General features: G+C 31.2%; 1 protein-coding gene across 2 annotated transcripts; it reads left to right on the forward strand.

Moving 5' to 3' along the window:
• Window positions 1–13,668: 13,668 nt before the first annotated feature.
• Window positions 13,669–55,992, forward strand: LOC118204703 (PC-esterase domain-containing protein 1A-like). Of its 2 annotated transcripts, XM_035377000.2 has the most exons (8): window positions 13,669–13,722; window positions 17,667–17,790; window positions 23,656–23,735; window positions 31,082–31,305; window positions 34,856–35,066; window positions 36,753–36,922; window positions 43,384–43,543; window positions 53,525–55,992. In XM_035377000.2, the coding sequence occupies exons 2-8, from the start codon at window positions 17,715–17,717 to the stop codon at window positions 53,978–53,980; spliced, it is 1,377 nt and encodes a 458-aa protein (XP_035232891.2). In that variant the 5' UTR covers window positions 13,669–13,722; window positions 17,667–17,714; the 3' UTR covers window positions 53,981–55,992. The 2 variants fall into 2 exon arrangements, with proteins under 2 accessions (XP_035232891.2, XP_085677018.1); XM_085820892.1 differs by lacking the exon at window positions 23,656–23,735 and having other exon boundaries at window positions 13,708–13,722; window positions 53,525–55,991.
• The last annotated feature ends 4,956 nt before the right edge of the window (window positions 55,993–60,948 follow it).

Consider the following 60,948-nt stretch of genomic DNA (forward strand, 5'->3'; position numbering starts at 1 on the left):
TCATGTATAAAATCGTCATCAGTCAAAACTATGTCACCATCAAATTCATCTAAATATTTATTATCACTTAATACACATCGTCATTTTAACCATCATGTATATCGCGTCACCATGATCATCGTCAGAATAAGATAAACCATCATCACCCAAATCACAAAATTTTAAACCATCCTATGTATCATCTTCATCATCATCATTGAAGTCGTCGTCAAAATAAAAGATCTTCACCTAGATACAAAGCCCAATGACGTCAAGTTTTATTATCATCCTACTCAAATATTCATACTCTTCATCATTAAACCATATACTCACGATCACCTAAATAAAAAATCATCAGCAGTTAATCTAAATCCTCGTCCTTAAAATACCAGTTAAATTATTTAAATCATGATTTTTTAGTGTTTCGCTAGTGTGCCGTCAAAAAGAGCCAGTTTCGTTCAGGTACAGACAGAAGGATATCACCGGAAGTTCACTATCTTTGGTACAGGTGTAGTAACCAAACGCCCTCAGGAGATGCCAGAGGCTTGGGTACGTAGCCGAAACCTATGCCATCTTAGATAACGTGACACTCGGAAGTGACATAAGAGTTTGAATAACGTAATGTTTCAAAAAGTTTTGTTTTTGTGACAACGAAAATATTTTTTTAAGTTTCATGTCAAAACGACGAATTGTTTTCTTTTTTTTTAGGCAACGGCCTCTTGAATCTCTTGAAATCTTGTTTGTAATGACATTAAAAATTTCCCTTTTATCATTAAATCTGTATTTGATTTTAATTGAGCATCTCATTACTTACTGTTTGTTCATTTTGCATAATTTTAATATAATAATAATAAGCAAAATGCAAAATGTTAATCGTTAATGAAAAATGCGACCAGAGATATAAAATAAAAAATTAAAAGACAAAGAATTAAATTTATATATAAAGTTTTACCAGAATGGAAAAAAAAGAGAAAGGACTTTAAAGAATAGAATAGTTGAAGGGGTGTTGTTTATGTGAGTATCGTTTGCTTCATTTTATTGTTGCAAACAGCGTAAATTCCTTTTGCTTTTCTTCCTTTAGTTTTGAACTTTATGTGTGGCAACAAGATAATTGATTGATAGAATTGTGTTTGTGACAGCCATGTAGAATGGCTCGCTTATTTTGTATCAATTATTTTGCATCGCTGACAAGTGTAATTTAATAAAAGTGTAGGAATACAGTTCATTTGTTGATTGATTATAGTTTGTGAAACATATTAATTTAATAGAATACAGGTGTTGAAAGCCAAAGCATTTCATAAAATGAGGATTTCTGATATTTGCATTTTCAAATTCTCTATAATTTTAACTTTCTTAAAACACCATTCTTTAATCTCTATGAAAACTAGGACTGTACAAAATCTAGCTTTAATTTGTCATTGAATGCTTTGATAATTGAGAATTTTTACATAAAATCGCCTTTTTCGAACGTGATTTTTTTATACTCGATGTAGTACCTGTTCTCAAGAACTACTGCTCACAGGTATCCGAAATGTTTATACCTTATTTACTACGTTTCCAAATATTTGCCGAATTGAGCTTTTGATTATAATCAGTGCTAAATTTTACTATGCGTAACAAAATATTCTGTAAAATACTCTAAAATTTAAAATAATAAAAAAGCTCGTTTCAGGATATTCAGCTAGGTATTGTGATGTTCCTTCCCTTAGCGAAAGACGTTTCCAGAACATTTTATCCGCGAGGGGCGAAAGACGTTTCCAGAACATTTTATCCGCGAGGGGCGAAAGACGGTTAAAGGAAGGGACGTAGTTACGCCGGAAAACAGAGTGGAGGCAAGCTGGTGGGAAGAATACGAGACTTGTGACTTTTGCGGTTGGACCGGCAGTCATGCCGTGTGCAAAGAGGTAACTTAAGCTAAATGTATAGTAGTGGTATTTGTTTTATTGTGTATTGTGTAATAAATTCGTGGATAAAATTTCAAAGCTGATGGAGATTATTTTGCTATTATGGCGAGTGCATGAGAAATAGACGAACCCGCCTCGGAGTTGAAACGGCGCGAGGTGCAAATCGGCGCAGTCCATAGGATAAGATTGTGAAAAAGGAAATCACTGAATAGTGAAAATAATAAATAAATATTATCGTAAAAAGTTACTGAAAATTATAAAATGAAATTCGGTGATAGTTCACGAATGGATCTACGGTATGAGAAGATTTTTATGACGAAAGAAAATGGCGCGTTTAAGGCAATGTGTGCGAATAAATCATCAGATTTTGAAAGCGTGATGTGCTAAAACGTTCACACTTAGTAAGTGGTAAAATGTGATCATCAGTGTTCATCATCCTAGTGAAATCGTGAAAAGTTAAATCAGGGTAACGTGAATTACCGTGTTGTAATCATGTCAAGTTACGTGCCAGTGCAGTGTGCTCATGATTAAAGTTTACAACGTTGTGCTCTTCGTTCGACATTTTCACTATCGGGATCAAAGGTAAGTCCTTCTTAATTTATATATTAACCATATTAACTTGGAAAATTAAAATTGTTTTTATGTCTGGTAATAACATGATTCGAATGTCAGGCGTTAAAACCAGTAGACGCCGAGAAAGTATTTTTTATATGCAAATGAGAAATTAAGGTTCTTATTTTTATCAAGATATAGGAGATATTGATTGTTAAATGAAAGTTAAAATAGTTCGGAAATATGATATCAGAAGTGATTCTGAAGCATTTGATTGTTTACTCAGATTACTAAGCAAGGTCGAACGGACTTGTTTGTTGTCTTGTTTTACCAAAATGTTTTAGTCACTGAAGTTAATAAGTTGATTAAAAATTAATTCGTTTAACCATTTGAAACAATACGTTTAATATGTGTGTCAAAAAGAGCCAGTTTCATTCAGGTACAGACAGAAAGATATCACCGGAAGTTCACTATCGTTGGTACAGGTGTGTTATGTAGCGAATTTAAATTATTAATATGTGTTTTAAATTATTATTATTCTAATATTTTTATTTGTATTCATGTGTATTTGAATCTGGGAAAAAAAGTATTCTTAAGCTCTTAAGGTTTTATTTAACTCATTATTCTTGAGTAGGAATTGTAACAAGGGCGAGAGACGGTTGCGAGGACACACATCTGGTTTATGGCCTTTCCAACAATGAAGGTAGTAGGGTCTTTTCAGCTAATGCGTGGGAAACGGAAATCGCTTTATTTAAAGTTTGCAGTTTTCTTACTTCAAGACAGTGGGGGTGGCTAATAATTGGATACTCGTAAAAGCTAGTTTCGCTTGTTAGTTGGGGGGTCTATTTTTTTCTCACGTTATGAGTGCAGATGTTTTTCGGATTTCATTGTCAGATTTTCTGGTGTTTGATTCGTCATGGGTGTGTCATTTTCTCAATTTAGATAACTTAAAATTCCGGGATTGGTAAGATATAATTTTATGATTTTTTTTGAAAGCCTATGAACTCACAGAGGCGGAGAAACCGAGTTTTCCTGGGTGCTTGCAAATAATGAACTCTAGCCTGGTGCTTGCACCAGGCTAGAGTTCATTATTTTTTTCTGATTCTGATTTTCAAGAAGAGTAAAAGGAGAAAAAGCGGGGGCTTGACCCTTCGGGTCTTGCTTCTCGCGAGCCGCGTGAACAGCCGGCAGAGGGTATGATTTTTCCCTCGGCTTTTAGCTGGCGAGAATTTGCGTTGGCATAAGGCTTAGAGCTCAGCAGAAGAATTTCGATTTCTCTTATCCCAAGAATTGTTCGGCAGATTCTCTTGGAGATCCTGACATCCTGATGCGGTATTCCTGTTTTTACCGGCTTTGACTTCCTAATTAGATTTTGTTCCAAAGGTGCTCTACGCTTATGGTGAGTTTCGGGGCTTCCAGAATGAAAGAGACTCGTGTAGGACCCTTCTAAGGTGTGCATTGCTGTTTATTCTGCCTGTGCCAGCTTCGTCGTATTTTTTTTTCATCATTCCATGCTCTGGAATTTATTTATTGTAAGGACAGCTTCAATGGTGTTGCAACCAAGTCATCTTTAAAATTCGCAAGAACTGTCTGCCTCCATTAACGATGATTTTGTGAATAAAGGACAGCAGGAATAATATGGTGCTCGAGTAAACTTTGGACGCGGGACGATCTGTTGAACTCTCTAAAACTCCGTATTAATCCGTCGATGATGGAATTCTCGATCTCTTCGAATGGTCAACGCAATGAGTAAGACGTTCTGTTGAACTATCAGCACTCCATATTAATCAGTCGATGATGGCATAGGAGTTGAATGTATGAACTTCACCCTGTGAGTGAATTTTTTTTTGGAAGATAATTTTCAGCATTGTTATATTGAAAAAATAAATTATGTTTGTAATTTTAAATACTTTATTCCATTATAACTTAAACTTAACTGACTCACTGTGGTGCCAGATAAATTAACAAAAAAAAATCAAAATCAGATAATTCACATTCAAAAACTATTTCATAATATTCATATATCATTTCGACATTCTTATAAATATTCGTATATCATATCTATCAATCAATCGTATAGTGGTATAGTACAATTTAACTTTTTACGTTTGCGTTGTGAGTAACCTATGTAAAGAGAAAATCAATAACTCCAAATTCAAGTAAACTCCATGTTTCTTAAAAGCCCCCCGGCTCAAACAAATGGAGGGACATGACAGACCACAGAAACTACACTAAATTAAACAAATGAAACATAAAATACATATCAAACACATTTATTAATTTCTAGAATATTCAAACATATAATAACTAGGTAAACTGATCAGTCCCCTACAAATTAACCTTAAGATGTAAATTAACATATATATCATTTTAAATCTTATATTCATGTTAGGTGTACTAAATTTTTTTAACATTACATAACTCACAATTTAGGCGTTTGTACCGTATATTAATATAGTATCATTACTCGGTTACAATTTAAATACAAAAGACAGAAAAAAAAATTCACTCACAGGGTGAAGTTCATACATTCAACTCCTATGCCATCATCGACTGATTAATATGGAGTGCTGATAGTTCAACAGAACGTCCTACTCATTGCGTTGACCATTCGAAGAGATCGAGAATGCCATCATCGACGGATTAATACGGAGTTTTAGAGAGCTCAACAGATCGTCCCGCGTCCAAAGTTTACTCGAGCACCATATTATTCCTGCTGTCCTTTATTCACAAAATCATCGTTAATGGAGGCAGACAGTTCTTGCGAATTTTAAAGATGACTTGGTTGCAACACCATTGAAGCTGTCCTTACAATAAATAAATTCCAGAGCATGGAATGATGAAAAAAAATACGACGCAGCTGGCACAGGCAAAATAAACAGCAATGCACACCTTAGAAGGGTCCTACACGAGTCTCTTTCATTCTGGAAGCCCCGAAACTCACCATAAGCGTAGAGCACCTTTGGAACAAAATCTAATTAGGAAGTCAAAGCCGGTAAAAACAGGAATACCGCATCAGGATGTCAAGATCTCCAAGAGAATCTGCCGAACAATTCTTGGGATAAGAGAAATCGAAATTCTTCTGCTGAGCTCTAAGCCTTATGCCAACGCAAATTCTCGCCAGCTAAAAGCCGAGAGAAAAATCATACCCTCTGCCGGCTGTTCACGCGGCTCGCGAGAAGCAAGACCCGAAGGGTCAAGCCCCCGCTTTTTTCTCCTTTTACTCTTCTTGAAAATCAGAATCAGAAAAAAATAATGAACTCTAGCCTGGTGCAAGCACCCAGGAAAACTCGGTTTCTCCGCCTCTGTGAGTTCATAGGCTTTCAAAAAAAATCATAAAATTATATCTTACCAATCCCGGAATTTTAAGTTATCTAAATTGAGAAAATGACACACCCATGACGAATCAAACACCAGAAAATCTGACAATGAAATCCGAAAAACATCTGCACTCATAACGTGAGAAAAAAATAGACCCCCCAACTAACAAGCGAAACTAGCTTTTACGAGTATCCAATTATTAGCCACCCCCACTGTCTTGAAGTAAGAAAACTGCAAACTTTAAACAAAGCGATTTCCGTTTCCCACGCATTAGCTGAAAAGACCCTACTACCTTCATTGTTGGAAAGGCCATAAACCAGATGTGTGTCCTCGCAACCGTCTCTCGCCCTTGTTACAATTCCTACTCAAGAATAATGAGTTAAATAAAACCTTAAGAGCTTAAGAATACTTTTTTTCCCAGATTCAAATACACATGAATACAAATAAAAATATTAGAATAATAATAATTTAAAACACATATTAATAATTTAAATTCGCTACATAACAATTTGGTCGTTGAATTCTAACAAATCATGGTGGTTAGGGGAAGTGTTGTAAGACTAAAACACGAATTTTCCCGTTTGACACCACACATGGTGGAGAGCCAGGGTAAAGTTAAATTAATGTTTGAATAATTGAATGAATGTGAATTAAGCAGTAACTAAGGAAAACGAATCGTTTAAAAACGAAAATTTATCCAGTGTCAAGAAAGTGTAAATTATAATGTATTTAGAAAGATACTGATACTTATTCCTTCCAGATGCTGGAAGGAAAAGAACAAGATTGATTGATGAAGTCCAGGAAAAGTTGCTGTAAGAAGAGAGATTTATATAAGTATCGACAGAAATTTAGTATACATTTTGTTACATAAGATTTTTTTTTGTGTGTGTGTGTGTGTAAACGAGGCTCTTGAGAGTTAGTTTAGAATTATAGAAACTTTACAACAGGTCGTTTGTAGGACCTGCTTCCAAGTTTTCCAAATTCTGGCAGAGGCAAATGTAGGGTTTATATTTATTTTAACTAACATTTATTTTAAGTTTAAACTATCTTTCCTGTCAAGCCTTACTTTCCCCTGGAACTGCCAATGCCAGAGTATGTAAATTTTAGTAGAACGCGCAGGGATTCAAATTATCAGCGGAAGTATTCTGAGTTAAATAGAAAGGAAACGAGTTCGAGGTGTGCTGTTCTTACTTCACGAGCGCGGAGGTAGTTAGCCAGAAATTGAAGAACCCCGCGTTTCGGCCTGTGTGCTTGCCTCGGAGAATGGTTAATCGTTCAACGTGATATTCAAAGTTTGCTAGAGTCTTGTTATTATTTCTTTTCAGGTTCTTATTTTTATTTTACCGCCGGGTCGGCGTAGTTTGTGAGCGTCAAGAGCACGCAATTGTAATGTCTTAAGTTGAATAAAAAGGGACTTAAACCCTTAGCAAGACTCTGTCTATTTTCCAGTTTCAACAGTCACCTCTTGGTTGCGTGCAGGTTGGAGGCGCGGAACTCTACAACATTGCACATTGCTCCAGTATCTAACTGCAAATTTAGTTTACTTTTATTTACATTAACGTCAACAGTCCATTTCTCTTCCTTGTTATCTGAATTAAGGTTTAATGTGCCAACGTAAAATTCTAACTCTTCCTCAGAGTCATGATTTATTAATTTAATTTGTCTATCTTTTTTGTTTACCTTGACTGCTTCATTTTTTATTATATAGCTTTTACACTGATTCGCAAAATGATTTGCCTTTTTACATTTATGACAGATTTTTGCATATGCTGGACACATTCGATTCTCATGAGATGTTCCACATTTAGAACAAACTTTTGTCTTTTGTTTATTGGTATTTACCTCTTTGTAGGTATTCTTATTATGTTTACTTAGTTTCTTTTTCACTAAGTTTACAGTAGTTTCCTCATCTTTTATGATTTTCATTTGATGTGCACTTATTTCAGCAGATCTGCATATATCAAGAGATTTTCTAATGTTAATTCTGTTTCGTGTAACAATCTTGCTCTCACTACATTATCTTTAATACCACAAACAATTTTATCCTTTATTAAATTATCCGTTAATTGTGCAAACTCGCATGTTCTAGCTTTATTTCGAAGGTCAGTTACATATTCATCTATGGTTTCTGACGCGGTTTGATTTCTAGTAAAGAATAAATGTCTTTCATATGTAATATTTTTCTTAGGAATACAATATTCCGTAAATTTTGTTTTAATTTCACTTGATTTAATTTCTTTACCCTCTTCTATAGGAAATGTATTATATATTTCAAGACCACGAATTCCTATTACATGAAGAAAAGTATTAACTCTTACCTTCTCGTCTTTATTATGTAACCCACTAGCTACTTCATATATTTCAAATGATTGCAGCCATCTCTGCCAATTCGAAGCTAGATTTCCATCAAATTTCATCGGCTCTGGTGGTTTTAAACTTTCCATTTTGAAAGCAAAACACTCCTGACACCATATATTATTATGAAGGTGCACTTTTAGCTTTTAGAAACTATTTATTTACAATCTTAGAATGTATAATCACAGAGAACTGCAATACCAGCATAGTTCTATTTTCATATCTGTATCCAAAGTGTTGCCAATTACAAGTTAATAAATATTAAATGTTACCATTTACAAATTATTAAATATTACACCAAGGAGGTTAGAATAGAAGAAGGGAAGGTTCGCAGTTTTCTTCACTATTGGGGAATGAAACTCTACCACACAAGCGGCGTCCATGTTTGTAATATCAAAGCATTGCATTACGTCAGTTAAACGTACGTGTTTAAGCTGTTCCGTGCATGTATTTTCCTGTAAAAATATACTAAATTTATAATGAAATGCCTCGCTACTGTTAAATTTTTGTTTTAAAGTATTAAAGACGATATCCATAATTATTATGTACCTGAAATTAATAGCAGATAATTATCTAAAAAAGTAGTCACAGGTTGCATATTTTTAAATCCGAGTTTTAAATAAATTCTTTTCAGAACCGACAACCTTATAACAAGAAAATAAATATTAATAAAGTAAAACAGATTTATTTGAATATAATGATTTCAGTTTATGTATGTTTCATATTTATGAATCTCAAAGAAATTGCCTTGAAGTAAGCTGAATTACAGAAATATGCCTATATAAAATTTTGGATACGTCTTTCCACATGTTCAACTATGTAAATATTTTACTTACTTCTATCGCTACACTGGCTAGAAATTTGTAAGTTTATGCAAACAATTTTTAACAACAGAGTTGCTCATTTTGATCAAATGCACAAATTATATTCATAAGACTTCACAAAACTTGAAAATGAATAATAATTAATACATAAAAGAAAGCATTACATTATCTAACACCTTTATATTTCATAAAAATAGTAACAATTGATTTCTTACTTTTCATGAAAATTATAAAACGAATTACTTAAAACGTACAAATTATAAAGTTTAAATCCTATCATATATCATTGTATGCTAAGGAACGAAAATACTAGCTATAAACAGAAGCATTAAAATATATTTAACATATCTTGATTATTATTAAGTCCACATCTGGAAAGAAAATCGTCAGGCTCAAATGCGTTATTTCTAGGGCGAAACACTCGAGTTTTTCGGAAATCTTAAGAAATTAAAATATCCATTACGTACACTTCCAAAAACTATCCGTGACCTACGCCGTCTTGAGTATAGCTCTAAAACGGCAGTCAGAAACTTAAACGGTAGCTATCCAGCTGACGGGAAAATTTCCGACGCGTCGATCTCTGTAATGATCGAGGTAAGGTTCCTATATTAGAGCCTTAGATCGAGGTGATGACACCAGACTCGTTCTCTGTCGAGTAGATCGCAAAAAACGACCGGTTCTTCCATGTCGACGGTGTCCACACAAGGCCCTTAGTATTGCTCCGATCCAGGGATTAATTTCTAAAAGTAGAAGTACCAGAAGCACATTTCATAAGTGCACATCTGTGTAGCCACCGAGGGAGTGGCTTCTAGGATGGACCAATGGGCATCTAGTAATACTTCTGTCATGTCATCTGACCTTTCGCGTGCTTTAAGATTTAAGCAAGATGGTTGAAAATATTCTGCTACACAATTTTCTGTACAAAATAATTAAAGCATAGTCGAGTTCTGAAAATTTGCATTGCAAAGTTAGATCAAATATAAGCAATTGAGAAGATTTTAATACTTGGTTGAAAGAATTTGAAATAAATACAAGCACATGTTGGATACTCCGCAAAAATATCCATGTGAAATATTAATTAAGTGGTAAATAAGATGAAGAAAGAAATATGTGAGAAAAATATTTACACCAATTATATATGTAAATAGAAGTCAGCACCTTTTTTTGAAGTCTATATGAAAAAGATGTCCTATATAATAATAGCCAACGCAGAATTTTATTCAGAGTGAACTTAACTAATTTGCATTCGTATACATTTAGTGTGTTAAATTTCACATTTAATAACTGTTCACTCTTAAATGTATTGTCTACACAAGAAATACTCATCAAACAGAATAAATTTATCTTATTCACAATGAATATATTCAATTTATTCACATATAACTTTTAATGTTAACAATGGATATAATCAGATCATGCACAATATGTATTCTGAATCTTATACTTTAAACATCAAAAGAATGCAAGCACTGAAATAAGAAAACACTAGATTCATTATAATACTTCCAATCCTTCTCAGCTTAATTCAAAAAACTATACACTTGAATTCTCTTAATCCACAGGTGTTAGTATATGCATAATATTCGAGGCTAACTGTAGCTTCAGTCATTTTCTCGATCTAAAAAGCCGTTAACATCAATCCAAACATTAATGCGTGATAAAAATCGCGAAAGTGAAATGTCAGGCATTCACTAAACGAAAACACTACGAGATTTTCTACTATTACGCCATACATTTATAACTGCGAAACAAATGCAAATTAAAACATAAACAACGTACGTTCACGTGCACGAAGATTTAGCGTCACAAGAGCAATAGAAGCTCATTGGTCCATTTTCGAAGGCCCTCCCTCAGTCGCTGCCCTGATGTGCACTTGTGAAATATGCGTACCGGAACCCTATGGAAGACCATCAGGAAAGAGTAACAAGAGTAAACAAATAAATAAAATCACTATTAAAATTTTTAATAATTTTAAAATTAAATAGTTAATGAGTATCAAATTATTATTTGATTTATATTAATAATTAATACCTGTTCCTTAATTTATAATTATTACTTAAATAATTCATAATTAATTTGTTATTTTTTATTATTATAATTAAAGATTAAAGCAATTAAATAATTAAAATTAAATAAAATGTAAAGAGATAAAATTTAATAAGCGATGTTTTACATAATTTTTCTACTAAAAATAAAATTTCCTAGATCAAATTTCTACTGAAATAATTGTTCAGTTACATTAAAGAAGTATCGGAGCCTTCTTATTTAGGGCTGCCTCCGGTGTGCTCCGACTAGAATTAGAATATACCCCAAAAACTCTGGTCCGATCCTATTTCTAATTTAATCCTATTCTAATATATGTGCTTTTTCTAATTTAATAGTCTTTGCTTGATAAGCAAACAGCAAACATAATAATATTTTCCGAATACTGTCTGTCTACGGTAAGAACAGCTCCCGCCACGGTGTCTGGCGAGTGGCGGTCGCTATAGCAACAGGGCTAGTATATTTCAAATAGGGACGAACCAAGGGTTGCTTTATTGTTATTTTGTTTTTGGCGACTGTTGGCTTAAGGGAAGTTTATCATTCGTCTTCTCGGCTTCATTCCAGCTGCACGCATCTTTTCTTATGCCTTATATTATTACTATTAGCTCTTTTTATTCTCGTTGTTATATCTTTTGTGCTAGCATTTGCTCAAATTCGCTTCTATTTAGCTTCATTTTCGTAGTGCTTTGTTAATCGCCAATTTTTTAAAATGCCCTTCCAGTTTAAGAAAGGTCAACCTTTAAAGTCTCAGTCACGTCAAATCGTGTATAGTGTCGCAGAATTTTGCGCTTCTGAAGCTTCGGCGAACTCTTTAGTAGTTCCTCTTCCTTAAGTTTCGAAGAGCAAAGTATCAACAATGGGTGAAAATAAACTTCTGAATACACTTGGAAAGAAATGTAAAAGCCCTGCTAATCATAAGTGTGAAATTGACGATTTTGACAAATGCGTTCTACGGCAGACAATACAAGACTTTTACATCAAAGAAAGTGCCATCTGTGCGGAAATTACTGCCTGCCTTGAGGCAAAAAATAGACTTCCCGTGGCAAAAAGACTCTTTGTGCAAAGTTTTGTGTTCAATGAATTTTCGTTGGAATGCGTAGAAAAAAAAAATTCTTATCGAAAGACCTCACATTGTATTTTGGAGGAACAATTATTTACGCGAAATGAGAAAACTCAGAGCAAGTGAACGCCACATCGTTTACATCGATGAAACATGGATTGACAGCAATTGAACTTTTAAGAAATGTTGGCAACATGATACGGTTTTGGGCGCACAGCCAGTTTCCCTTAGCAAGCCCTCCATGAAGGCATCCCTCCTCTTAAGCATTTAACCTTGGAGGCTTTCCGTAATCATATAAACCAACCCAAACCACTGATAATTAAGGAAAAAGCAGTTTTGATTTTAATTCACCTTCGCTTCCTTCCGCCATTAAATTAACCAGCTTTTGGTTTAGTTTAAAGGTATGAGAAAAGAAGAAATGTTCGCAAAAAGTATTTATTGAGAGCATGGGTATGTAAAAAAACGCTTTTACTCTCAAGATGATTCTATATACATTTAATGATGAAATTTTTAGTCATTATTAAAGCACAAGCAATAAATTATCAGAAAATTTTGAAATAAAAACATAGCAGAACGTCATTTAAAGACTGAAGAAATTGCTTTGAATGTTCACGGTAGATCAGCTAGAGGGGAGAACTATAAAAATTAAATTTATTTTATATTTATGAAGTGCGTCTATACTATATAAAGAGAATGGGGCAATCAAGTAGATTTCTAAGATGTCATCTATGATTTTGCAAGCAAACAAATAAACAAAAAAGAAGCAAAATAATAGCATGATTATTTTAAATGTCGAAATTAAAATTTTTCTTCAAAAATAAACACGGATTTTTAAATTTATTTCCCTACAAGTTTATTTTTACTCATTGTACATCTAGAGGGATGGCAAATTCAGCGACTTGTACCTCACACGGCAAAATCAAAGACCGTTTCTTGACTGCAAAAGCTTTATCTACGCCATCGAATTTCATTTTCGGAAATTGGATGTCGGGGTCGACGCAAAAGGTCAACAAGCATTTTACTTGAAACTAAAACAAAATGTGAATATCGCCAAATCATCTTTAAATGCGCCAAGGTGGCAAACTCAGAAGTAAGTCTTCAAGGCACCCCTACGAAAAATGGGTTAGGGCTCGTTTCTACGGCAACAGACAGCTGCAGACAAACTGGCGAGAGCTGTTCTTACCATAGACAGACAGTACGTATCCCGATCTTCTGCTACAGATAATCCCTTAGCAGGGAAAAAGTATCACGCTGTCCTCCTAGAAGAAGTATGACATCGGATGACAACCATAAAGTGGTCTACCATAATAAGCTGTTTCTCCCCGTTTTGGCGTTAAGGCTGTTCTCCGAACCTTATCCCAAAGGTCTAACGATCCTGCAATTTGACCATTACCATTTGGATAACTCCATTTTGGTGCGAGGCTCTGGATATTTTTCGGAAAACTGCCTTGAGGCAAAAAAAAAAACGGGAGAACCTGTTATTTGTATGCTTACGGAAGGCATTTTCTTATTAGAGTCGTACATTTTATATTTATTTCGATCATATTTGCTGTTTATTACATTACTGTTTAATATTTGATTTATTATTTTCTGCTGCCATTTTTTTTCTCCTCTTTCTCAGCTGACACATTGTGTAACTGTGATCGTGGGGAAAATGGCGCCAATATTTTGAGTTAATATTGAGGTACTTTTCAGTATAAATTCAAGTAGCGTTATTTTTAGTCAGTAATTTTATGGTTATGGTTTCAACTTAGTTAAAAATTAATGGAAGTTTATTTTCGTATCGTGAAAACAGTTGATGCGATTGTTTTTAAAATACATTTAAATTAAATTTTTCGAAATAATAATTTTCTGCTTAGAATAATTGAGGGTTTATCATTAATTAATTTTTCACATGTAAAGGGAAATGCTAGGAAACATATCGCATAGCACTTAATATGTAAAACATGTAATATTGTAATGATATGTTCTGAAATATATGTTTTATCGCATAAGTTTAATAATTAAAATTTTTTTTTGTTTTGTTTTTGTAGAAATACTACTTTTTATGCGCAAAAAATTTTTATTTACCTCTTCGATTTGCTTTTCTGGTTCTTTTACGTGAATAAAATCCTAATTTCTGTTAAGAAATTAATATCTTTCATATTAATGTAAATGCATATGACAAAAATTAAATTTTTCATAAGAGTTGAATTATGTTGAGATATTTTATTATACATAAGAAATATAAAAAGTGCATGATGTTATTTGTGTGGATTAAACTAATCTATTTGGGTAAAGGGCAGGATCGTCCACTCATTTGTTTGGTGCTTTTTACAAGAGTAAGAAGAATTTTTCTTTGACTTTTGAAGTGAAAATAGGTTGATGTGTACATGGATAAAGTTAACGAAGTGCACAATGTCATTTTTGTGCAATTCTGGGATTTTTTTTTTTTAAGTGAAAGGTCGATGTATACATGGATACCGAGTTTCTGCAATTCTTAAAAACGCACCAAGCAATGGGTGATTCTGCACTTTTCCCATCTATTTATTAAAAATATATATATGCTTCCTCATTCTAGTTGCCATTGCATAAGCTTTTAATGATCTTTAAAATTTGTCCAGTTGTGTATTAGCATATACATGTAATGTCTCATTATTCATCTATTTTCATACCTCAGGAATATTTTCCAGAAATTTACCAATGATGTTCTTTACATATTTTAGAAGTATTTCAGAAATTTAAACAATAAACATGAAACAAATCTTTTTGTATGTCTATATTTAAAAATCATTCCAGCTTATGTAGAAGAAGCAATCATAACCTACTTTTTAAGAATACACAAAAGATTTTTTTACAGGGTAGAAGAGCATTCTTATGAAACATACTATGCTTGAGAGAGATTTCTTCCACCAGCTTAGATGTGTATTCTGTTAAAATAAGCTCGGAACATTCTAGAAATAAATATTCCTGAAATATCATAAAAGGATGATTCTCAATCTATTGTCTGTAGGCCACAAATAGTTTTCAAATCTTGCCGCTTTGGTCCTCTTAGATTAAAAAAAAAAAAAAAAAAAAAAAACAAGAATGTGCTTTTATTTGTAAACAAAATTATACATCATTTTTACTGGTGGCATGTAGCTAAGTACATTGGCATATGCTTCAGATGTGTTTACAAAACTAAATGAACTAAATCTCTGCCTACAAGGTAATGCTTTGTCTATTTTCAGTGCACATGGAGAGTTAAGGAGTTTGAGCAAAAATTTGATTCATGGATTAATTGTGCCAATCAGAAATTTTTCACCATTTCTAACCTTACAAACTTTTCCAGTAGAAAATATCTTTATTGGAAAACAATTCTGCAATGATATATATTCATTTCTTGAAACTCTGAGGTCACAATTTGAAACTTATTTTCCAAGTGGTATAGGTAGCAGATTTTCGTGGATTATTAATTGCAATATTGAAAAAAAGAAATTTTTTTTCCATTAAATAAGATAGCCATGAATTATTAAAACTTAATGTAAATTTCGGGTAGAGTAAGACTTGAAGGTACCCCTTGTATTATGGCAAAGTTGTTGTTTGATTTATCGCCAAGTTGTTGTTTCATTTATGGGAGCCTGAGTAGTTGAATGTTATGGAAACCCTATTGTGACGTAATCGAGTGCATGATTCTGGGAAATTTTGAATCATAGGATGTTTCGTAAGCATTTTTGTGGTGTGTGTTGGTTTGATTCTTTAGACGGTAGAATGGCCGAATGTAGTAAGATTAATTTGAAGTTTCTGTAGGATTTGGAGCGAAAGGGAAAAAGAGCTTTAATGGACTGGTGTGTAAATGAGGGTTTACTTAGTAGCCATTATAAGTGTCCTGTATGTAGGAAGGATATGCGTCTAGTCGAATGTAAAAACCGTTTAGATGGATTCGAATGGGTTTGTAGGAAAAAAGGTTCAGATGGTCACTATGTGAAGCGTTTGATCAGAAAGAGTACCTGGTTTGAAAAAAGTCATTTGAGTATGATTGACATTTTGATTTTTACGTGGCTCTAGGTGTACGAAGCGAACTCAAAAATCATGGTAGGGAAATATTCGCTTTTGGTAGTGCTTAAATATATAACATGTTTTTCCTTTTTTATGTTATTTTATTGTTTGGTTTAAAATGTATTTTATTGAGATTATGTATTTTTTGTTTGCCTATATTGTAGAATTTGGTGCTCCTTTGACTTTTTAAGTGAAAATATATCAATGTGTACATGGACAAAGTAAAGGGAGTGCGCAATGCAAGTTTGTGCAATTCTGGAATTTTTTTTTTTAAGTAAAAATAGGTCGATGTGTACATGGATAAAGTTAAAAGAGTGCGCAATGCCATTTTTGTGCAATTTGGGGATTTTTTTTTAAGTGAAAATAAGTCGATGTGTATATGGATACCGAGTTTGTGCAATTGTTTGTCTTGTTATTTTGGCTTTGTGTAACAGCGATCTTCGCAAGTCAAAATAACGAGTCAAGGAATTGCACAAAATCGGTATCCATGTTTCGCCAAGGGGACCCTAAACTATACTTTTACTGTAAATTTCATTTTACTAACTTAATACCAGTATAAAATTATGTGAATTTTAATTAATTTTATTTTAAAAGTATAAATGTACTTGTAGTAATGAATGTAAAAATAATTGCTTTTGAAGGAACAAGAGTAAGGTGGTCCACAAAACATTCTAATTTTTAAAAATGGTTCTCATTTCAAAAAGGTTTGAGAGACACTCATAAAATATTCTGCAGGATATGTTTGGGTATTCCAAATCACTTGCAAATGTTTCAGGAATGGTATGGGAATGAAAATATCGTATAAGACACAATTTATTCTGGACTATGTGTGGCAAAAGTATAGAACTTGCTATTTGGTTTAATTATTTCATTATCTTTAACACTACAAATAATAAAAATTTTAGTTACAACATGAGTTTGCTAAAAAAAAATTTTATAATTAATTTGTGGTTAAGGCAGAGTTTATTTTTTCTCTGATATACTGCCTAATAATAGTAAGATAAGCATCCCAGTTTTGCAGTGAGACTTGAATAGTCACCATAGTCAGCCAGACCTGATTAGTAGTCACCATAGAGGAAAACCATATTTTTAATACATTATGTATTATGCGTTTACTAGATTTTTCAAGAAATGCAGCACAAGCAATCCACTACTTCAGGCATATGGTATTTCATGAAAAAATATCACAAGTGTTTGAAATCTCATATAATGAAACTATACATGATGGAAGAGATACGAAAAAGATAGAATATTAGCAACAGTTGATAAAGTGTTAGAATAAGAACTGAGAATCAGTCTGAGGGAAGTGGTTTCTCTTCTTATTTATTAGAGGTCATTCGGAGACTGAAACAAGCTGTGGAAGATAGCACTTTGATGTGATTGCCTTCTAGAATTAAAAAAAATAATAATAATCCATTTACTGAAACAAAAAGTGCTAATAGATTGAGGTGGTGTGTTGGCAAGTATCAGCTAATACATGAATACCATAATATATATATGTATGTGTGTGTGTATATATATATATTATACAAAACAGTTGTTTTCTGATTCATTGTCTTTTTTTAATTGCTTTTGTATTTCATTTTAAAAACATGTCTGTCTTTTATTTAGGTATTCATTTACGAAGTTTCTTTAAGTCAGATATTTCTAGTCTCCAAAATGGCAGATATATATTTACAGAATGATGTGAACAAACTGTTTAAAGATAAACATGTAGTTTTTTTAGGAGATTCAAGTAAGAACATTTTAAGTTACTTCGTTAGTTATTTTTTTAATATTTATTTTGGGTATATTTTAAATCAGATCATATCAGCTAATGTAGCTTTTAACCCTCTTAGTGTTATGGACAGAAAATTCTGTATAGAAAGATGGCTTTCACTTACATCACACATGAAAATTTCTGCTAGATTTTAATGTGTCAGATTTCGGGTTGGACGTATATCGAAAGAAAAAGAATCAAGATACAAAGTGAAAGAGTCATTTTTTACTTATAATCAAGAATGACATTTATTTATTCACGGCATTTTGAGGTACTTGGAAATTTCAGAGTTAACCCTGTAACACTTGGAGGGTTAAAATGCATAAAAATGGTATAACATTTATTTATTAGATGCAATCTGGTGATTTTGGTGGCTTTTTTTTTTTTTAAATATTGTTGGAGTAGCAATATTAATCACAAGTTTGCAAACCCGATAAACACATCAAAAGAAAACAAACTTCAAGAATTTAAAATACAAATTTTAATTATTAGATAAGGATTCTATTATGCATAACTATTTATCTCAACAAGTATGTAATAATTTGTATTCTGCTTTGGAAAAATCAGAGACCTGTTTAAATTTGACTTTGCACATTGACTATGATCGAATATAAATTCTTAAATAAGAATTAATATGTATATATATATAAACATAAAGTAAGAAATTTAGAACTAATTTTTTGCAGAGATCAAAAATTGAAATTCGTAATTAATAAATTTAAAATAATCTTATAAATGCAACAAAGAATTTAAAAAATGCTAAAACCAAAATTTTTCAAACAAGCAAAACCTCTTTAAAAAAATTAATGAAATTTAAAGAAAAATGAACAGAAACAGAAGAAGAATTCAATCAACTTCAATGCTACTTGTCAGGGAGTGTTGAAATCTCTCTTCTACAAAAATCCTTGCTTTTCTGTATCCAGAATTAGCCGATGGTATTTAATTATAATTTTTATTGGTACAACTCTGATATATGCCCTAATTTCACCAAATGTGGCGATATGTGTTCTGTGCTGTTTTTTGGCGCGAGTGCTTGTTGTATGGCAACCCTGTTCACGTTGAAAAATCTTTCGCTGGAGTTCGTTGGTCAGCGTCATGCTCTGTGTATGAGAAGCTAGGGGGGAAGGTAAAATGGTGGAAGTTGTTGAATTGAAGTTCGGCAAAAGGAAATATCGTCGTGTCCATCCTGTTGAGAGGCAGTGGGTATTTGGAGGTTTGGATAGAGGGTCTGGGAGATTATTTTTAATGGCTGTGCATGATAGAAGTAGGGATTTGTGATTATTTGTTATTCTTTTTATTTGTGAACCATAGTAGGAATTTTCTGGATAGTGATTACGTGGCGGCATATTAAGGGTGGTATGAAATTGGTATTTCTGCTGTTCGAAAAAGCCTTTATTTCTGGTAAGTGCATTTTATTTTATTCTTGTTCTTATTTTGTAGAATGTTATGTTCATTGTTTTTTTAGTATGAATTTCTGTCGTTATTGTTCTTTTTTTGAATTGTTTGAAATTTATTTTAGTTATTTTGTTGATTAGTGTGTATCGTCTAAATTGTGCGATTTGTAGATGTTAAGTTGGAACAGAACGCTGTATACATGGTATTCTTTGAAATTTATTGTTGTTATGTTAATTTATTAAAGTGAGGTGTACGTAGTTCGTAAATTCGTTTGTTGCCTAAATTGTGCAACTCGTAGATGTTTTTTTAAGTTTAAACAGGATGCTGTGTACATGGTATTCTTTGAAATTTATTGTTATGTTAATTTACTAAAGCGAGGTGTGCGTAGTTCGTAGATTCGTTCGTTGCCTAGATTGTGTCATTCGTAGATGTTTTTTTAAGTTAAAACATACCGCTGTGTACATGGACTCTTGTCAAATAATTTTGGTTAGACACTTTACGGTTTTGCTATCTAAATGTTTTGTTTTTGTTTCGGATTTTTAGCTTAAATTGTGTGTTCAAAACGTGGTTTTTGCATTTGCGAAAACCATGTTTTTGGAGACATTTTAGGCTTAAAGTTCGAAATGTAGACAAAAAATTTAGATAGCAATATGGCAGCGTGGAGTTTCTCGCCAAATACTTTTGGCGAGAAATTTGGCGACTTGAGGGCGCATATCAGAGTAGTTCCTTTTTATTTTATTCTAGAAATGCCAAACATTAGCACTTAAGCCATTAGTTCACAAGCTCTCCAGTACTTTTTAACAATGTCCTGATACTGAGAAAGTGCAATACATTTATTTAAATGTTAAAAAATCATAGGCTGATTGGAGTCACACAAAATACAGGTGGAATAATCCACCACTCCAATTCTGTAGTGGTGGTCTCACAAACAGTCATGTCCGGTCAGACATCTAAATAGAGCTACTGCTGTCTTTCTTGGATAACTGGGAATGAAAGCTGTCTCTTCCCCTAGAATCCTCCAACTCTTATCCATAGCATGTTGAATCATATCCTCCTTACGAATTTTCTTAAGCGTCAGATTAACAAACAGTTTAGTCGTATGAAATAAAAGCTGTCAATTAATGCACTATGAAAGTTCCTCTCTTATCCAAAGTATCAGCGTTATCATTTTCTATAATTCCATAGTGGGCTGGAAACCATTGGAAAGAAATTCTGTGGGCCATTGCCTTAAGCAAAGGCCTAAGATTCTTTGGGAACTATTTTAATTATTCAGAAGAGCTTAAAGCGCATTTTTGGAATCTGGCTATATGACTGCATTTACAAAAGCGTGGCTACGAATCAACAGTTGTTGAATAGCCACAGTAATAGCTTCGATTTCACCATCAAAGGCAGAAGTAAGAAGGCCCATTGGTAAGTAGAAACTGAAAAGCTCACTATGGATACCTGGTTCAGCACTGTGCATTCTCTCTAACAAAGAGCTGTCAATGTAGACATGCAATCACTCATTTTGAGGATAGTGAACCTCAATAGTTTCCAATGTGATAGATCTTAATTGTGAATTGCTCATTTCGTTCTTAACAACTCTTTGAATAAGGTCAATATTTGTATTCAAAAAGTCCAAGGAACAATGGGGGAGGAGGTAAAATTAGATAATCTCGGCTCAACTCCAAAGCATCAGATTCTCTCTGAGAGCTGTATAAAGCCAATTTGAGTTTTAAGATTCCTAGAAATTTCCTTATTATAGTTCCTCCAAAAAGTGTTGCCGGGTAAACGCACCAGCTTCTGGTATAATAGGATCACTTTTCTCTTAATACAATCATAAACAGGTTCCAAACGAGTTAAAAGCTTCATTGGAAGAATAGGAGTAGATCTCACTGCCCTAATAATTATGTGTAACATTTGGTTCTGGAAGACTTTGAGTATCTTGACTACATTCTCCAGAGCTGTGATGAGGATTTTGCTACAATGACTAATAATTGATTGAATGTATAATTTGTAAGTAGTCGTCAATGTTGCTCTGTCACAGCTCCACCTTGACCCAGCCAAACATTTTAAGACAGAGAGTCTTCTTACTGCTTTATTTTTCAAATGTTCTACATGTTTTCTCCAGTTTAAGCATGGGTCGAGGATGCAAGCCAAATATCTTTTTTAAACGTTATGTTGAACATCTACACCCTTATACGTCAACTGTGGGGTAAAAGTCTGTCTGTTCAGAGTGAAGAACTGGCACTTGCTTTTATCCTGATTTACTCTCATGCCATTTTTTTGACACCAATATTCCAGCTCTTTCAGAGCACTTTTAAGAGTCTCATTTAAACCATCCTGCTTCTTTTTAGAAGCACTACTCTAGATAACCAAATCATTGGCAAAAAGGGCAGAATCCACGCATGGTGCCAGAGTCTTGAGTAAATCATTAATAAAGACATTAAAAAGAATTGGGCTGATGACTGTTCCCTGTGGAAAGCCAGTTTCAATCTGTTTAAATCTAGAAGCCATATCTAACAGCAGAAAAGCTCTGTGATAAGAAATTCTCAATCCATAAAAACATCCTGCCATTTATTCCCAAATTCTATAATTTCTGAATAGTACGTAGTCTCCATACTTTGTCATAAGCTGATTCAATGTCTTTGAATGTTGCCAAGACAGATAAGTGATTGTCTAAAGAATCCTTAATGGCTTGACTAACATAAAGAAACCTTTTGGACAGAGGAATGATTTTGTCTGAATCCAGCTTGTGTAGGAGTCAAGAGACTGTTATTCTCCAGAAAGCAAGTTAGTCTAAAGACTATCATCTTTTTTATAATCTTCGACTAAACACTAATCAATGCAATAGATTGATGGCTTTTTATATTATTTCATATTTTTAATTTTATAATTAATTATAATAGTTCACCTAAAAATTCTGGCCATTTTCCAAAGCAAGGAAAAAGCAAAGTAAATTCTAATTAGAATCCTGAACCTTAAATAAAGAGAATTCTATTTTATTTAAAGAATTGAAAATGAAAGTGAGAAAACAAAATATTTCAGTGAAAAATGTTTACCTTTAAACAGATAATCCAAAGAATTAAGATGGGAGTGAAATTATAAAACATAATTGAAAAAAAAAATAATTAAAATACACAAGAAGTAATTAAATTCAAGCACTCTCATTAGACACTAGTTTAAACTTTGAGATGTGTTACAGTGGTGATGTACAAGTTTGCCATTTTGACTTCATTGGCGAAACTAAAAAAAATATTGGCAAGAAAGTAATCGCTCAAAAGATGTAATTTTGAAAAAAAAAAAAAGAAAAGAAAAAGAAAAATTTTTAAATATTTCAATGAATTTTTTTCTTATTTTAGACAAAAAAAAAAAAAAAAAAAGATTGTTATAGTAATTGAAGGAAATTCAAGTAAATTCTGACTCTTTTAAAACAAAAATGAAAAAAAAGAATATTATTCAGGATAAAACTTAAAAGTGACTGAAAGTAGAGTGAAGAAAGTGACAGAGAAGTTACTGAAAACGAGAAAATTTTGATTGACAACTTAATCGGAATTCTCAAAAAAGCAGTTACAAGACTTTAAGTATGTAACTGAACAAGAGATTATGTCTGTCTACAGAATTAAAGAGAAAGTATTAGCACAAAAAAACGAAGCAACTTAAACAACTTACATTGAAAGAAATGTTTAATAAGGTAATCAAATAAATATCAAGCTTTTTTGTTTGTTTGTAAATTTTGATACCCTTTAGATCATAAATACTTCATTATTTTGTAAATCACAATTTCATATTTTTAATTTTACAATTTCTACATGCCATCTTACTTGATTTAAACTGATGATCTAATATCCGGAATCGATGAAGTCCCGATAAGTCCAGATTTCGGACTTTGTACTGTATTAAATTTCTATAAAAAAAGGGCTATTTTAATTGCATCAAATAAAATAAGCTTATGATTTTTTCCTCCCTCCTTACTACATGCCTTTGTGATGGACTTGGAAGTTACATCCTGCTAGTAAATCTAAAGTTCTAGAGAAGAGTCCTTGTGTGGACATTGCTCATCTTTGATATTTCTTGCTTTAAAAAAAAAAAAAAAAAAAAGACTCTATAAGCTGTGTAAAAAAAAAAAAAAAAAAATTTTTTTTTTTTTTATATAAACTGTGTTAAGTTAAAATATTGTGAAATAAAACTGCGAGTCTTGTTTACATAAAGTATATAGTTAGGATTTCTAATTGTCCATATTTCGAAAATTTGCTTTGTCTATATTTGGGACCTTGAATAAATTTTCATTATTCTCTTGAGTTAGACATACAGTTTATGTCGAAGAAACATAAGCTAAATATTTACATTTCATTAGTTTATGTATATATAATATTAAAAGAAAATTAGCATTCTTATTATCAACTATTTTTCTAGTTGATTATGGCAGTTTTCTTCGAAACTTTTATCATGTCTTTTCTCTTGCAGATACAAGAGCTCTGTATAAAGATATTTTATGTTTATCCAGAAAGACAGAATTTATTCCTGAAAGTATTCTCAGAACTAAAGTATGTTATTTGATAAATTTGAGCAGAAAAATAGGATTTTTATGATGAAAATATTAATAAAGTTGACTTGGGGTATATAAGCAGTGATCAGCTGTAGAAAGCTTGTGCGAACCTTTCATTGAATATTTTTCTAATAGCTTTTGTTCTTTTGATTTATTTGCTTATTTATCCCCCCCCAAAAGAAAAGAAATATCTTGAGTGGTATAATCTGCTTTGACTTACTTTACATTAGACTTTCTCTGAATGCTAAACTTCTTTTATTAGTCAGAATAAGCTTTCAACAAAATCTTCTGTGGCTGCACAACATATTTCAGATTTAATAACAACACTCTAAAATGGAAAATCCTATATAAAAATATTTTTTGAAAAATCATCGTTCAACCTTAGAACTTTCTATAAGATCAACTGATGTGTAATATATGTGGCAGCTTATGACATAAACTGCCTTGCATTATTCAATTTACTCATTATTTTATGTAATTTTTTTAATATTTTGATTTTTAAAGCTTTTTGATTTTAAAATATTTTTTTTATTTATCCACAATTATTGCATTTTAGCTTTTGCAAAAGTTAAAGCATTTAATTTAACCAGTATTTGGTTTTTATATCAGATAGAATGGAACCCTGTATTAAAATTTTCAGTACTTCTCCATTTTTACAGCTTTCATTTTTTAAATACGCATCAAGAATAGCAATAAATCACCAGCAGCAATTTAATGTTAACTGTTTGAATTTAGCAAAGTAAAGGTGTGTGGGCTATTTGTTTAGCTACTGCACAAGTCTTCTTTTAACTATATGCATAAAAGATAAGGAAAGATTGTTTTTTAATTAATTTTAAGATGTATTTTGCAATTCTGTAAGATTCTATGCAATTTATTTTGCAATGTAATTTCAATATATCTTTTAATTATTGCATCTTGCTGCAATTAATTTACTGTCGGGGCAGAGGTTGTCAATTAAATGATGTGAGAAACAACTCAACTTTTGTGAAAATACTGTTTGCATGACTAGAAGAGCTTTATAAGAGAAATACATTCTCTACATTTAATCTAACTTCCAAATAAGCAAATAGGTGGCCCTGGAAAATTGTAGAAACAGATGAATGCCTGCGAAAAAGCAGTGTCCACAGGATTCTTCCATAACAGTAGATATTTGGTGGGTTATGCTGAGAAACTGACAAGTTTAGGTTTTAATTTGACAGGCAACCATACTGATGGCAAAAATCATGGATCATATACAAGAGGAATCAGAGGTTTATTCAGACTATTAACAAGCTTGCAAAACAGAGAAATTGTAAAAAGCAAGGTATGCTCACTTCACTGTGAGTCATTAATTCAATTGTGTAGATCTGGAAATGACTGCTCATACACAAAAGGCTTATTGACTGTGTGGCTCCTCTAAGTGAAGAAATAAAAAGCATTGATCCATGGTTTGCCACCATCTTGAGCCCTAGCTTGCCGATTTCATGTGGCAAAATTCCTTTAGATGAGAATATGTTTTTGATGTGATATTAAAAAAAGTCTTAGAAATATTGCAGTGACCTGTTGTTGACCAGTAGCCTTATTAACAGGATAAACAAAAAAATTAATACGCATTTTGTATGCCACATGGATTGTATGTTGTATTTTTACAAGAAAATAACAGAAAAAAAAAAAAAAAGAAAGAAAGAAAGAAAGAAAGAAATTAAATACAGGAAATCAGGAAATATGTCTCTAAAACTGCAATGTACTTGTTAGTGATACAATTTAAATTATCTGATAATAGTTCATCACTTTAGATTAGTATTCTGTCATGCATTATAGACATTCTACATATTATTGACACTAGTAATTAAAAACCAGGTATGATTTATTTTTATGTTTATTTATATTTTTCTCAGTTATTCTGGATTACCATACTTGTCAACCTACAAAACTCAAAAATGAGATTTTTTCAAGAAATCTCAAGAATATTCTCAACAAAAAGATTTTTTAATTAATAAAAATATATAGAAAGAAATATATTTTAATAATAAATGAAATTTAAATAATAACTGAAAATTCAGTTACTAATTCTTAAATCCAAATAGTGCAAAAATACTTGTATGTAAAAAGAAATGAAACCCCCTTTTTTTTGTCTGTACCTTTTAATAGAAAAATAATATTTTAATCAGTTTTTGCAGAACAATGTCAAATTGTAAGGAAAAAGTTGTAACTTTTTTCATGACAGTTGCCATGCAGGCCTGTTTTTACTAATAAAATTTTTTTCAAGTGTGTCATTACTATAAAATACTATCAGCATCTTTCAGTTTTCCATTTAAATTCCACAAAGGTGTCAATCATAGCTAGTTTTATAACTTATCCACGTTTTCTAACTGTAGACTGCAACTACAGTTTATTAGTTGCAACACCAATTTCATTGTCTTTCAAAACTAAATAAAGTAAAACTGGGAATATATTCAAAAAATATCTTGTATCAGAAAAAGACACACATTTTTTGAATGCACATGTTGCAGAACATCAGCCCTTCCACCATGGGAAACCGAACATAACGCATTGCAACTGTATTGCATTTCCTTAATGAAATAATGGAAGCAGGGGTGTTTGTGCTCCGGGGATTTCCGGGTATCGTCGTTTAAAAGGAAGTAGGAATAATAATGAATTATTTATTTTGATCTGGGTAATTTTGTTTGCTTTGAAAGCAGAAAACGCAAGGTCAGTGTGTGTGGTGAAAACTTTTCCTTTCTTTCTCCAAAGGCAGTGAAGGCAGTGATAATGCGTGAAAAGAGGGAAAAAACTTCTTTTTTGTTCTTTCCGTATCGCGAGTTATAACTCATTCCCCCGGTTCTCGGACATTCTCTTCTGGATTCTTTTCGGCAAGTAGGCGCGGCAGAAAAAAAAGGGAGAGACTTCGTTCGACCAGATGTGCGATCACGTGACTCTGGGTTCAAAGGTCTTATCTCTCCTGGCATGGCGCCAATAAGTAGAGAAGGGGGATTTTTCGCCCTATTAGCTATTTGTCATTGATCGCTTCTCAACTTTTTTTTTCTCCGCTGTGTAAAATTTTCGTTTCATTTATTGATGCACATGTAAATTTTTCGTTTCGTTTATTGAAATATTTTTTATTTATGTACGCAAGAGAATTTCACTATGAAATTTCTCGATATAAATAGTGATATTATACAATTAGAAGAAGGTGTCCGGAATGCATTTAGGGGGAATTCGATTGAATGGAGAGATGGTAATGGGGATACCATCGGCACATGGTGCAAGAAAATAAATGTTGCTGGACAAGCATATTGTGTTTTTTGTAACTCACTGCTGAAGTATGGTGGGGAAGGATTCAAGGCTTTCACAAATCATTCTAAAACTGTGACGCACATAAAATATTCAAAGTGCATTAGACATTCAATGACTTTAAGTAATTATGCTAATTAAAAAAATACTGATGACTTACTGGAGACTGATGCTCGGCCATTGGATATAGTGACAAGAAAAGCACGCCAAGAGGTATTAATAACTTCGTTTATCACCGAGAATCCTCTCTTTCAATGTAGCTCCCAATTTAATTGAACTCTCTGCAAACAGTTGAGCCGCGATCAGACGGCACTAAACTCGTTGGAAATGTCCAGGACTACTGCATGTTATAAGATGAAATATGGGCTCGCAAAAACTATCAAGGAAAATATCATTAAAAAAGGAAACTCCATTTTCTCTAAATTTGGATCAAAGTACTAGCAATGCTCAAGAAAGTATACTGGCAATATTGGTGCAGTTTTATGACAACAATCAAAATGAAGTTGTAGTTCATCATTTTGCATCTCTAAAGATGGAATCTTGCAATTCAGAAGCTGTTTTTAAAGCAGTTGTTAATACTATTGAAGATAATAATATTCCATGGGCAAACTTAATTAGTGTATTAATGGACTCACGTAACACCATGCGTGGAAAAAAAAAGGGTGTTGAAACCAGACTGCAATCAAACAAAGCATCCCACTTATTAGATATTGATGATTACACGTGTCACACAGCTAATAACTGTGCAAAAAATTTGCTTCATGTTTTGATAGATACTTAGAAGATTTGTTTGATGACATCTATTTTGATATGAAAAGCTGCAATAAAAGAGAAATTTTTTTCAAAATTTGTGAATCCCTTGCCATTAAAAAACTTAAGCCCTTGAAGAGACCAGACCATAGGTGGGTGTACATTTTATGTGTTTTAGAAAGAATCAAAGATCTGTGGGATGCTCTTATTGCATTTTATTTTTACTACTTGGATAAAACTGATAAAGGGGATTATTTTTCTTATGTTGAAACTGTATACAATAAAAGAAATATTTCTGCAGCTCAGAAAAAATTGTTGAAGGGGTGTATTCATGCTTGCATTCCCAACAGCTCACAAAGGATGCTTTAGCTCGGAAAAAAAGAATACTAAATAGGTTATTTGTTATGCAAAACAAAACTTTATTGCATATGGCATTATATTCAGCAGTATTACCAGAGTTCAACACATATATTAAATTATTTGAAACAAAAAAACCAATGCTTCATTTAATACATTCCAGTATTTATAAATTGATGGCAAAATTTTTCTCTTTTTTTATAAAGCCAGAAAATATAGAATGCACATCTTATAATGATTTATTAAAGGTTGATGTCACAAATCCAGAATTCCATCTACCTAGCAAAGTAATATTTACTGGTGCAGAAGCTTCCACTCTCCTGAAGAAATTATCAAAAAATCATCCAATAGCAAAAGAATTCCAAATTTCTCTGATGAAAGCTTATACTAATACAGCACAGCATATGAAACAGAAATTACCCCTTAAAAATTCATATCTAATTAGTTTTACAACATTAGATCCAGAGCTAAGAGGTAAAACCAGTACAATATTAGCTTTTGAAAAATTATCATCTTTTATGTCCCATATTTTTAGTGATAATGAAAAGTCAAAAGTAGAAGCTGAAATAAGGTTATACCAGAGTGATATTGATATCACCAAAGAAATGCTCTACACATCTGATGAAAGTGGAAATCAAGTCAAGTGTACAATTGATAAATATTGGTCTAAAGTTTTTAATTTAAAAGATGATTTCACAAATGATTATAAGTATCCTACATTGGCTAAATTGGTCAAAGCCTGCCTTAGCTGCTTCCATGGCCCATTAGTGGAAAGTGCATTCAACTTAATGGATACACTTGTCACTGACTATAGAACCTCTCTTAAGATTGATTCCCTAGATGCAGTGCAGACTATTAAATATGATTTAATGGCTTCTAAAGAAACCTCATGTGAAAAATATGGCTAAAAAAATCCAATGTCTGATCCAATTCACAAAGATCTCTTACTGAATATGAACAGAAGTGGGAAAACATATCAAGAGGACTTAAAAACATGTATTTCAGATGAGTCACCTATAAAAGTCTCTGAAAAACCTTCTACATTAGCAGAAAAGCAAACTGCTTCTACCTCTGCATGTGCAGTTCTCGAGGAAATTTCTTCAACTGTAAATGAGGAAAATAAAAGTCAACCTTCCTGCAATTATGAAGTTCACCACAAAAGAAAGACAAGCCCACAAATATCAGAAATAAAAAAAAAGCAGCAGAAATTAGATAATTTTTTTTAAAGAATTAATTCAGGTGATTTAAAATATTTACATAAAATGTAGTAGTTTATATGTTTGAAAATTTATTGTTATTAATTTTGCAAAAAAAGTAATTCATTGAACTTTTATAATTAGGTCATTCAATACTTCATAATTGTAATTTTTCATTTCTCCCCCCCCCCTTCTTGAAACTCCAAAATGTCGGTAGTAAGTCCGTAAAAGTTTCAGGGGATTTTTTGGAGTCCCACAAACACCCCTGTGGAAAGAAAGTCATTTGGTGCAATTTTTGAAAAGTAAAGGAGTATTTTACTTTTTTTACAGACATAATTAAAATAAAAGATCGCAGTTTCTTAAACTATTTCTCGAAAGCACATCAAACTCACAGTGCTCAGCGTGAGAGAAACAAAGTAACAACATCAATCTTGCTTTGTGCTTATTGACTGGTATATGCCAGTACTTGATGCTCGTTGGAGAACTGGAATATGACATTTTCGAACCCATGTGCTCTCACATACAAAGCAGAAGCGTGCCACAATGTCTCATTGATGAAATGACTTTAGATTTCTTTTTTATGTAATCTAGACCGACATCAAAAATCTCTTTTTTTGATGCAAATAAGAAAATATGAAGCCAAGCTACATAAAAATCCTGAGAAATTTTAAGAATAAAAGAAGGTCGGAAGAGATATGTTGTAAATTGTATTAGCTGAAGTATGATCAGAAATCATGAGTTCCCACCTAAGTCAGGAGAGTTGGCAACTCTGTGTAATTAAACTGCATATTATTATAGATAAAAGCAGCATGTGAACATTGACATCTACTATCATCAGTGTTATTCTGCACTAGTGGTTCTCAACCTTTTTTGCTTCATACACACCTTTCATCATTACTAGACAATTATCACCCATCTCTAAAATTTGAAAAATGTGTGTGTATATATATATATATATATACACACACACATTTTTCAAATTAATATATATAAATATAAATTGTGTAAATATATATAAATGTAAATATATATATATATATATATATATAGTTAATTTTTTATTGTGTTTTATAAATTTAAAAAAAAAAGTGTAGAAAATGTTGATAAATGCCAAAGTAGTTTTTATGTTCATAAACTAAAATTAAATACTTTACTGGTAAATAAAGAACTGACCCCCATTTCCAGTTGAGAATTCGTGTTCTACACCATTTTCTTTCCTCTTTTGTGTTTTCTGTAGATAATTTTGCTTGATACTGATGATTGCTAATAGAATTTTTTTATTGTTCTTCAATAAACAAATTTATATAAAGGATAAAAGATGATCTCCAGTTGAGATAGAGAGTTGACCATAGTTTCTAGAAAAATGTTACTAAAAGACCATCAGACTTTTTCTCTTTACTTAATGCCAAATTAAGTAAAGAGCGCTTTCAGAACAGTAAATTTACAAAAATATTTAAATCTCACAAAATGCTTTTAGCAGTTCCTGTAGCTATTAAAATTATAAAATAGAAGGGATAAATTTCATATACATTTAAGTGAGGGTGGTATACCCTTTAACGATTTATTTTCTGAAAAAAATGGCACTACTCAAAAAGTATAAGAAATCGAAAATGTTTTAAGTTCTGCATAAAATGAGTTTTTGAAACTCAGACGTTTTATAAACTTATTTCTATCAATGTTTTAAAACCAAACCTTAATTATTTGAGCTAATTTTATGTGTTATTTATATTTTAATGTTTATTATTATTATTATTATTTTATTTTTTAGATGGAAAATTCTGTTTTTGGTGACTGCCTAGTCTTCCATGGGAAGAAGTACAATGGGCGAGATTATAGAGAAGAAAGGGAAGCTGTTTGTTCCAATGCTAAATATTCTTTCTTCTTTCTTACTCGTGTATACGATGAGTATGTAGAGAAAGTGTTAGGAAAAGTTACAGAAAATTCTAGTCCAGATGTGATTGTGGTGAACTCCTGTCTTTGGGATCTTACAAGGTATTTGTCTCCTTAATTTGATATCTTAATTAAATTTAATAATGTAGAAACTTTGTTAGGTAAAGTATGTTAAAAAGAAATTAAGTTATAAAACTTATTGGTTTCCTCTGGTAATTTTAAAATACTGTCTAATATTGATGCAATATTTACTTTAATTAGAAAAAAAAAAAAAATCTGATGTGTACACGACATGACTTCCTTGTACGGAATATTAAATTATACGCATTTTTTCTTGCATTTTATTTAAACTTAATAGATTGAATTAAACCTACTTCGCCGACAGCGCATAAACCACAATAGAATAAATGCATTCTTTAAAATTCACTTTGTTTACCATAGCGACACTCTGGCGCTAGGTTTACTTAACAGTATTATATTTCATTCATATTATAACTCAGAATGCACAAAATGTATATCATTTAAAGAATAGAATTATCTAATTGTTGCCACATGTTCTATTCAAATACTATAATAAAGCTAGAACTATGTATAAAAGAAATTAAGCAAACAAAACAAAAAAGAAACAGTTTTTCACAGACGATTGAGTATTTCTCATTCAATTAATTCAGTTCTCACTTCGCGAGAAGGCAGAAATACATAAAAACTCAAAATATCTATATTAAAAATTACGAAGTAAATCTCAAACGCTTATTTCCTCGAAAAAATTCCAGAAAGAATTAAGCATGATTTAATTGGCAATAATAAATGAATGTGTTATCTTTCTTGTTGCGAAGCTAAGTTTCTCTAGATTGGCAACAAATCCACTAGTCTCCTGTTTCAAATGTAAACATCAATGGCCGCCATTAAAACAGGCTTAGTGGCAATTAAACAACTTTAAAATTGCTGATAATTCTGAAAATATTGCACACAGATTTACTAAAGGCATAAAATCCTTAACCGGAAGATAAAAACAACATAATTCAATCATTTTTAAAGCAAAAAATGTACAATTTACAAACATATAATAGTAAAGAAACTGAGATCACTGAGCAGGGTAATAGAGTGGATATATATATAAATATATTTATATACGTTTGGTGCGGCCGATTCCAACCAAAATACGAGGTGCACATCTACATGTTATAGCAGTCCTATACAGTTAAAAGTCGTTAATCCGGACTCGTCGGGACTTCGACGATTCCGGATTATCGATTTTTCCGGATTATAGATCATCAGTTTAAATCTCGTAAGATGGCATGTAGAAATTCTAAAATTAAAAATATGAAACCGTAATTTATGAAATAAAGAACAATTATGATCTAAAGGGTATCAAAATTTACAAAAAAAAAGTTTTATATTTATTTATTTACTTTATTAAACATTTCTTTCAATGTAAGTTGTTTAAGTTGCTTCGTTTTATGTGATAATACTTTCTCTTTAATTCTATAAACAAACATAATTTCTTGTTCAGTTACAAAGTTCCGCTGTTCAAGTCCCGTTAATTGCTGTGCCGAGAATACCGACTAACTTGTCAATCGAAATTTTTTCGTTTTCACTAACCTCTCTGTCACATTCTTCATGTCTTTATCCATTTTTTGCAGCAATTCTACTTTTTGTTTGTTGGACATCGAAACATACTTTCGTTTTGTACAATCCTTTGGGAGCTCCAGAATCAGAAATTCTGTTTGACATAATCGAAAGTTCAAGTTTACTTTTATAGTATTGCTCTTACAGTCTGCAAAAAATAATAAGCCGGATCCAGTTCGTAAATTAAGGAACAACTCAATCATCAACATTAATGAAATAGATAATTAGATAATTTTAGCTTATACCATCCGTTATACATTAAACGCACACGCGAAAACGTATTCTGCACTTGCGCACGCCTAAACGCCTATGCGCATGTGTCAACACGGCGCATGCGCAGAAAGTTTTTAGCTTTGAGGTCCGTTTTATAGATCATTCCGGATTATAGGTGTCCGAATTAACGACTTTTGACTGTATACAAAATTTCAGCGTTCTGAGGCTACTCATTTTTGAGTTATGCGAGATACATACGTACAGATGCCACGAAAAATGCTCTTCAGAATTAATTTTAAAGCAGTTTTATAATTTTTCTGAAGGAAAAGAGTAATTTATTCTGTCCTTACATACAGATATCACGCAAAAACATCGTTAAATTGCATTCAATAGCGGTCAAAATGGATATTTTCGTTGAAATATGCTGCCTGAAACTTTTCACGATTACAATTCTTCCTTTTTACTTCGTACAAGGAAGTAAAGAGAAAGTGTTTTTGAAATTTCTTCCACAGATAATTATCAGTTATTAGGCTGATCAATAACAAACTAGAAAAGACAAAGTTTTGAATGTGTACATGAATGATATGTATTTGCTTTAAAGCAGTCCTATTCTGCACTTATGTACCTATACTATTGCTTACCATCATGATAGGAATACTCCTTCGAAATCTTTTAACTGAAGTTTGTCAAGTGCTCTTGGTGGTCTAGCTGGTCTTTATGTTCATCACAGAATATAAGAACTTAATTCATTGCTATTACCAGGAGTCAAAGGAATAGTTTGTACCATGGACTCCCATATTCTCCAAAATCAGAGAGATCAAACAAAGCTAAGAATTCTAAAAATAGAATAATAATGTTGATATTTTTTTCCAACATAAAGTAGATTGTGGTGTGGAAATGTATCTTCTCAGGCCAGACAGTTAATGCAAATTTTAACTGCTGTGTGCTGAGGCAAAGGAGAGTATGTATTTATTACAAAAGGCTGGAATGAAACTGGTTGCTTGATTATGATTATGCATCAAACCATAATATCTTGTAAATATAATAATGCTTGATTGAAATGAAAATCATTGTACTTGCAGTTTGATAGATTTGGCATGTGAAGATTTTTATTTTTTTAATTTAAGTTTAAATTGAAGGATCAGTATTTTGTTCCTGAAAAGGACTTTCAGATTAAATTGCATATGGTGAACACATGTATCCTAAGTGTTTTTTAAACTGATGTCTGTAGATTGCAGGGGATCTATCTAGTGCTCAACAGTGTTTACTAATCCTAAAATCTGATTATTTATCTACATTAACTGTGCAAAATATAAAAATAACATGATAGTTAAGATTTCGCAAAATACATATAGTATGAAAAGTGTCTGAACTCTTTCAAACCATATTAAAAGCATTCCAGTCTTGATGCAAGAGTTAAAATCAATGTGTAAATGCTGTAGAGTATTACTTGGAAAGCAACTTTAATTCAGGTAAGTTTTCAAAATTTGACTAGCCATGTCTTTTCTCTTTTATTTTTTATTTATTATTTTTTTATTTATAAAAGAGATATCTTTTATTATTATTATTATTTATATAATGTAAAAATGCTCTATTTTGTATCTGTTTCTCTTTAAAATAAAGCAGTAAATAGTTACTCCCATATTTTCAGACCTGAAATGTAAAGGCACAGGAACCAGAATAAAAATCATTGAAACTGGAAAATGGAAGATTTTTTAAAAAATATGATGATCATTTGGCTCTTTTGCTAATATTCCATCATTTTGTATTTAGATTAAAAAGAATTCAATTTTAAATTTTCCTATTTAAGGTGGGGGCCAAAAGGAGTTGAACAATTCAAAGTAAATTTGAAAACCTTGATGAAAAAGTTCCAAAGTCTTGTACCTGATAGTTTAGTCATATGGCTAACTACTCCTCCAATCTCTAGTGAAATGAAAGGAGGCTTCCTTGTTCCACAGCTACAATTTCTGCAATATCAGCTGCGGTTTTATGTTATGGAAGCTAACTACTATGCACAAAAGGTGAGAATTGTTTATAATCTATCCAAAAATGCATTCATTGCAACAAAGCTGTTTTCTTATTTTAACTGTAAAATTGAAAATGCTAGTTATTGCTACCTGGACTTTTTCTTCCAATAAATGTCTGTAATAGTTTGGACACATTCGAAGTTGCACATGCACATAATTAATAGTTAGTAAAAATATTTTTGAACATATGTATTTACCCTGCCTAGTTGTTGTTAATGTATTAGATGACTTACTCAGAACTTTGTATATTGAATTCTAAAAAAATTACCATCTGAAAATTATGCAAAGAAATGCTTACTTAACCAGAAGTAGTAATTATAAAATTTTAAAAGAAAACAATTTATTTCCATTCAGAAATTTTTATGCTTAGGGGGGAAAAAAATAGCATATAACAGTTGCATTATGTAAGCATATAATGAAGTCAGTAACTATGATTGTTTATCTGTAACTTGTTCTTAAACAGAAAATGGCTGTTTAGTGACTTTTGTATAATAAAATTATGAAAAAAAAAAAAACTGAAAGGTTTCTGATTTTAAATTATATCCAAAGGGGCGTTTTTTTTAAACATTTTGTCTGTTCTTCGCACTTAAACCATAAAATTCAGTTCAAGAGCAGTATTGCAAAATAGTTTTAAAATAAGCATATTTTTAGAATTTCTGATACACAGTTCTGCACGCTGGTGATAAAAAGGTTCCCCTTCCCCGTAGATTATTTTCATTGCTCGCTTTTAAATCATTGAGTTTGTTAACCAAAAATTCGTTAAAGTTTTACAAAATATGAAATCGATAATAAAGCAAATTCATGCCCATATTCATATGAGGATTACGTCATTCAAAATTCGATGGCTCTATTTACCATTGTTTTATCACAATGCGAGAAACATGCATACATTTATGCAGATTTTTCATTATTTAATTTCTTCAAATATAATGCAGGACTCTAACATTTGGTGGCAACAGTTTGAAAAGTGAAATAGACATTTATAGTGAACCAATGCAAAATTGCAAAACAAAACAATGGTCCTTCAGGGATAAAGCCCCTTTGGACTAATAATTAACTAATAGATATTCAAGATTTATGATTCGCACCTTTCTTTCTTCCAATTATATATTTTTCTGTTTTTTTAAAATCTGATGTTGAGTTGTGCAGTGCTGTGAAAAGAAATTAAAATGTGATTAAAATTTATAGTATTGTGATTGTCTATTTTGTTGTTTAATTTAACAAATCCAGTGTACATTACTGAGTTTTGCACATTCATGAACTCTAGAATTTCTACTACACCATAAATTAACAATCCACAAACTGTGTTGACTGTTGAAACAATGTTTAAAAAACATTCAAAAATGCTACCTATATACAAAATATTACATATAGCTTACGGTGGAAATTGAAAAGAAAATCATTATTAATTCATTAATTATAAAAACTGTTCTACTTCATGTTATTTACAACACAATAATACTGGAAATAAAAGAATATTTAATTAAATATTACCAGTGTTTAATTTTACAACATACATAGTATTAAAAAAATGCTTTCAAATTTTAATTTTATTTTCCACTAGGGGAGTTGCATGGAACCCTAAGGTTCTTCAAAACACAATCTGAAAGGTACTGCTGTAGATCTTTATTATGTTCTTCCGTTACCGTTTATTTTAATTCATTCTTTACTGTCTTTTAGGTTGTTATTGCTCATGGCTTTGATGTTCTCGACATTCATTATCATTTGAAAATGCAGATTCATCGAAGAACTGGAGATGGAATTCATTGGCTTTCTCCAGCTGTACGTTTTGTAACAAACTTGTTACTTACTCATATCAGTTTGGCCTGGGGTATGCCACTTCCTCATAGGTAATAAGAATATAGCAAAAGATGTTTTATAAAAATTAATTTATTGAATAGTGGATTAATAGGATTTTAATAGGATTTTTAGACTTATAATATGGTATTATGTTTCAAAGGCACAAAGTTGTTAATGCTAAGCATTTTCTTGCCTTTTCAAGTGTTCTGTTTTCTGTAATGGTTATCCAGATGAAATATATAACTTATTTTCAATAGATCTGATTATGATAAAAAGCTCCTCTTTTTGTATGCTGGAGGCTCCAGAAATAACACATAGATTCCAATTTATACGGACTATTGTTTTGCTGTCATTGATACCTTAGCAAAAGCTGTTAAAATTCCAGATTAAGTAGCTCGGAAATAATTATCAGTTCATAAAATTTTTATCACGTTTCTGTTTCTTTTTACTGATCATTTACTTATTACATTGAAGGAAATGTTTAAAGTTTTATTGCCTAATTTATTTATAACCATAATTTTTATTCTGAGTTCAGATCATTAGATCAATTTTTGTGTTTTCTCTACAGTTTGCTAACTTGACTGTAGTTTTGTATTTATCTTAATGTGCTGTTGTGGTCTTGCTGTTCACCTTTTCTTACCTACCTAATCATATTTACCCTGACAGTAAAAAAAAATATAGAAGTAAAATAGGCATAATGGGCATTTTTATAAGCTTTTAATTTGTTCACTCATGTAATGTAATTTCTGAGGCTTTTGGATTCATTCTCTTTGTCAAAATTTTGCCAAATTTGTGAAAAGATGTAACCTATAAAGGGCCAAAAGCTTGCCAATAGTAGGAACAACCCATTTCCTCTTAGCACTATGAATTTGGGACTGATCTATATTGTGTTCAAATCAGGAGGATTAATAACAATACCATAACCTTTTTCATTCTAATTAGAGATTCACAATGGCTAGATCCACAAGTCACTGGTAATTTTATGTGATTTTTCGGTATCCGAGGACTGACTCGGGTTCGAATAGACAGATTGCATGAAAATTTTTTTTTATTTTTACCATATATATCATAAATATGTGATACAAAGACCTTTTCCTATGCAGATAATCTTCGAATGTTTTACCATAATATATTGCCTGTATGTAAAATCTTGCAATAAAATGTGCCTTGATAAAAAGAAGAGAATGGAATTTTATTAATTGATAGCTGCGTCAACAGGGACTAGCATTTTGCTGTGCACTTACTGTTGAGGGTTTTACCTTTTTCCGGATATTCTTTGTGGATAATACAATGGCAATCCCTCCAGATGCAAAGCGTGATGTTTTTGTTGATCAAATTGCACTTTGTGATGCTGCCGGCGGGCTCATCGGGCACAGACCAACCCTCCCTTTTAGGGTGTTGTTGAATTAAATCCACTTTTCATCACACGTGACGATCCGGTTCAGAATTTTGTCTGTGCTTTCATATTTAAGGAGATTAGTGCTAGCCTGAGCATGTCTGTACTTCACTGCTTGAGTCATCTCATGCAGCACCCAGCAATTGAACTTGTATGTCAGGTTTATGCGATGCATAGCGTAACTAATAGACATTGAACTGACGTCTAACTCTTTAGCAAGCTCTCATGTGGTTGCATACTGATCTTCACAAGTTCTCACAGGCGAACCTCATCAACATCAGTAGGCTGGCCAGAGCACTCTGCTTCTTGAATGTCATAGTCCTTGTTTTTAAACTTTCTGTAACAAACTTTCACAATGTCATATGATATAACATTAATACCTCACACATGATTTAGAGTCATTTTGTAGCTGACTTTTTGCAACAGAAGTGGCTTCACCTTGTACTTAATAATAATGATATTTTTTTTACAAATTTCACAATGCAGTGTTCTAAAGTAATTCTGTTTCAAATGCAAAAAATTGTTTTACAAAATATGATTAAATATGCTAACGTAAACTGTTTGTACAGACAATATTTGTTGTGGCAGAAAACTTTTGTTAAAACCTGATATTTTCAATTTTTCATCTGACTGAAATATGCAGCAGCAATATAAGAGCCAAGAAAATCATTTCAAAGCTTTTCCTCCCATCATTTTGAAATTGCAGCTGCCACACTTGAGTTTAGATTGGTGCTCTTTCAGTAAGATTTTAACAAGTTGGTTACCCTAAATGTTCCCAAGTATCAAATTTTATTAAATGTTATAAACATCAAATTGAATTCAAATAAGCTAAATTGTTAAATGAGAATATTTTGTTTGCAAAAGTATTAATGTAAGTATAGTATTATGAGTTTATGTGTGAAATATTTAATGAAAATTATCACCATTCTGTTGGCTAAAAAAATGTATGAACCTTCAACTTCACAGGTAAAAATAAAGCTTTGTATATTGTTACAAATTTTGTATAATGTAACATGAACAGCTTCAAGAAAACAAAGCTCTACTAGAAAAATAAATCTATTTAACATAGAGTAAATGGCTGTCTCCCTAAATTGGCGATATATCACCAAGCTGGTGATGGTTTTACCAATGAAGTTTTATCATCAGATTTGGCAATAAATCACCAAAAGTCCCAAACTTGGCCTGTTCCCTATATAAGTAGTAGTGTAATTAATCCCTAAATAATAATTATAACCTTTTCTGACCCTTATATGGAACTTTAAACATATATGAATTCCAGTAACTTTCTGAAAAGGAAGGTACCGGAAAATTCTCAGTGGCTAGGGGGAACTATATAAGACCAGAGAGAGCATCCGTTCACTGAGAGATCTTCATGCGAGCTTCAATCTTGAGATGCACTTTGAATTGTGTTGTGTTTAACATTCTTAGCAGGTTGAAGCGGTAACTACTGATTGTGCTCTGTCATACTGAGAGGAGTTGCATGAGTACTTCCATAACTTTAAAGTGGTTTTTTTAGAGGGGGGTAAAATAAATTTTATCAAGCTATCATTGGTTCTGTGTGCATACAATCCATTACAAACCTATGCTCATGCAACAATATTGTAATGCATTTTGTTTCAAATTTATTAAAATTCCTGTTGTTTTCTCAAACATACTGTTATTTGTACATTAATAATTTAGTTTATTTTAATTACCTTTAATGACTATTTTAATAAAAGTTCATTTTCTTTTCACTATGCATGATTTTTTGTTCACATTTTGGTCAGAAACTGTAGGCTATAAAGCTAGAGCTTTTATCTTTTTTATCCACTTAGTGTGAAGAATATCATTCTGCAGAATTTATTCAGCATTTATCACGCATCCCATTTGTGCATTATATGAAATCAAACTCTTGCATTAATGAAAATAAACTCAGATTATAAGAGTAAAACTAAAAGTTCCATAAACTCTTTGGTCCATATTTAAGTTTATTATTACAAAAATTATGTAAAATTTTAATAAATATATAATTTTATTTCATTTTGATAAGTAAGAAAAGTAAATATTTTACATTAAATTAAAATGGATTTTCTGAAATTAGTTCCTGTGCTATTGTGTGTTAAATTGGTACTTTTCTGTTTCGCCGGCGTAAATCTCGACTTACATACAGTATACACATAAAAATTGTTAACAAATGGTTTTAAGTTTTTTATTTTGAAGGCATAAACATTTTAATATTGTTTAAAATTTTGTAAAAAGCCGATAAATAAAGGCAATAAATTTGTAAAAAGACATTAATTTAATAATTTACTATGGTTTCATGGTTCGACATCCTGATTCGCCGTTTCAGATCACGTGATCCCAAGTGATCTCATCTCATCTCATGTAAACTACGCTACAAAAATCTAATTCTCTAAATCTAATTCTAATTAATTCTCTAAATCTAATTCTAATTATCTACATTAATTTTAAGTTAAATCTTGATTTGGAATGCAAGTTTAAATGCAAGAATTATTTCAATTCGTATGAATAGCTTACTCAGAAATTATGTAAAACCTCAGTGCTTTACTTCACTAGTGCATTCTCATTAGAATTGATGAATTTAACCCTTGACTTTGCCTTTTCTATATTTTCGGGTGAGTGATGTAATTGCATCCTAATTGTTTTAATAACCACAAATGGCCTTAGGGCATGAAATTGAACTATCTGGGTAAAAATTCTATCTAATTGTATGCCAGTATTGAAAGAAAGAATCAATCTGATGGCTGCGACTTGTTTTGAAAATGAGGCGTAGAAGGTTACCAGCGAGGATATTCCATTTGGCATCAGTTGCACCATTATTGGCGACTTTATCGCCTGCGCCGCCAGCTAAACGGAAAAGTACCGTTAAATTTAGCTGAATACTGATTAAGAATTTTGAAGCAAGCTAGGAAAACTGAAATTGTACTGGAATAAACTAGCATTTTTGAAAGAGTGAATCTTCTGCAAGAATAAATATATCACACTTCTTTAACTAGATTATATTTTCAGCCGGCCCATTAGCGGCCAAGCGGTAAAGTCACTGAACATTTCTAGTTCAGAACAGAATTCGAATCCTGGTGAATGGGCTGGCCACAAGGGAATTTTCATGTCTTTACCCATGTGTAGCATGTACAAGCCTATTTTCTTTAAAACATCCTGCACGAAGACATCCCTCCTCTTAGTCCTCGAGTGTTTTGCCATAATCAAAAAAATGAAACCTGTATTTTGAGCCTTAGATATTTTACAGATGTTGTATTTTATTTTAAATTTGCATGTAATGAAAAGCAAATTTAAGAATGTTGTTTTTAAAAATGTGGCTATATTAAGAAGTTCCAAATGAAGTACATACTTGAAACTCCTAAATACTAAGTTTCATTTTCTCAATATAATTTGATAAAATAGATTGAAGCTCCAGTTTTTCCAGAACATTTTTAAATCAAAGCAAATATAGATATTTGACTTAAATGCTAAATTCTCTACCAAAAATTAAAAATAGGGATCTCATGTCAAAATGATATAATGATCTAGATCAATTGAAAGTTCAGCAGTCTCTTTTTTTTTTTTTTTTTTTTTTTTTTTTATATATATATATATATATATATATATATATATATATATATATATATAAATAAATAAATAAATGCTTTTATTAAATATCAATAAAAATACATTTTCCGGAGTGTTAAAATATTTAACTTGTTAAGATAAAGCCTTTGTTTAATTCTCTCATGGTGTTTCAAAGTTTAATTCTGTTATGGTGATGTTCAAAAGTTTGTAATCAGTTTTTAAATTATTTCCTGAGGACTTACTGAGCCTGACAGTAATATGGTGAAGCTTCAATTCAGATTTTTTAAAATTAATATTGAAACTCTTTTTCACGCAGATCTTAATTTAAGGAACAAGCTAAAAACCTCAGAATTTTATTTATGCATCATCAGATGGAGCAAAGCTCTTAATAGTGTTGCTATGAAATTTTTAATGTAATTTCTGATTTTCAGAAAATTTTCAAACATCACTTGACTATTTGACATCTATTGTTTTAAAATTTCATCATTTAAAAAATGTTTCTGTTATAAAATTTTGAAGTTTTTGTCTTTACTCTCCTTTGAAACAAGAATGATAAAAAAAATATTCGACTGATTTTCTATATATATTTTTTTTTAAACATGCTGCACTATGACTTTAAGCAAAAGGCTCTTCGTTAGACAGCATATGATCTACTCGGAAACACAATTTGAAATTATCATTTATATGTCACACTATTTTTCTTGTTTCTATGTATATTTCTTCCTTAACCCTCTTTTAAAATAAGAATGATTTTTTTATAAAGAAAGTATTCATTTAAATTTTGTTTTTAATCTAGTTGCTTAACTTTTCCGATTGAATGGATGCTAGATGTGGTAATTTATAAAAGAAAACAGTTATTCACAAAAGGTCAAGTATACCTTTCTCTTAGCAGAGTAAAATTATAAGAAGGGCTAAAGATTAAAGGAATGGTTAGCAAACCTGAATGGGGGGGGGGGAATCGCATAATAATAATGCATTAAAGAAAATGGAGAGAATACGAGTTTACCATCCAAGATATAATCAAATAAAATCAAATATATTATTTTTATTAAGTTACATATAATACATTTTATCAAAAGGGTGTAAATAATAACAGAATTGTTCAAAGTACAAAATGAACGTTCAGTGTTGAAAAATGATTTTTCAGTTGACTAGTCCATTGATTTCATGTATTTGAGACAAGAAGAAAATAAATCAATAACAAAGCTTTATAAAATAAGCTTTTATAAAAATTCTATAGATTAGGATTTTAAAAATTCAAATGAGAAAAAAGAACAAATATTGTATATTTATTTTTTTAATTTCTGTTTTTTAACTTCTGTACTTCAAGAACTTAAATGTCCCATTCCTAGAAAAATAATTCCTGTAATGCATTTTGTGAATATTCTTGTATCAAATATTAACTGTTATTTTGTGAATATTTTTGTATCAAATATTAATTGTTATTTTGTAGGTGTTAACCACAGTTCTTAAAATAATTAATAAAGACTATGAGATGAGAAGACTAATAATATGAAACTTAATGAAACTACTTTTTTTTTTCACTAGATATAATTCTATTGCTATAGAAGATTTACTTTCCAAGGAGGAAACTGAAATAAATTTTGAAGCTAATGATAAAGAGAGTGCTTCTGGCAACCAGAGTGTTTCTTCTGAAGCTGAATCAAATTCTGAAGCTTATTCCAAAGATAGTGTTTCTATTAACCAGGTAACTTTTTGAGTAGATCTGAATCTTATTGAAAATATTGTTAACATATTTGTTCATTGAGTTTATATGAGTAGACCTTAATGTTAATTGGTTCTAAAATTATACTATTAAAAAAAACTACAACTTTGCATGTATAGGCAAAATTACCTCCCCCCCCACACGTTTGAATGTACAGGCTTTGTAGTGAACCCAATCGTCTGCACTCATCTGAATTTGAGCATAAAATAATATTAGAACTCTTCCTGAACCTAATACAGTCAAAAGTCGTTGATTCGGACACCCATAATCCGGACTTCAAAGCTACAAACTTTCTGCGCATGCGCATGGTACGTTTACGCATGCGCATTTAATGTATAACAGACGCATGCACGTTTAATGTATAAGCTAAGCTAAAATTATCTAATTCAGTTAATGTTGCAGATTGCGTTTGTTCCTTAATCTTCGAATTGGATCCCGCTTATTATTTTTTGCAGACTGTTAGAGCAATTTTATAAAAGTAAGCTTGAACTTTCAATTATGTCAAATAGAATTTCCGATATATATTTACTAATATGTAAAGGATCTACAAAGCGAAAGTATGTTTCGAAGAAACAAAAAGTGAAATTGCTGCAATAAATGGATAAAGGCATATCCTTCATTTCTCTAACCATTCCGAAATCTGTTTATCAATTTTATGCTGCTCTGTGGCGGGAGGGGGGAACGCCACGGTGCACAATGAATTGGAAGTTGATATGTCAGCACTATCCTTATCTTCAAAGCAGATGTTTTTATTTTATTTGGCTTATAATTCCTTACTAAATGTAGTATTTCATCTCGATGTACTCCGTCTTTGATATGATTTAAATCAAATTCCTCGTCATTATAATTCGCTTCCGATAGTGAAGAAAGTGACACAGAGGTTATTGAAAACGAAAAATTTCGATTGACAAATAAGTCGGTATTCTCGACACAGCAATTATAGGACTTGAACAGCGGAACTTTGAAGAAGAAATTATGTCTGTTTATAGAATTAAAGAGAAAGTATTATCACATAAAACGAAGCAACTTAAACAACTTGCATTGAAAGAAATGTTTAATAAAATAAACAAATAAATATTAAGCTCTCTCTCTTTTTTTTTTTTTTTTTTTTGTAAATTTTGATACCCTTTAGATCATAAGTGTTCTTTATTTCATAAATTACGGTTTCATATTTTTAATTTTATAATTTCTGCATGCCATCTTACCAGATTTAAACTGATGATCTATAATCCGGAATCGCCGAAGTCCCGCTGAGTTCGGATTAATGACTTTTGACTGTATTTGAATAATGGCAGATTCTTAGAGTGCATGAAAATATAAGTGATTTTAATAATTAAAAAAACCATTGTAGTCAGGTGATGATTATGGAGATGGTGTTGAAAATTCAGGATTTGGTTCTGTTGCTTATGTGTGTTGTTGTAGTAAATAGTAGATTCTGAATTAATTTAATTATTAATAATCTTTGTGGTAAGCATAAGGAGCTGACTGATAAATGCACAGGTCTGCATATGTCAGACTGTCCATTTCCTTGGAAATATTTGTGCTGCTAAATTGTGCAAAGAGTTCAGCTAGTCAATAAAAAGGAAAGATAAAATTCTTGATGAACATATCTTGGAAAGATAAAATTCTTAATGATGACAAATATTAGATAAATGTTTTGTGTACCTGATTGTTATTTTCTTTGTCTAATGAAGTGTTGATGTAATAAGAGTTATAATTTTAATTGTTTCAAATAATATTTTGCTTCAAACAATTTTGTGTCCTAAATTGACTGTACAAAAATCTAATCTCTTCATATTAAAGAAATTAATAATTAACTACTGGTAAGCCCGCCAGGTGAGCAGACTGCAGCCAAAGCAAACTTTATGAATTTAAAGACACTCATTATTTTTAGTAGCATAAACTAACGAGCTCTTAAAAAAAAAAAAAAAAAAAAAACTGTATTAGGAATTATTTTCAGGTCTTAACACAACAGAAAAGTCAAAAGAAGGCTGTAGAGAACCCTTTATTCAATCACATGTTGAACAGATGGCTCATGTGGGCTTACATAAAGCCAACACGTCTGGTGTAAACAGGAAATGTTGAACTTTAAATAAAATGTAATTAAACTAGCATAAAGTGCAGGAAGCTCTGACTCACAGAAGCTGGTGGAAAGAAGCCTAATGGCTACAAGCACTCAAGCTACAGAATCAAATTGCAAGTAATTCAGAATAACAACGTGGCCTTCAAGCAGCCATAACACACTCTAAAATCATCTTCCGAAACCTTGGCTTAAATACCATTTCTTTCTCCCTTAATTTGAATACATGTGTGCTATCTCACTAGCATTGTGGCAGGAAAATGGGGACGAAAACAGGACTGAACGTTCCTTTAACTAAAAATTAACTGTTAGTCAAACTAAATTAATCTCCACAAGTTTTATGTACACTTGAAATAAAAATGTATAAAAACATTTAAATATGAATTCTTTACAAGCAACAACCAAGTCATAAATAATTTTGTTGCCAAACCAGAAAACAAAAACGTATGACGTCATGATTTAAATTTAATGTACTATAGCAACTTTTTCTCTGTGTCAATAAAAAAATTAATGTAGCAATATTACATCATGTCAATTATCCTAACCTAAAACAAAAAAGTTGCCAACAGTAGCTATTTATTTAAAAGCTATTTTTATTTATTTATTTGACATTAATGAAAAATTTTTGGCATACAATGACATAGACTACAGCAACGTAGAAGTAGCAAAATTTGCGCAACCTGCGATTTCCGCAAGGAGGAATTTTTGCCATCTATTTAACTGTTTAACCCACTCTTCCCCCTTTCAAGCTTTCTTTCGGCTTTTCTGTGATGTTTAATTGTTTATTTAGATGTGGGCTAACAGATGGCGTTAGTTGTTCACATTTCTGCCAAATATACAAGAATGCGTAATGTAGCATTTTGCACGCACTTTTCAGAACTCAAAGATGTCTGACAGAAAGCTTTTTGTGAGTGGTATAACCTATATTCCTGATGATATTTCCGGAACTGATAGTAGTTGTCACTCTGATTTCAAGTATACTGAAGATAGTTATAGCGAAACTGATGAGAATTTCTTGGACTCCTCTGCAGATAGTGATGAATCTCAAAATTTAGTTTCTATTGAAAACGTTCGACAGTGCAAAATTGATATGCAAAATATTATGTTATGCAAATATTTTCATTAATGTATATGTTTTACCTTTGTATTTTATAAAATAAATCATAATTTAACCAATATTAATTTTCAAAATTTTCCTTTTATATCATTATTCTTCAATTTCAGTATTCTGGCAACCTTTTTCTATGATCTAATTCTATATTGAAAAAAAAAATTCTTTTACAAAAAATTTTTATATATTTTAACTCTAAAATATATGTAGATCTGAAATATCTAATAAAACAAATACGTAATTTTTGAACCTATTTTGATTTTAAAAAAAGTACGCAGTGAGAGGGTTAATCTTTGGCAATGCTTTTTTTATTTCCTATTTTTTAAAACTTACAAATTTTTTATTAGCAAACTATGATTTCAAAGCGAGCAGTGGCAACACTTTTTGAAACAAGGCATTTTTGTCTCCAGCATGTGAAACTGTTACTGCTCAGAGAAATGAGCACAAAAATTTGTGTTTTAATAATTTTTAATTAATATCTCAATTGATTAAAAACATATGAAGATGAGAATGGTCGAAATGGTTTCCCCATGAATTTTTGAAATCAAAGGGGGCTCACCTCTCCGCTGTACTGGAGGAGATGATGTTAACAGATGTGCACAGATTTTAATAGTGTAGATAGCGGGAGCTGGCATATCATGAGTTAACTTGCAAGACTATGGTTTTAAAGATTTAATAGAACCTTTAACTGTCTGAGGGAAAATTATTTGCTGGGTCATTTCTATGAAACAAGAAAGGAAAACAATTGAGCAAGTTCTAGGTTAAAGATGGAAAACAGTGCTGCTGGCACTATCTGTTGATTGAAAAGTGAATAAAAAGCAGATGCGAAACAAATTCTTGAAAAATTGATGGTAAAGATTAATTAGAATTGGTATCATTAACTGGAATTGACAGATAATGTGGCTGTGAAACACCTTCAGGAAATCTAATTCACTAATGAATGATGTTTTTTTAGTAAATATAGCTACAGGAGACTACAAATGTGATTTTTTTTTTTTTTTTTTTTTTTTTTTTTTTTTTTTTTTTTTTTTTTTGCCTGCAGTGATAAGGAGCAAAGTATTCATAAGTTTCTTCTTTCCAGTCATAAGTCTTATGCCTTTTAACCTTTTAATACAAAATTTTAAGTTTGTAGTTGATTAGCATTAAACCACAGCAGTAAGGAATTTTACGTATAACCCAGGGCATCGTATCTGCAGTAGAATTTTTAGGTATTGAACTGCAGATTTTATTATTAAACAAACTAACATGTTCTCAGATTTTTCTCTGTCATTTTCAATTGTTACAAATACAGGAATACCTCACGTAGTGCAGCTTCATTCAGTGCTGACCCTGCTATAGTGCAGTTAGTAATTTGATTAGTAAATTTCATTTGGTACTGAGTGATTCACTATTGTGCAATTCTGAAAGATTTCATTCCAAAAAAATTCGGCCTGAAATAGGTACTGCCCAAATGGACGTTGCTGATTTGTCATTCATGCATAGGCATTTGCCAACAGGCATGGCAGACTCACAAGCAAACCTACCCTCAGTCTCTATGATAGCCATATTGCATGAACATTTATCTTTCTCACCATCTGATTTACGTTGCCTGATTCACTCTTCTTCTGATTTGTACTCATAATGAATGAGAAACAAAAATCTGATACTAGTTGCAGTAAACCAAACAAGCATATATTTCAGAATTTACATGAAAAGCTATAAATTATTAAAATTCGTAAGGAGGGTTATCATATGCCAAGATTTCAAGAGATAAAAAAAATAAGTCTCCAGTTCAAAAGATTGTGAAAGATGAAGAGAAATGCAAGTTTGGAATGGCTAACAACTCTTTTGCTTCCAAGAAATCAACTAGCAATTCGAACAAAAGCATCAAGTTTTTTTCTGCACTTAAAGAAAAGCAGTTTGAAATCAAAACACTTAGGAATTTGCAATGTTTGCAGTGTGGGTGAAAGCACAATTGTAGATAAAGAAGCAGCATCAAAATTTCCAGAAGAAATAAAACAAATTATTATTGATAAAGGTTACCTTAATGAACAAATTTTTAACATGGATGAAACTGGGTTATACTGGAAGAAGCTGTCTTCTTGAACTTGTTTGTCAGAAAAAGAGAGCAATCTCACCCAGGCTATAAAACATCAAAGGAGTGGATTACATTATTATTAGGAGAAAATGCATCTGGTTATGACAAACTGAAGCACATGCTTGTGTATCATGCTGAAAACCCTCAAACTTTAAAGGGATGTGCTAAAAACTTATTAGTGGTTTGATGTTCTAATAAGAAAGCTTGTGTTACTAAAGTAGTGTTTGAAAGTTGGTTTAAAGATTGTTTTTGTTCCTTTATTAAAATTTACTGTGAAGAATAAAACATAGCCTCTAAAGCATTATTATTATTAAATAATGTGCCGGATCATCATACTGGACTTTCTAATCTTTGTAATAATGTCAAAACTCATTTTCTATCCCCAAATACTACCTCTGTTCTACAATCCATGGATATAGGGGTTATTTCAATATTTAAGGCTTTTTATTTGAGAAGGATGCTTTCACAGGCAGTCAAAGCAACTTCTGGTAAAGCTTCCCATCTTTGATGGCATTTTGGAAAAATTAGGATATCTGAAATGCTATGAAATATGTTTTGCCTCATTGTGCTAATGATTTTTGTAACTTTATCAAATGGATACAATACAGCGGAAGTCTTGAAACTCGCACATAATTTAGGTTTTGACTCATTGGATGCTGCCAATGTCATGGACAATATTTAAACAGGGTTCGTAGCGGTCCTTATAAGTGCTTATAAGTCCTTATATTTGAAAATAAAATATAAAGGCCCTTAAATGTGCTTACTTTTTCTTTAAAGCCCTTATTTTTTTTTTTTTTTTTTTTTTTTTTTTTTTAGTGCTTATTTTTTGCTTTTAGTACTTTTTTTTTTTTTTTTAATTAACGCGCAATTTTTCCCCGTACCAAAGCCGAAACTAAATAAACAACTTTTCTTCCTAATATGGAATGTCAGATGGTGAATCATACTCCCGGAAATAACTTTTCCCGCTTTCTCTGCATTAACATAACCTTTGGTGTGCGCAGAGAGTTATAGACAGGTGCCCGTCGTTCTGTTGGTCAAAGAATTGCGAAAGCAGTAGAAAATTCCGGTACATTTGGCATTCTTTTCCTCCCACCCAAATACTACACACGTTTGAATTTCTATCAAGATCTTAATAATCTGCATTCTCATTCCGCTTGGTCAGTTCATATTCGTGTTTATTATGATCATTATGTTTATATTATGAGTATATGTATGAATGTTTATAATAACATAGTTGCAGTAACTGCTAAGTCTCTTTCTTTTCCTTTATTTAGTACTTTATTCTCCCAATACCGGCAGCTGTTGAATCCGATTGTGTAATATCATGTAGGAAAGAATTACAGCGCACACATTGCACAATAACGTTTGGGATATTTTGCAGAGATAATTCATTTTGATGTTCGGTCCGAGATTTGTGTATGAACACTTAAAAGAGTTTTACTGTGCTTGCAAAGCAGAATATTTTTCTGTTCCATTGGTTTGTTTTTATATTATGTTTGTTTATGCACATATCGAAATGTCAAAAGCATTTATTTAGCGGAAAAATCTAAAGAACGGCTACAGTCTATCCCCCCCCTCCGCTCCTTTTTTTAAAGTTACACTTGACTGTCTGAATATTCGCCAATTTTCAAGTATGTGGATAGTTAAGCTTTTACTCTTAAAGGATAACTGCATGAAGCAAATTTCTGTCTTCTCATTTCAGAAATGTTCCTCTTTTTTACTTAAATTACTTTGCTTGCAATATATGTTAAGGGAAAACTGATATAGGATGAAAATTTAGAAAATGTTCAGAATTTAGATTTAAATTAGTTAAATGTCAATATGAGTGGAAAAATAAATTATATTTATTATTAAGTTCCAAACGAATAGAATAAATATGCCTTATTATTTATTTCCTCTATTTTGAACTGAAATTTCATCATTAAATCTTGTAATATAGTTTAGTTCTGCATAGTTTTTTTTTCTCTCATTGTAAACTAGTTTTGTAAATTGAACTGTTATTTAAAATTTAAAAAAAAGTAATTATTTTCCATGGTTGAGGTAATGCTTATTCTCTCTTAATAAATACTGCATTTCTCATATTTTAAATTACGAGTCTAATTTTTAAGGTTATGCAGTTGTGTATAATGTAATTAGATGGTGCTTATTTTTTTTTCTTAAAATGTGTTTGAAAAGTGCTTATAGGTGCTTATTTTTTTAACTAAAATGTGGCTATGAACCCTGTTAAATGGCATCTCAGCCTCTTAATAACAAATCTGTCATCAACATAGAAGATAAACAGGCTTATGAAGAAGATAGTAGAATTGAAGAAAATGTGCAAATTGAAAAAAAAACTTCACATTGTATAATTCTTGAAGAATTATTCAGTAGCATTGGAAAAGCATGTGAATTGATTGAAGAAAATTATCCAAATGAAAAAATGGAGCCTTGAAACAATGTGAAAATTAAATAAAGCAATTCTACATGATAAACGAAGAAAACAAAATCGGTGCAAGAAACTTTGGTTTCTGGTTAAAAAATGTTTTTATTTTTGATATTGTAATTAACAATAAACTTATTGTACTTTTTACTCTTTTATTGTTTTTTATTAATTTTAGGTAAATACGTAAATATTTTTGTTTTAAAGAAATTTGATAAGAACAAATTATTAATTTTCCTGTAGAAATCATATTTCACTCAGTGCAGATTCATTTAGTGCAATACTTTAGAAAAAGGTTTCTTAAAGTGTGGATTGTGACTCTCAAGGAGTTTCGCTGGACCTGCAGAAGGGAATCGGCAAAAATTTAAGCAGTTTTGATATTTCTTTAACTTATTATAATTTTACAATTACCAAATATTTTTACACAATGTGTCTGAAAATAGATATAGGTAAGACAATACAGACAAAGAAAAAAACGAGAGCGTTTCAACACATTCTTTTTATAAAATAAATGTTCTTTTTCCTTGCTTTGCATGTGACGCCATCATTTCGTCTCCTACTTTTTCACAGTGTTCTGTGTCTTAAAATTAGAAATTATAGTTAATGACCTAAAACTGCAATAGTATTTTACAGTACAAGTGAACAAATTGACAGTTTCACTCATGCGTGTGTAGGATTTGCGCAATACTTATGGAGTCCTGGGAGTCGTGAAAAAATCTCAGTGGTAAAAAGGGGTCGCGGCTGAAAACAGTTTAAGAAACCCTGCTTTTGAATAACTAATTAACAGTACTAAACAAGGTATTACTGTAATTGCTTTACTTTACATATTGTATATTAATGATCATTTCTTTTTGCTACACTAATAAAATTGTTCTCAGAAGAGCAAATTACATTAGTAAAAATAATTGTATTAAAACTTTTTAAAGCATCAGTTCTTTGAAATTTAGCTAAAAGTTTTATATATACATAAAACTATCCTGCAGATTTCATGTCATAATTTGATATAATTGTGACAAATATTATAACTATCTATGTGTTTTGTGCATTAGAAATAAGTTAAACTGAAAGTTTTAAACTTTTTAAATTTTTATATATTGAAAATTGATTAAAAAATGCTTTTGAATTTTTTGTATTTGTAATATGTGATAAAACAGTATTGTAGATTTGTTTATTAAATTTTGAAATATTTTGTGAAATATTAAAATTCCAATGTATCACAAATTACATAGGAAAAAGAACCACTAAGAAAAGCATTTAAATTACTGCATAATTCCAAATATCTTATGAGGCATTAATGAGTTTCAAATAAGATATGAAGAAAGTATTTAATTTAGAAGTCAAACAACAAAAATTATCGTTATATTTTCAAATTTTTCACAGGACTAGTTTCGATGGTTTTACTGAATCATCATCCTCACCTTTAAATTTTGCAGCTGAGGGTGATGGATCGGTAAAAACTAGTCCTGTGAAAATTTCGAACTAGTCCATCGAAACTAGTCCTGTGAAAATTTGAAAATATAGCGCTGATTTTTGTTGTTTGACTTCTAAATTAATATTTGTTTGGCATGTTATTGTATCTTAAAGTATTTAATGTTACAGAGTAATGAGACATTTTGATATTTTCTAATTTAATTTTTTTTAACTTTAAAGTTAAAATTTGATAAGGGATAATTAAGTTCCTTTTTATCTTAATTTGAAATAAAACAGATGTAAAAAATTTAATTTGGTTGGCTACCCAATTAAATAATGCATTAATAGATTAATTAAGCATTACAAGGAGCTTATCACTTCTAAAGATTAATGTACTGAGTATGTTACTTGAAAATTATTACATTTAATTTTTAGAGCTCTTATACAATTATATCAGTACCTTTATATCTTTAACTTATGATGAAATTTCTGTATTTCAGATTTGACAAATTCTGCATTATTCTTTCACTTAAATTATCCTTTTTAATTCAGACTTAAAAGGAAAATTACAGATTTTTGGATGATTTAAATTTAAAATATTAGAGAAGAGAAAGGAAATTATCTTTAGGCAATCCAGATTTTGAGATCAGAAAAGTATATCGTACAGCATAGTGGTTGCTCATTCCAATATGCGTGTACTCATGATAATTCTAGGTCTAGAGTGCGTGATCTAGTTGTTGATATTTTTAGTTTAACTACTTTAAAATTGAGATGCACTAAACCTTTTGTAATCTTCTTAAAGGTAAAATATCAATATGTTAATTAAATGCAAAATTTCAAATATCTATATATATTTTTTCTTCCAGAGATCTTCAGTTGCTTCAAGCAGTTATGTAACTACTCCTCAAACTCCTGTTTCGGAAAAAGAAAATTCCAATTCTTCTCCAAATCCTGCAAGAAAAAAGAAAAAACGTAGAGGAAAGAGAATGAGAACACCTGTACAAAAGAAACCTCGCTGTATGAGTTTTAATGGAAGACAACTATTTGAACAACGTAGGCAAGCACGTCAAAGACTGTGCATTATGCCATCCCAATATCATTCATCAGCTCCTTTGCTACACAATAATTTCCCTATGTTGCCATACTCTGCTCAACAGTTTGCCTATTTTGAGCAACCTGGACCATATGCTGCTGGTCCTTCACAACCACGTCAACCTTATTATTTTCCACCACCTTCAGAACAACATCCTCTTCAACCAAATATAAATTTTGCCTCAGATTATTCACCATTTGACTACACTCCTTTCTCTGGAAACTGGTAAAATTTTGTATTAAATATTTTGCCATTGTGATATAAATGTGCCATTAATGCTTAATTTTTTATTTGTAGAATAAAGGTAGAATTTCAAAGTGATAAAATTCAGATTTTTTCCCCCTTTTCCTTGTATTACAAGTTCCTAAATATAATTAATTTTTGTAAAATATTTGCAACTTGTTGTGTGTATATATGTCTTCATCTGAGTGTTTAAATTAATGACACATCTTTATTATTATTATTTTTCAAAATTAAAACTGTGATATATTGTGTAAGAAGGAACTTTATTATTTTGGTATTTTTGTAGTTGTGAAATAAACTGTTTTTGTAAAACTTTTAAATTTTAACATAATAATACAATACAATGCATGTTTTGATAAGATAATTCTAGGTCTGGAGTGCTTGATTTAGTTGTTGATTTTTTTGCACATTTATTAAATGAATGTGTACATATAGTTTGGCTTACAGTTCCATCAAAGATATACCCTATAAATATTAACAGAAAAGCAATTAGTAATGTATGTAGGCATAATATTCTTTGTTTACTGTGTGATTTATTGTTGAGCTCTAATTAATACATGTTTTCTAAAAGGATATTAAAAAAACTTTTGAATGCAAAAAATTAATAATGGAATGTTAATTTTTTAATTTATCTCAATTAAAATAATCAGTGTAATCTTAGTTAAATAAAAATAAGTATTGCATCAGTTTTACTCAAATAAAAAATAGTAATAATTCCTTTGTTTAATTTTAGTGCAGCAAAACTTGATTCCTTTGTTTTATTACAGTTAAAATAGGTTGCATTTAATAAAAACTAGTTATATTGCTTAGCGTTATAAGAAAATATATACTGTACAAAATCGGAGATTTGGGACTTTGTTGATTCTTTATTTCAAATATTTTTGCATCATTAGTTTAAATCTAATAAATGGACATAACAGCACGACTTCCTTTAATGTAATGTTCTTTTAAATAATGTCACAGTAGATAAATATTTTGCCTACACAGAAAAGAGAAAACACAACCCAATAACCCAGCTGCATTTTCAGTTAATCTGAATATTTGTAGTTCTGTTCTACTGAATATCTTATTATTTTTATTTTATTGTTAGTGGTATTTTGTACCATTATTTAAATAATTTGTTTACTTCTGAGATGAAAATGATGCCGTTATAGTTCCTGTAAAGTGTAATGTTTAGTTATAACGAAAACTGAAATATTAATACTAAACTCTTTGTATTTTATCTAAATGAATATTATCTGCTTACAATACTAGTAAGCTTTATACTGTTTAATTTATAAATACTTATATCAGAAAGAAGGTCTAAAATTGTTATTTTTCAATTCCCAAACAGTTATGCTATTTCATTCATAGCTTTGAGAGAGGGTTTTCTCTCTCTCTCTCTCTATCATGTTCATTGAATTTGCATTGCAAATGCATAAGAATACTTTTAATTCTTTAGAATTTCATTTTAAAGAATTAAAAGTATTCTTTTTTAAAGTTAATGTATCATTTACAGTATGTATTTTTTTAAACGGGTAATTTTCAAAATTTCTTCATCGAATTTTAATAACTGAACATGATTTATTACTAGGGATTGAATATATAAGGATTACATGTAACATAAATTTGTGAAAATTTGTATTAGACAGATGCAGAAGTGGGAATTTGCTAAGGATTATTTATTACATTTGTTTTCTTAAACTTTTTAACTGGCTTTAAATAAAGCCTCCTTTGATGGTTTTTGAAAGCATTTGAGAAATACCCAAATAATATTTAATATTCTTTTTTATATAGCTATTAGAAGTTTAGTATACCTGGCCTGTTTGTGGATATTTGTAAAAAAAAAAAAAAAAAAAAAAAAGGTAATAATCAAAAATATTATTTGAAAAATGTAATAATGAATAAATTGTTTCAGTTGATGATAAAATATAGATGAAAATGAGAAAATTTAAATTCAAATATGTGAGAAAAATTTTATGCAATAAAGTAAAATGCATCATGTATTTTTTATCTTTAAATTTTCAAAGTGTTTTCTTTTGTGTTTTGTTGTCAAAAACGTAATTTTATAGCTAATCAAAATATTACAAATTTGCGATTTATAAATTTTAAATATGAATAACAATATGATCTCAAGTGATAAAAATCGCCTCCTCTGTAAAAATTAACGCTTGTTTTTTTTTAAACTCATGTACTGTACTATGCCCCCCAAGTTACTTTTACTTGTAGTTTAACTTTTCGAAGCCAGTTGTAGCCAAGAGGAAAATAAAGAAATAGAGTTGCATATCACAAGAACATGTAAAGAATATCTAACAAGCAGGCTAATTACCTGGATAACAGTAATAAATGTGAGAGCTAACAAAGAAATAAAAGGTATTGGTAAACATATATATTGGCATTAAAAACATCTTTCGTTAATTACAATATTAGAGCAAAGAGTATTATAATAATGTCATAAATTAAATAACTATAAAGCATACCAGTTATATTTTTTATAAATTACATCAATAATAGTCAAGATGTCTGAACTAGACTGAAAAATTTAACATAGTTCACTGGTGTGCAAAAGATTATTCCTTATTAAAGTGTGCTAGAAATATTTTTTGTTAAGTAAAATAATAATGTTTGCAGAAATTAATGGTTAAATTTAAAAAAAAAAATCTTAGCATGAAATCTATTATAACAACATTACTATGCATTTGGAACACTGACATATAAATTGTAAATAAATTTAAATTATTTTGCTAAGAAGTTTTTTCTAAAATTTATCTAGAAGAAAAGAATTAGATAAACAGTACTGCAAATTAATATAATCAGTCAAGCCTCTCAATAAATAAAAGCTTATTTTTTTTAACCAAAAATTAAAAATTGGGATGCAAAAGTTTGTGTAATATACTTGGAAATATGTGAACATATAATTAATTAGAAATGTGTAATTAAATAAAAAAACAAGCTAATTAACAGTAACATTAAGCTTAATTTCATTCAATCTAAAACAAGCAATTGATCAGGAGCTCCACATAACTGAAGTTTTAATGCTATTTTATATAGATTTGCATATAAAATATTTGCACTTGTGAAACAAGTGAATAATGTACTGATAGTCAACAGGAATTAATTATTTCACAATGGTTAAAAATATAACTACTTGCCAGAAGGTATGCAAAGTTGCCATAGCTAGAGAAATTGAATGATTATAGAAAACTCGTAAAGTTAAGTGCTACAGTGTGAAAAGAAAATTCTGGAATATATATGTTAAAATTGGATGGAGAAATAATTCTTGATTTATTGATATCCATATAAACTCTATGCTTTTGGGGAAAGTTGCATGTAATTTGCACCGAGGCATCAATCACCGAAACCGAGTTAATTTCTTTCCTTATTTTTTCTTATTAGAGGGATTTGTAAAAAGATATGCTAAGGTAAAGGTGAAAATTTTTGCAATATTTTTAAAGAATAAATTTTTAAAGTATTTGTATGATACATTTTTACACAGCAAATAAGTACAAAAAAAAAAAAAAAAAAAAAAAGAGCTAGGAACTCAGGTCGAACTACCAATGTTTAGTGAATTTTCTGCTAGATCATAGGACCTTTTGAAGTTAGGCTGAACAATATAGTAAAGAAAACAGAAGATACAGCACATGTAAGAACAAAAGTGTGCTGAATTAGAGATTTACATGTTTGGTGACTGAGTTAAACTTATCTGTATGCCATTGTGAAACATTAGGAATATAGTATAAAAGCATCAATGGAGAAGGCAATGGCAACTAAATCATTATAATCTAAATGTATAACATTATCAATATCGGCTATTAATTTCAATACTGCTGAAAAAATTATACATTAATTATATTACAAATCAAATGAATTCGTTGCATTATAAATTACAACAGACATATTAGCGTGATTTAGCGACCATCTTTGTTAGTAATTTCAAATAATTAAGCCTGAAACTAGAATGGAAAACAAGCTGCATGCTGAGGATTAAGCTTTACAAAGGTGTTAGAGACATCTTCTGTTAACTAGAGTTATGATGCAAGAATTTGTAAAAATTATCATTTAAATACATTGCTGGCCACCCAAATTGCAACACCAAGAAAGACAAGAGATATCACAACAAAATTTATTTAGTAGTTAACATGTTGACCAAGTATCAAATGATTAAATTTATAGACTTCTGTGAAGTGTGGTTTCTTCTAGAATAAGTAGCCAGAATAGCTACCATTGTTGGAGATCACCGCTGCCACATGCCTTGGCATTGATTCAAAGAGACTTTGGATGTGTTCTTCGGGTACAGTAGACCAAGCAGCTTTCACACGTTGCCAAAGTTCATCTGGTGTGGCAGCTTGGGATGTAATCTGGGTCAATCGTTCAGCAACCATGGACCACATGTTTTCTATCGGCAAAAGATCTGGAGAACGAGCCGGCCAGGGAAGCAATTCAATCTGGCGATTGACGAAGAACCCTTGGACAATGCATGCCACGTGTGGTCGCGCATTATCCTGTTGAAATATGGCTGTGGGCAAGCCCTGAAGGTAAGGAAGGACAACTGACTCCAACACCTCGGAGATGTAGCACTAGCTGTTTAAAGTACCAGCAATGCAAATTAGAGGAGTGCGACAGTGATATCTAATATGCACCATACCATAATACCCGGTGCAGGATCAGTATGTTGGTGTATAACGCAGCTGTTCGGCATCCTCTCTCCAAGGTGTCTCCATACTCGAATCCGACCATCGTGGTGTTGCAAACAGAAGCGTGACTCGTCAGTAAAGACAATTTCAGTCCATTCTGCCGTCCACATCCTTTCATCACACCATTGGCAGCGGAGACGTCTGTGGTTCTGCGTCAAGGGTAAACGAAGCAATGGATGCCTTGCGGATAGACCAATCTGCTGCAAACGACTTCGAATGGTACGCGCAGACACTGGAGGATGCATTACAGGCTGAATGTGTTGTGCTAAAAATATACATAATTGCATATATACATACGACAAAATAAACCTATAAATTAATTATTTGCGGATTTTCTCAAGAACTCTCTTACTCGCACCCACGTTACACTTGTAAAAAACCACATAATGCCCATGCAAACAGCCCGTTCGCCTGGAATTGAACCCACGTCGAATTACTAGTTTCGATAATGTTGAAGTTTAGCCTCTGTTATAAAAATTGTCATTGAACAATGATACGCATTATTTCCTTATATCAATTTCACGGTTAATTTCAATAAGTGTCACTTTGCAAAGCATAAAATCAAATTTTTAGGACACATAGTTGGTTCCGGTTCACACGAACCTGACCCAGAAAAAGTTGAAGCCATACGTTGAAACATGTTATTTACCATTATAGTGCCTCTTCTTAACTTAAGAATACACAAGAAACATTCTTTTGCACATTATGATAATTTTATAAGCATATGTAGCATGTATAAACACTTGTATGGAGCTTTTTCCTGAATTTAAATAAATATGACATATCATGCACTAGGAGCATACCTATATTTTATGGTGACAGAGAAAGCTAATAAGACAAATATTTATATGCCCAATTTTACTAAAAGACTCAGGCTAAAATGGAAAAAGTATGCGGCTGGATTAAAAGTTCTTACCAAGCCGTTATTTTCGCAATCATCAGGTTGTAATCATACATTTCCAATGAAAGAAGTGTTGTAAATGATGAAAATACTCATGTTTTACAAAAATCGACAAATAAAGAAGTCTAACTTCTAAGGCGAAACAATTTTAAATGTCGGCAATTTTCAGCTCAACTTCGTGAGAGAGAGAGCTAGGAATCCTGGGTAGTGCGTGTTTGCCTTCGGGCTAAATCTGTCTTGAAGCTGTTACGCTCCGCCGTTTATTAAGCGCCCTTTGATATTCGCCGGCTAATTTAAATAAGGGGCCAACTACGTTAGATAATTGCGTTAGTAAACCTCCAAAATGCTTACAAATTTAATCATTTTGTCTTCATGCCATACTGTCTATGTGAAATAAATCTTTTTTGTATTTGCTTTCATTCATGGTGTTGCAATTTTATTGGCCAGCAGTGTATAAAATGTGAAAGTGTAGACCATCAATTGTATTAGAGGTTTCCAACCTTTGCAGGCCTTTACCAATACATATTCCTTTTTGGGAGACTCTTGAACTGAAAAAATTAAATTCCAGACAAGTGTAAAGTCCTAGCGCTTTTTACGAGTTAAGTCTCTAGATCATATGATGACAAGTAACCAGTTTTTAAGCACACATTAGTAATTTTTTGTAAAATCTTGGAACACACTTCTTATAGCAATTAGAGACAAATTTCGTGTAGAAAATGTCTTGAGGGCAAAATAGATTGAATAAAATAAGTAAAAAATAAGAAAATAAAAATTAGATGTAATATTTACAAGTCCTTACATTTTCATGTTCGGCTGGAATCGAACCTATACACTGGGAATCCTGAGACAGGTCTTTCACTTATACCGCTCGGCTACTGAGTTCGCTGCTATGAATGGGAAGTTACCAATCACTGGTGTGATGTGTTGTTCTTGGCCTTTTTTGAAGTTGAAGGGTAGTGTAGTCATAATTCCGCATTTCTTTTAGCACTTGAGCATATTTGAGCAGAATTTGTGTGTGTATTTTAGTATTTCTGTGTCAATAGGCTTTAAGTGAAGGTCATTGTTGATAACTGTGTTCCTTGTGTAGCGTTCTCTATGCTTCCTCTTTACCTTATCTTTAATTTCTGCACGTTTTAAATTTTGTAAATTGGCAACACAAAAAGACTGTTCGAAAGATTAACATTTATTGAAATTTCTTTTTACTTCCTTGTACGAAGTAAAAAGGTAGTATTGTAATCGCGAAAAGTTTCAGGCAGCATATTTCAACAAAAATATCCATTTTGACTGCTTTCGAATGCAATTTAACGATGCTTTTGCCTGCTATCTCTTACGTAAAGACAGAATAAAAGACTCTTTTCCTCCAAAAAAAAATTATAAAAC

Source organism: Stegodyphus dumicola, chromosome 7, assembly GCF_044657685.1.
Source record: "Stegodyphus dumicola isolate Sdum_Otavi_A_Nest chromosome 7, ASM4465768v1".
NCBI classification, from domain to species: domain Eukaryota; kingdom Metazoa; phylum Arthropoda; class Arachnida; order Araneae; family Eresidae; genus Stegodyphus; species Stegodyphus dumicola.

Bases quoted from the DNA above. Each gene is read 5' to 3' on its own strand.
- LOC118204703 (XM_035377000.2), top strand. From the start codon at position 17,715: ATGGCAGATATATATTTACAGAATGATGTGAACAAACTGTTTAAAGAT. The intron at 23,736-31,081 runs GTATGTTATTTG...TTTATTTTTTAG, and splicing joins AAAGTATTCTCAGAACTAAA to ATGGAAAATTCTGTTTTTGG. The intron at 31,306-34,855 runs GTATTTGTCTCC...TTCCTATTTAAG, and splicing joins TGTCTTTGGGATCTTACAAG to GTGGGGGCCAAAAGGAGTTG.